Source organism: Nycticebus coucang, chromosome 19 (assembly GCF_027406575.1).
Source record: "Nycticebus coucang isolate mNycCou1 chromosome 19, mNycCou1.pri, whole genome shotgun sequence".
In the NCBI taxonomy this organism is placed as follows: Eukaryota; Metazoa; Chordata; class Mammalia; order Primates; family Lorisidae; genus Nycticebus; species Nycticebus coucang.
In genome coordinates this window covers 13,725,728-13,797,816 of record NC_069798.1, presented here as the reverse complement: position 1 = coordinate 13,797,816, position 72,089 = coordinate 13,725,728, and the positions used below count along the sequence as shown (strand labels likewise).

General features: G+C 44.2%; 1 non-coding gene and 2 pseudogenes across 1 annotated transcript; 1 reads left to right on the top strand and 2 right to left on the bottom strand.

Annotated features, from left to right (window-relative positions):
* Positions 1-13,142: 13,142 nt before the first annotated feature.
* Positions 13,143-13,244, bottom strand: LOC128572220 (small nucleolar RNA U13). Its single transcript, XR_008376124.1, has one exon. It is a non-coding gene; the product is annotated as a small nucleolar RNA U13 (small nucleolar RNA).
* An 11,116-nt stretch (positions 13,245-24,360) lies between these two features.
* On the top strand, positions 24,361-24,989 carry LOC128572031 (pre-rRNA-processing protein TSR1 homolog; annotated as a pseudogene).
* Positions 24,990-45,731: 20,742 nt separating this feature from the next.
* Positions 45,732-47,373, bottom strand: LOC128571674 (ATP synthase subunit g, mitochondrial-like; annotated as a pseudogene).
* Positions 47,374-72,089: the final 24,716 nt, after the last annotated feature.

Here is a 72,089-nt window from a genome sequence, read left to right as displayed (position 1 = left end):
GAAAACAGGCTAGTTTAAAAACAGATGCGTGAGTAACTTTTTAAAATCCAAGATGCCAATCAATAGAAAATCCAAATAATTAAAAATTTCTTTCTCCTATATGCTATGCTGGGGGGGGGTGAAGTGGGGGGGAAGAAGATGAATTACTGGAAAACAAGGTAACACAAGAGACGAATTTACAAAAATTCAGCTGAGGCCAAGGCTGGTAGATTGCTTGAGCTCAGGAGTTTGAGACCAGCCTGAGCAAGAGCAAGACCCCATTTCTACTAACAAAAAAATTTTAAAAACTAGCTGGACATTGTGGCAGATGCCAGGTATTCGGGAGGTTGAGGCAAGAGGATCACTTGAGCCCAGAAGTTTGAAGTTGCTGTGAGCTATGATGATGCCACGGCACTCTACCCAGGACAACAGGGTAAGACTCTGTCTCAAATAAATAAATAAACAAACAAACAATTCCGCTAATCTATCTCCTTTTAAAATGGCACTATGCAGGCCAGGCACGGTGGTTAACGCCTGTAATCCTACCACTCTCAGAGTCTGAGGTGTGTAGATTGCCTGAGCTCAGGAGTTCGAGACCAGCCTGAGCAAGACCAAGATCTCATCTCTAAAAATAGCCGGGCATTATGGCGGGTGCCTGTAGTCCCAGCTACTCCAGAGGCTGAGGTAAGAGAATCATTAGGTCCAAGAGTTTGAGGTTGCTGTGAGCTATGACACCACAGCACTCTACCAAGGGAACAAAGTGAGATTCTGTCTCAGAAATAAAGTGGTACTATGCAGTGAGAGTTACTGTTCATATTGATATAAAATTACAGTCCAATTTCAAAGAGGTAAATATTTCCCCTTCAGCTTTGTGTTGTGATTCATTGAAGAGTGATGATCCTACTATATGTACATGATAATGTCCAATTAACCAGAACCTCATCACCATTCTGGATAAATGGAAGATTCTGTACTTGTTTATTTATTTATTTTTACTTTTTCTTTTCTTTTTTTTTTTTTATAAAGCCCATCACTGCAAAATTGTATTTAGAATTATGGTTGTTGGGGAACACCAGTGGCTCAGTGAGTAGGGCGCCAGCCCCATATACAGAGGTGGCGGGTCAAACCCGGCCCTGGCCAAATTGCAACAAAGAATAGCCAAGCATTGTGACAGGTGTCTGTAGTCCCAGCTACTCGGGAGGCTGAGGCAAGAGAATCACCTAAGTCCAAGAGCTGGAGGTTGCTATGAGCTGTGACGCCACAGCACTCTACCGAGGGCAACAAAGTGAGACTGTCTCTTAAAAAAAAAATTAGAATTACTGTTGTCCTTAAGAATTCAGCCTGTGGGCTTGGCACCTGTGGCTCAAGCAGCTAAGGCGCCAGCCACATACACCTAAGCTGGCAAGTTCGAATCCAGCCCGGGCCCGCCAAACAACAATGACGGTTCCAACCAAAAAATAGCCGGGCATTGTGGCGGGCGCCTATAGTCCCAGCTACTTCAGAGGCAGAGGCAAGATAATCACTTAAGCCCAGGAGTTGGAGGTTGCTGTGAGCTGTGATGCTATGGCACTCTTCCCAGGGCAACAGCTTGAGGCTCTGTCTCAAAAGAAAAAAAAGAATTCAGCTTGTGGTAAAAATAATTTTTGTAATTTATATCTATAAGAAGATTCTGTTCATATAACTTTTATTATTGTTGTTTGCAAATAATTGGATTATAATGGATGAAAATCATTAGCCAAGGCTCGGTGCCTGTGGCTCAAGCGGCTAAGGCGCCAGCCACATACACCTAAGCTGGTGGGTTCAAATCCAGCCCAGGCCCGCCAAACAACAATGACGGCTGCAACCAAAAAATAGCCAGGCGTTGTGGTGGGTGCCTGTAGTGCCAGCTACTTGGGAGGCAGGAGAATCACTTGAGCCCAGGAGTTGGAAGTTGCTGTGAGTTGTGATGCCACAGCACTCTACCCAGGGCAACAGCTTGAGGTTCTGTTTCAAAAAAAAAAAAGAAAGGAAAATCATTAGCCAAAAGAATGGTGATGATAATGGTTTTGATAATGATTTTGTTGAAAAGAAAATGTCTTTTCTTGAAGATGTACTATGTTATCTATATACAGATGACCCTCAGGTTACAAACAAGATAGATTCTATAGGTTTGTTCATAAGTTGAATTTATATGTAAGTTGGAACAGATACATTTACCTATTACCTATAATAGCCTCTGTTCATAAGTGCAAATCATGCGTCAGCCAGATGTTTGTAACTTGGAGACTTACCATAATAGCTTCCATTTGTAAGTATGAGTTGAATGTAAGTCAGACATTAGTGACTCAGGGACTGCCTGTACAAAAAGAAGTAATACAATTTTTGGAGAAGTCACAGGTAGAAATTAAAAATCTTCAGGCACTGGGAACTAGTCCCAGCTGTGCCCTTATCTATTCTCAGGGTTTCTCATCTTTAGAATGAAAGTAGCAATTGCTCCCTCCTTATTCCTTTACAGTAATGGTTTAAGAATAGTAGTTGAGGCTCGGCACCTGTAGCACAGTGGTTACGGCATCAGCCACATACACTGAGGGTGGCAGGTTTGAACCCAGCCCAGACCAGCTAAGCAACAATGACAACTGTAACAGAAAAATAGCGTAGCCAGGCGTTCTGGCAGGCGCCTGTAGGCCCAGCTACTTGGGAGGCTGAGGCAAGAGAATCACTTAAGCCCAAGAGTTTGAGGCTGCTGTGAGCTGGCACTCTACCAAGGGTGACGTAGTGAGACTCTGTCTCAAAAAAAATAAGCTCAGTGCCTATAGCTCAGTGGCTAGGGCACCAGCCACATACACTGGAGCTGGTGGGTTTGAATTCAGCCCAGGGCCTGCCAAAGAACTATGACAACTACAACAACAAAATAGCCAGACATTGTGACAGGCACCTGTAATCCCAGTTACTTGGGAGACTGGGGCAAGAGAATGGCTTAAGCCCAAGAGTTTGAGGTTGCTGTGAGCTGTGAAGTCAAAGCGCTCTACTGAGGGTGACATAGTGAGACTCTGTCTTAAAAAAAAAAAAGGAATAGTAGTGTAAAAGTGCCTCTGACGGCGCCTATGGTTCAAAGGAGTAGGGTGCCAGCCCCATATGCCAGAGGTGGCAGGTTCAAACCCAGCCCCGGCTAAAAACTAAAAAGAAAAAAAGAAAGAGAGAGAGAGAATCATTTACTGGGCCGTGCCTGTGGCTCAAAGGAGTAGAGCGCCAGCCCCCATTTGCCGGAGATGGTAGGTTCAAGCCTAGCTCCAGCCAAAAACCGCAAAAAAAAAAAAAAAAGGCCTCTGATTCCTTGGCAGAATGATCTAGAATTAGCTGTGGAAGACTCCAGAAAATCAGATGTTAACACAGATTACATGAGGGTGCTCTTTTATCTTGAAGTATTTGCCTAGGCAGCTCACCTTTAGCAGTCCGTGTGTGTGTGTGTGTGTGTGTGTGTGTGTGTGTGTGTGTGTCTGTGTGTCTGTGTCTGTGTCTGTGTCTGTGTGTATTTGAAACACTCTCAGGTAGAGTGCCATTGCCCTGGCTAGAGTGGTATCATCATCACAGCTCACAGCAACCTCAAACTCTTGGACTCAAGTGATCCCCTTGCCTCAGCCTCCCAAGTAGCTGGGACTCTAGGGGCCTTCCACCTCTTATTTTTCTTGCTCAGGCTGGTCTTGAATTCCTGAGCTCAAACAATCCATCTACCTCAACCTCCCAAAGGGTTAAGATTAAGGGCGCGAGCTACTGCACCTTGCTAACCAATAGAAATAACAAAGAATGAACAGTAGACTAATATTCACTTCTTTTACTATCACTAAAGGAACATCTAGGGCTAGATAAGTTAAAAAACTCCAAAGGCTGTCAAGATAAATTACAACCAATAAACATAGAAAGACTAATGAAACTGGTCCTTTTCCTTTGTGGGGACAAAGGAGGTCTGTCCGTTGTCTACGGCGAACATATCTTGCTCTTGCTCCGTAAACCTTTCTCTTCCTCAATAAATTTTGTTTCACACTTGTCTTGCTTTGGCAGTTCCGTTTGTCCTTCGGCCGAGAGCAGACCAAGAAGTGAGAACACAGACACCTGCCTGAACCCCAAACACCCTCCTCCCCTGTTTATGGGCTCAGACCCAGGGAGCTGGAGCCCACCTGCCCTCATGTCCAGGGTCTTCCCACAGGTAGAGCTGAAGAATGAAGAGGCAAAAAGTCTGAAAGAGGGATCAGCATCTGAATTTCCTGCATTGGTATGTGACCGCAGCTGATGCCAGAGAAAGAGTTGTTGCACAGGGACCAGGCCACATAGTCACTGCAGCAAGAGGAAGGTCAGGGACAATGGTGGTGAGATGGCCTGCAGGGACACAGGAGAACCAGGAGTTCCTGGAAGCTGCCAGACAGCAGAACCAGCAGCTGCAGGCCCAGCCGAGCCCAACGGCTGACCCTAGGAAGGGAGACAGCTTGGGCAAAGATGAACAGGAGAGAAATGGGAGGGCGTGAAAGGGAGACAGGAGAGAAGGATGAGAGAGCAGAGAAGGAGGGGTGATATTTTGTATATTCCGGGGTAGGGCGCTCCCTGTGTCATGCCCAAGGTTGGAGCTGGCAAGGGGGAAGGAGGTCTGGAGCTACAGTAACCTTTAAAAACATGGCAAGGAGGTTCTTATAATTATTTGCATCTGGGAAACTTATTTATTGATATCATAGTAGAGAGGGGAGGTGGTTGTGATGCCCTGGTGATACACTCCTTTTTATTTTGCTTCTTCTTTTTTTTTTTTTTTTGCAGCTTTTTGGCCGGTGCTGGGTTTGAACCTGCCACCTCCGGTATATGGGGCCAGTGCCCTACTCCTTGAGCCACAGGTGTTGCCCTTGCTTCTTATTTTGGAATAAATGGATTTAGGTATACAAAAAAAAAGAAAGAGGGGTGTGGGAACTAGAAAACCACCATCTGGAAAGCAGCACAGTAATAATTCGTTCAGCAAAGAGTCATCAGTAACCTAGTTTTTTTTTTTTTTTTTTTTGTGGTTTTTGGACGGGGCTGGGTTTGAACCCGCCACCTCCGGCATATGGGACCGGCACCCTACTCACTGAGCCACAAGCGCCGCCCAAGAGTCATCAGTGAAAGCTAAAAGTAGCCATTACATTATAATGGGAAACTAGATTTTCACATAGTGACAAAGTAGTTTCTACAATACTTAAATAAGGAAAAAAGAGTAATTTTACAGTGGAGAAATCTGACAGATACCGCCTAAATCTGGTAAGGGGACAGATCAACATCATGTGTCTCTTAAACACACGCTCTGAGAAGGACCCAATGACACTATGGTTTTGTGGAAAATCCACAAGGAAATAGGAGACAATCTCAACCCAGGACCAGTCTATAAAATAACTGACTAGTTCCCTTCACAAGTGTCGGGATTGTGAAAGACAAGGAAAGATTGAGGGGCTGTTCTGGATCAAAGGAGACAGAGCAGCTAATGCACCCTGGGATCCTGCTCGATTCCAGTCCAGAAAAAAGACGCTGTAGGATGAACCATTGGTGACACATGAATCAGCTCTGTAGATATGGAAGGAGTATCATATCAAGCTGAATTTCCCAATTTTGATCATCATACAGCAGTAAGGCAAAATGTTAGCTTTGGGGGAATCTGAGTGACGGGTACATAGGAATTCTTTGTGCTCGCTTTGTATTTTTTCTGAACAGCAATGATATGGAAATTTCTTTTTTTTTACTTTTAGAGACAGAGTCTCAACTTTGTTGCCCTTGTCAGAGTGCTGTGGCATCACGCTCACAGCAACCTCCACCTCTTGGGCTCAAGCGATTCTCTTGCCTCAGTCTCCCGAGTAGCTGGGACCACAGGCGCCTGCCACAACACCCAGCTATTTTTTGTTGTTGTTGTTGCAGTTTGGCCGGGGCTGGGTCTGAACCCACCACCCTTGGTATATGGGGCCAGCAGCACCCTACTCACTGAGCCACAGGCACCGTCCAGTTATGGAAATTTCTTAAAATCATTTTTGTGAAAGTGAGATTCAGAGAAAATAAACAGAAATCTGACTAAATATAACACATGTCAAAACATCTCAAAAGGCCCCTCTTAAGGCCGGGCCTGGTGGCTCACGTCTGTAATCCTAACACTCTGGGAGACCAAGGCAGGTGGATTGCTTGAGCTCACGGGTTTGAGATGAGCTTGAGCAAAAATAGAGACCTCTGTCTTTACTAAAAGTAGAAAAACTGAGGCAAGAGGATTGCTTGAACCCAGAAGTTGGAGGTTTCTAGGAGCTATGATGCCATGGAACTCTACCCAGGGTGACAGCTTGAGACTCTGTCTCAAAAATAAATAAATAAATAAAAGGCCCCTCTTAAAAGGATCAAAAGATGGAGAAGCACACATAGAATCACAGCATCTCAGTACCGGAAGGAATGTCAAAGACGGTGTTGTTAAGGAGGAAATCGGCCACAAACACCTGAACACCCAACAGTGGGGTAATAACTCATTCCCGTTCACCACTCCATAGACGTCTACAATCATTAGCGGGTATACTTATGAAAAATCATGTGGCAAAACTGGGAAAATGTCTGCACTATCATTTTATTTATTTAACTATCAGGATGGAAAGGGTATGTACACTTGCTAAATCCAACGATCTAAAATATGCGTGCATGAAGAAAGACAAAGGAATTACTCGATGAATTTGGTTAAGATGGTAGGATTGTGGGGAGATTATTTTCCTTTTCCTGTTTCCCAGGTTTCCTGTGTTATTTTAAATTTCAAGTGGTTTTCTTTTTTTGGAGACAGAGTCTTACTTTGTCACCCTCGGTAGAGTGCCATGGCTTCACAGCTCACAGAAACATCAAACTTTTGGGCTTAAGCATTGTCTTGCTTCAGCCTCTCATGTAGCTGGGACTATTGGTGCCCAGAACACCCGGCTGTTTTTAAGGAAGAGGTCTCACTCTGGCTCAGGCTGGTCTCAAACCTGTGAGCTCAGGCAATCCACCTACCTTAGCCTTCTAGAGTGCTAGGATTACAGGCGTGAGCCACCCCACCTGGCTTAATTTCAAGTGTTTTTATAAAGAAAAATGCGAATTCTCTCAAGTTTGAGCCAGAATTCCACCTATTCTACATAACTTCCTTACCTACACCTGGACCACAGGTACTTGGGGACTTCCACACACGTGCCAGCCTAAACCCACCACCGTCCCCCACCCGCTGGAGGCAGCCAGCCTTCCTAGGCTCTTGCTGCCCTGCATTTGATGTAACATCTTTTATGCTTGGGAGTTAGCCCTGGGAAGCCCCTAAACCATGTAACTTTATTTATTTTTTTTTTAGAGACAGAGTCTCACTTTGTCACCCTTAGTAGCGTGCTGTGGCATCACAGCTCACAGCAACCTCCAGCTCTTGGGCTTAGGCGATTCCCTTGCCTCAGCCTCCCGAGTAGCTGGGACTATAGGCACCTGCCACAACACCGGGCTATTTTTTGTTGTTGTTGCAGTTTGGCCAGGGGCCGGGTTTGAACCTGCCACCCTCGGTATATGGGGGCTGGCGCCCTACTCACTGAGCTACAGGCACCACCCTGAACCATGTAACTTTAACCCAAAACTCACAAGGCGTTGTCTTGGTTCCCCTTTCTTCTTTTCATTCCTCCCCTGGGGCTGAAGTTTCGCTCCTTTGCTTGGGGTTACTCTAACATACTGCTCCACCTTTGCCAATACCACGCCTCTTCTCAGCAGCTGAATTCTATTCCCCTTGTAATTAGTTTCCCAGCATTTCTATAAGAAAGGATCGCAGACTGAGCGGCTTAAGTAACACCAATGTATCCTCTGCGCACTCGCAGGGCTGATTCTCCCTCTTTGGCTTGTAGAGAGCCGTCTTCTCTCTACATGTGCTGCTGTGTCCAGATCTCACTCATTCCTGGATTAGGTCCCACCCTGATGTAATATGCCCTCATCTTGCCTTGATTATATCTGCAAAGACCTTATCTCCAAATGAGTCTAAATTATTGGGAGTTAGGACTTCAAGATATGAATTTGAGGAGAGAAGGGACACAATTCAGTCAACAGCGCCCATATCCTCGGGTGCTGATGGAGTATTTCTCCAAAAGAGATAGTCCACCTGAGAGCAAAAAATGCCTCTGACCTGACACTTCTTAGAGACCCTGGCTGTTGAAATCCCCCCTCTTTTTTTTCACAGACTCTCACCTTGTCATCTCAGCTATAGTGCAGTGTAGAGTGCAGTCCCATCATCATTGCTCACTGCAACTTCAGACTCCCGAGCTCAAGTGATCCTCCTGCCTCAACCTCTCAAGTAGCTCAAGTAGCTGGGACTACAGGTGCACCTACCTCACCCAGTTAATTTTTCTTTCTTCCTTTTTTTTTTTTTTTTTTTTTTGTGAGAAAGAGTCTTATTCAGTTGCCCTGGGTTGAGTACTGTGGTGTCATAGCTCACAGCAACCTCAGGCTCTTGGTCTCAAACAATCCTCCTGCCTCAGGAGGATATTCAGGCACCCACCATATCACACAGCTAGTTTTTCTATTGTTAGTAGAGACAAAGTCTTGCTCTTGCTCAGGCTGGTCTCAAACTCCTGAGCTCAAGAGATCATCCTCCGTCATTGTCCAAGAGTGCTGGATTACACCCAGCCTAATTTTTCTATTTTTAGTAGAGACCAGGGTCTGGCTCTTGCTCAGACTGGTCTCAAATTCTTGACTTCAAGCAATCCTCCTGCTTCAGCCTCCGAGATGTTAGGATTACAGGAATGAGCCACCACACCTGGCCTCTTACGTTTCAATTGTTTTACATTTTCAGGAGTTATAGAAAATTTTTATTCTATTTTATTTTACTTATTTATTTTTAGAGACAGAGTCTCACTTTGTTGCCCTTCAGCAGAGTGCTGTGGCATCACAGCTCACAGCCACCTCCAGCTCTTTGGCTTAGGCGATTCTCTTGCCTCAACCTCCCAAGTAGCCAGGACTACAGGTGCCTGCCACAATGCCCACCTATTTTTTTTGCAATTTGGCCGGGGCCTGGTTTGAACCAGCCACCCTCAGTATATGGAACCAGCCACCCTACTCACTGAGCCACAAGCGCTGCCCAGAAAATTTTTATTTTTTATCACTCACTTATGTAAAGAATTTTTTTTAATTGATGTGACTATTGAGAATTTCAAGAAGTTAGGAATTACACTGAGCCATTTCAAGCATAAAAATGGCTACAAAAATGTTATATATGTTCATGAAATCAAACTCATAGTTTCCATAAAATATTTGAAAGAATTTTATTTGTATCTATTATAAAATTTTGATGTTTAATATTTTCTTCTTTTTTTTTTCCAGTTTTTTAGCCAGGGCTGGATTTGAACCCACCACCCTTGGCATATGGGGCCAGCACCCTACTCCTTGAGCCACAGGTGCTGCCCGATGTTTAATATTTTCTTTATCACTTCTCTGGCCTATGGTCTATGGCAAATTACTTCAATGTTCTGATGTTAAATCTCCTTCCAAACATTCATCTTTAGGCTCTTCAATGGACTTCTACTTATTCCTCTACAACACACACCCATCTCCTTCCCCACCTCTTAGGTAAACTTCTTTTAAGCAGGACAGAGATATTTGGTTTGCTAACGAAATATCAGCCTCAGGTCTTATCCCACAAGGATTCAAAGAGATCAATCATGTTTACTACCTGGTGTTATAATCCCACATTGACTTTGCTTGTTGCCTCTGCCTTCTGTGTTTGTATATAGACATCCAAGCATTATTTTTGGCCTCCTCCCCAACTGTTCTCTCATGTGAATCTCCAGGTACCTCTCAACCCCTTATTCTTTTTTTTTTGCAGTTTTTTTTTTTTTTTTTTTTTTTTTGGCCGGGGCTGGGTTTGAACCCACCTCCAGCATATGGGGCCAGCGCCTTACTCCTTTGAGCCACAGGCACCGCCCAACCCCCTTATTCTTCTTTATACATTATGCTTATTACTCTCCAGAGCAGCTGGGCTCACGGGTTTACCTGGCTGTTCTCTTCCCTTTATCTTATTCTCTTTTCAAGCTCCATGAATAAATTGTTATTTATCCAATAAACTCCTAGGTAAATTAATATTTCCCAGTTTTGTGACATGCCCTCTATCCCAGACCAAAAGTTTATCTCATCATTTTTTTTTTTTTGTAGAGACAGAGTCTCACTTTATGGCCCTCGGTAGAGTGCAGTGGCCTCACACAGCTCACAGCAACCTCCAACTCCTGGGCTCAAGCGATTCTCTTGCCTCAGCCTCCCGAGTAGCTGGGACTACAGGCGCTCGCCACAACGCCCGGCTACTTTTTGGTTGCAGTTTGGCTGGGGGCCGGGTTTGAACCCGCCACCCTCAGTATATGGGGCCGGCGCCCTACCGACTGAGCCACAGGTGCTGCCCTATCTCATCATTTTAATGACATAGCTACCCAGAGTCAAATCAGGATCCATAAATCCAACTTCAGTAGAACAAGACATCTCCATGGCTGCCGCTCACGTCTCAGAACTTCCCTCTTTCAAACTTAAAAAAGGTCGGTAGTGAGATGCAAGGAAAATGACCAAGTGGGCTCCCAAGTCTTAAAAATGATCTCTTTATTTCTCTGATGAAGCCACTCATCCCCACTGGAGCCAGGGTGGTCATTGTGCAAAGTCCTAGATATCATCTTCAAGCATCATATTCCTCCCACTCGTTCCAACCCATCCATCATCCCATCAGTTCTTCCTCCCTGACTGCTGCTTGGATCTGTCCGTTCCTGTCTACCGCATTGTCTCAGTTGAAGCCATTATTATGTCCTGCTGAAATGGTAGGATGGTCTCCTTTACAGGTTCATACGGCCACCAGAGTTTCTGCCCCAGGCTGCTCAGCTCTGTCAGTAGCTCTCAGTGCTGCACAGCAAAATGAAATACCTTTGATAATATGGTCCAAATCCTTTTTCTGGCCTCATGCTCCATGTTGTGCCAATAATCTTGGGCAAAGAGAATAACTGGCAATTCCCAAGGATCTCATGTGCTTCCGTGCCTTGGGGCCTTCCCATGCTCTCTCTGGGACCTTCTGTGATTTCCCCCTCCCCCACACCTTGCCTAAGTCAACTTCTCCTTCCTCTAGTTCCTCCTTAAGCTCCCCTACTATATTTCTTTTGCCAGGCAGGGAAGAACTGCCACATAGTCTTTTCTTCCCCAGAACTTGACTTGGAGCCTGGCATATAAGTGCTTAAATTGTTAAATTTCAAAGAAGTTTTAAGCTTCCACTTGACTTTACCAATGTCATGACCTTATCAATGGTTTCTTGAATTGCCACAGGGAAAGTAGTCACATGATGGAAACTGACAGACACTATAGTAGTGCGTTTTGGTGCCAGGGAGGGGAGAGCTCTTCTTTGACCCACTACTCACAGTAGGAGCAACACATGAACATGATCAAAGTCGACCCTCTTTCCACACCCCCTTCAGCCTTTCCCCCTCTCTTCCCCAGAACTGAATAGTTCCACGTGTATATTCCAGACCCCTTTTCACACACTTTATATGTTATGTGATTCTCATACTACTTGCTGATTGATTGTTGTTGTTTTTTTTTTATAGAGTTTCACTCTGTCACTTAGATTAAAGTGCAGTGGCATCATCAGAGCTGACTGCAATCTCAAACTCCTGAGTTCAAGAAATCCTTCTGCCTCAGCCTCCAGAGTAGCTGGGACTACAGGCACATACCATCACACCTGGCTAAGTCATCTGTATATTTGGTACAGAAGAGGTCCCAGGCTTGCCCAGGCTGGTCTCAGACTTCTGCCTCAAGTGATCCTCTTGCCTTGGACTCCCGGAGCGCTAGGGTACAGGTGTGAGCCACCTTGCCTGGCCTATTTGCTGAATTTAAGTCCTGCTAGTTCATTGCCTCTGATCCATGAAGCCATCTCAGACTACTCCTCCCACTAACTTTCATGTGCCTGTGTTTTAAGAGATTTTAAGTTGATTGGAGAAAGATATCATTCGTATTTAAATGCTTGTATTTGCCATAGAACAGGTCCTCAGAAATGTCTGTGGTTTGCCCTTTGATCCAAAGTCTTCTAGCAATCATTGAATGTCATCTGCATACACCATTAAACACAAAAGTATGCAAATAACAAAAACAATTTGTTTGTTTTTTCTTTATTTTTTACATAAAGGGTAACTCTAAGTTTCTCAAGGCACTACGGTGCCACAGTTAGGAACAAAAGATAAGGCAACTATTGGTGTTTTGCTCGTTACCAGTTACCATGTCTTTAGATGGTAAAACCTCCAACTCTTCCTATTTTCTGCTGCCGGGAGCCACACCAAGAAACTTCCGGCTCTCAGAAAGCATTCTGATGATAACGCTCTAATGCTTAGCAGCCCATCCCTGTGGAGTGGAGCTCACCGTCTGACCAGCAAGATGCTGGTGATACAGCTTGAGGCCCACCTTGAGACCTCCTTGGTTTGCAGGCTCACAGTTCAGATGTGGAGAAAGGATCCCCTCTACCAAGTCCAGGTGAATTTCTTTATGACCCCAGAAGCAGAGAGAGTGGGTCTTCGGCCAACAACCCCAACCCCTGTCTGCTACAGCCCTCCTAAAGTGAGACCACCACACCAGCTTATCTGAAGATCGCCAAGGAAGAGGCTAGAGTACATAAACACATTAAGCCAGACAAACAAGTCCTTTTCTAAAGGGCTCATGCCCTTGCCGACTCATCCATTCTGAGTAACCCAAGACGCTGTGTCACCTTAAGTAACTCAATGACCCTTGATTTCAAGCAAGATCCTTGACAGTCACCAGCCCTGACAAACAAACATTTTATTTTTCTTTCCCAAAGAAACATACACAACTCTCTCACTCGTTTTAGAAAAGATTCTTGGCTTACCACTTAGGGTGGTCAGCGTCAGGATCGCCTAGAATGGGCCATATATCATGTAGCTACTGCTCCCTACTCCGAGACATGATGGTCCTGCCATGATGGCCCCTGCAGCCCCCCAGGACCAGTGCTTGGACTTTCTGAATCACCTTATCATTGAGTTGCAACTCCCCAAATCCTGACATCTGAGTAGAGGTCACAGCTTTTAGCCTTTCTAAAGTTGAGTTGTTTTCTTTCTTTCTTTCTTTCTTTCTTTCTTTCTTTCTTTCTTTCTTTCTTTCTTTCTTTCTTTCTTTCTTTCTTTCTTTTTTCATGTCATATGTGTAATGTGCTGAAGTGGGGACAAGATTTGTGGGAGGCACATCTCACACATGCGCATGAAAACCCAATCATCACTTATGAACTACAAAACAATCGTGAGTTGTTTTCTTCAATGAAGAAGTTAAAGCAAATATGGTATGCATGGGAGAACTTACTGCACTTGACCACACTATAACAAAGGCAGGGAAGTCCTCCCCAGAGAGGAGAAGTTGCAGTCATGGCCACCCAGTACCATCAGGGTCTTTTGGAAAAACTAAGATGCCATTTTCCTTGGAAGGAAAATGGGTCTCATATCTTTTTAAAAGTCTTGCTTACATGTCAAATGTCTTCTTTGCTTCTTTTCAGATAAATAAAGAAGGTTCATTCCCTTTCATACAGAACTGAGTTATAATAATTCAGGGTAATTATATACAAGGCTCTTTTTTTTTTTTTTTTTGAGACAGAGCCTCAAGCTGTCACCCTGGGTAGAGTGCTGTGGCATCACAGCTCACAGCAACCTCCAACTCCTGGGCTCAAGTGAGTCGCTGCCTCAGCCTATCAAGTACCTGGGACTACAGGCACCCGCCACAGCACCTGGCTATTTTTTGGTTGCAGCTGTCATTGTTGTTTGCCGGGCCAGGCTGGATTCAAACCCGCCAGCTCAGGTGTTTGTGGCTGGCGCCTTAGCTGCTTGAGCCACAGGCTCCGAGCCCAAGGCTCACTTCTGATGGATTCCAGAAAGTGGGAAGCAAGTTATCACTAGGACAGAGGCCCCAAGAGCTCACTAAGGTGCATTTCAGGTGCCCTTGCTGACACATCTATTCTGAGTAACCCAAGATGCTGAGTCACCTTAAGTAACTCAACGACCCTTGATTTCAAGCAAGCCCTGAAATATTTTATATTATGTTTCTTTCCCAAAGGAGCACAGGCAACTCCCTCACTAATTTTGGAAAAGATTCCCAGCTTAACACTCTTAGGGTGGTCAGCTTCAGAATCTCCTAGAGTGGATGGTATGTCACAGGGTTAATGCTCCCTACTCCAAGTTGTGATGGTCCTGCCATGATGGCCCCTGCAGCCCCCCAGGACCAGTGCTGGGACTTTCCGAATCACTGCATCATTGAGTTGCAACTCCCCAAATCCTCACCCACACTGCTCAGGCACCCACAATCCATTTCCCTGGAATATCCCTGTCACCAGGGGCAACGTCCAATCATAAAGGGATTCCTCTCAGTGTGTTCCCACAGCACCTTGTGCCTGTCAGTAATAAAACATTATCGGACCATATTATATAATAGTTGTTTTGTTTTATGGTCTCTTTTTTCTGATAAGCTCCGAGCAGTTCTGGCTCAGGAACCAGAACTTACTTCTTTCTATGTACCAAAGTCTGTCACAGCACCTAGGGTGTGCGGGGTGCTCAATGAATGTCACTTGAAAGAACTGGTGAGTTTAGGGGAAGGAAATCATGGTGTCCAGTGTACTGGTCTTTCAACTTGTAGCTATGCTTGGAAATTTTTAAGAAAAAAGTTTGAAGAGTAAAGATGGAGGTCCCTAGATTTCAGGGTCACAGTACCTAGGATGTTGAGTCTAGTGAGTTTAGATCTTCCCGAAGGGCAGCAGTCCTACCAGGACCTAAGGGGCTTTGAAGTGTTCAGAGGGGTTCTCTCCACGCCTGAGTGTGTGCACAGGGGGTGTGGAGGGGCAGGATTACTGGAGCACAATATCCCAGTTTCTGTGCTGGGGATGGGATGGGGGAAGCGGTCCTTCCCAAAGCCTCAGGTCTGCACTTTCCACTTTGCCTGCTGGCCTATCTTCCCAAAGATGCCTCAAATGAGTACAATGGAAGGTGAAAACCTGACACCCAGAACTTTCCCCACTCCATAGAGTGTGCTCAAATCCCACGCCTGGGACCGGCAGCTGATGATACGGAAGCCTGGCACTTGGCTCCATAGGTGGGTCTCCATAGATCTCTATGGACAATTTTCTCAGACTTGGAGCCCTCTGCCACCAGGTTACACCTGCTAATCTGAGTGAGTCAAGACCTACCTCTGACCCCAACCGGAGGCCTTGATTGGGCCATCTCAGCAGCACCAATACCCATGAACCCCGCCGTGGAGGCTGGGAGAATTTGAATTGTTTGTCTTTTGAGGAATTAAGAATGCACAGTGCATCTTTGTTCACACCTTAGAAATCCTCAGCCCCAAGCCTCAACTTCCTCTTCTCTTTCACTTAATGTCAAAGGGTGACTTTGTCCCACTGACCTGGCCCTCACCACACCCCCAAGTGCATTCCTGCCTCCCTCTCTTTGGTCAAAGTCAACAGTCACAGAGGAATCCCTGAGGAATCAGAACACTTATCTAGAGAATTCTTACCTAATAAGAATTATAAATAGTGAGCGGCGCCTATGGCTCAAGGAGTAGGGTGCCGGTCCCATATGCCGGAGGTGGCGGGTTCAAACCCAGCCCCGGCCAAAACACACACACACACACACACACACACAAAAGAATTATAAATAGCTAATATTTATTAGCCATCATCTATATGCACCTAATAACCTGACATACTGCTAGGCATTAATAAAAATAATCATATTAGATATTTATTAAGTACCATATGTATTTAGTTATTCAGGACTCGATGGAAATGTAGGTGCTAAATTTCCTCATTGAATCCCATAATAATATAAAGCATTTCCAGTGGATGTTATCTCCATTCCACACATAAGAAATCTGAGAGGCAGAGATGCCAATAAATGGTAGAACCAGAATTTGAATCCAGGGCTCTATCTCCAAAAACTGCAGACTTTGTACATCATGCTAAAGTTCTTTTACCTAATTTAATTTGCAGTGGAATGAGAAATCTGAGCTCTAAAATGGTATTGAATGCCTATGTAAGAGAAAAACTCAATGCAATTCAAGTTGAGGGAGGGGAGGAAGGAGGGAGATTGGGGTGCTCCCACTTAATGGTCACCACGTAAGGGTACATGGCACACCTCCTGGGACAACAGGGACGCTGCCTAACAAATGCGAACATTGTAACCTAATTGTTTGTACCCTCATATTAATCTCAAAAAAAAGTAAAAATAAAATAGTCTTGAAGAGTCGACAAAATTTAGCCCCTTAAAAGGTGGCATTTCTATTCCTTCAAAAACTCCGCATTTTATTGCTTTTCTTGTAATGTTGATACTGCCCTGAAGGGGTTAGATCAGTAACGCTGCCCCCAAACCGACTATTAAAGGCTTCCAGCAGAAGTCAAGGTAATGGGGGTAATCCCAGCATTTTACCCTTAAGTCTCTGGGCATAAGAACCCCTGGGAGGACTAAATACTGGGTTTGAGAACAAGATAAGTCAAGTAAAAAAAAGCTGTCAAAAAATGTTAGGGTTCACCTCAAAAAGATGTAAGAGCCAATTTGAGGAAGTCCATTGCCAAATGCCAAAATGTGGCCAATCACTAAAAATATGATAAATTCCACATCAAAAAGAATAATAACTGCGGAGTCAGGTGGGGCCTGAGTTAGGTGGACTGCTTGGGCTCCAGTTCCAGAGCAGCCTGAGCAAGAACGAGATCCGCTCTAAAAATAGCCAGGCATTATGGCAGGCGCCTTTAGTCCCCAGCTACTTAGGAGACCCAGGTAAGAGGATCTCTCTTGAGCCCAAGAGTTTGAGGTTACTGTGAGCTATGATGCCACAGCACTCTACTACTCAGGGTAACAAAGTAAGACTCTGTCTCAAAAAAAAAAAGAAGAAGAAGAAGAAGAATTGCATTGGATTGAAACACAATAAATATGTGGTTGGACAATTAAATTTACAAACTTATTCTACAAAAAGTGCTTTGAAGGGTGAACTAGGCACCGGTGTTGGTGCATAGCTTTGCAAGGGAGCACTTCAAAGGTAACCACAGCAGCAAGGTATGTACCATATTTTCTAGGATGAATTCTCGAACTTAATCTCTGACCTCGTATGTTTGAATCTTTGAGATCATAACACATAATGATACTCAAGAACAAAATTCATTGTTCACTTGTGGAAATACAAGAGAACTAAGCTGGGCGCCGCCTGTGGCTCAGTGAGTAGGGCACCGGCCCCTTGTACCCAGGGTGGTGGGTTTCAACCCAGCCCCGGCCAAAATGCAACAAAAAATAGCCGGGCCTTGTGGCGGGCACCTGTAGTCCCAGCTGCTCGGGAGGCTGAGGCAAAAGAATCGCCTAAGTCCAAGAGCTGGAGGTTGCTGTGAGCTGTGAGTAAGATTCTGTCTCTAAAAACAAAAAGAGAGAGAGAACCAAGCTATTATTTTGAAAACTGGTAGAGATGGCATTTAATCCGTCTTTCCTATAGAAACACTACCTCAGGACAACAGGAGAACTGAGGGAGAAGAGTCTTTTTATCAGGGTATTCCAATTAAGAAAGGAAGAATCCATGGCAGCTGCATCACCTAATGGATTCATTATCTAGGCCGGGGGGTTCGATGTTTTGGCTTCTCTGGGCCACATTGGAAGAAGAAGAGTTGTCTTGGGCTACACATTACATACACAAACACTAGCAAATGTCGATGAGCAAAAAAGAAGGTCCGTGCATAATTTTCATGATATCTACCACCGCAGATAAGCAAAAGCATCCTAAAACAATATTCCTAATTATCCAGTGGCCCGTTCAGAGAGCCTTTTTTTTTTTTTTTTGAGACAGAGTCTCACTATGTTACCCTGGGTAGAGCACCGTGGTGTCACAGCTCACAGCAAGCTCAAACTCTTGGGCTTAAGTGATTCTCTTGCCTCAGCCTCCCAAGTAGCTGGGAACTTGAGAAACAAATGCACCGGTATCTGGTTCTACGAGAGTAGTCGCAATTCTTAGTGAGTTCTCAAGGTGCTCGTCAGATATTTTGGTTCTAATTTTACTCTTAACATGCTTCCTTCTTAAAAACAGTTGCTTACAAATGTAGGTGCTGCCAAAAAGCGATGATGTGAATAAGGCCTGATTGTGAAGTGAGGGATATTCGTCTCTGGGAAGAAAGGACCTTTGAAAGTCCTTTCTGTAAGTTGAATATCAGATTGCAGCTCTTTTTTTTTTTTTTTTTTTTGGTTTGGCTTAAACAACAGGAATTTATTTTTCCCAGTTCTACAAACTGGAAAGTCCAAGATCAAGATGCTGGCTGATTCAGTCCCCTGGACAAGGTTCTCGCCCTGGCTTACAGAAGGTCTCCTTCCCACTGTGTCCTTGTAACACACACACACACATATGAAGCAGGTTCTCTAAGGGCTGTACTCCTCTCACAACCCCTCTACCTTCATGACCTCATTTTTTTTTTTTTTTAATGAGACGTCTAACTTTGTAACCTTCCATAAACTACTGTGGCGTCATAGCTCATAGCAACCTCCAACTCTTAGACTCAAGCAATTCTCTTGCCTCAGCCTCCCAAGTAGCTAGGACTACAGACTCCGCCACAATGCCTGGCTTTTTTTTTTTTTTGAGCCAGACTCTTACTCTGTCACTCTGGGTAGAATGCCTGGGCATCATAGCTCACAGCAACCTCAATCTCTTCAGGTCAAGAGATCGTCTTGCCTCAGCCTCCCAAGTACCTGGGACTACAGGTGCCTGCCACAACACCTAGGTAGTTTTTCTATTTTTAGTAGAGATGGCGTCTCGCTCTTGCTCAGGCCAGTCTGGAACTCCTGAGCCCAGACAATCCACCTGCCTCAGCCTCCTAGTGTGTTAGGATTATAGGCATGAGCCACTATGCCCTTCCTAAAGTGCACTTTAAATACAATACTTTATTTTTTTATTTTTTTCATTTTTTAATTTAATTTAATTTTTTTTATAATTTTTTTTTTTTTTTTTTTTTTTGGCCAGGGCTGGGTTTGAACCCGCAACCTCCGGCATATGGGACTGGCGCCCTACCCTTTGAGCCACAGGCACTGCCCTTAATTTAATTTTTAATTAAAATTGTAACTGTATACATTTATGGGATACAATGTGATGACTTGATATACAATGTGGAATGCTTAAATCAGACTGATTAACATACCCATCAACTCACTTATTCTTTGTGGTAAGATTTTTTAAAATTACTCTTAGTTATTATTATTTTTTTTTAATAGAGACTGAGTCTCACTTTATCACCCTTGGTAGAGTACCGTGGCGTCACAGCTCACAGCAACCTCCAACTCCTGGGCTTAGGTGATTCTCTTGCCTCAGCCTCCCAAGTAGCTGGGACTACAGTCACCCGCCACAACGCCCGGCTACAGATTACAGGTCTTTGCATTCCATATGAAAATTGGCAGGTAATATATTTATGTCAACTGAAAATGCAAGGCTGCACTTTTTTCGCTGTTCATAGGACTGTGTTTTTTGGGGGGTTTTCTTTTTGAGACAGAGTCTCCAGTTGTGCCCTTGGTAGAGTGCCATGGCATCATAGCTCCCAGCAACCTCCAATTCAACCGATCTTCTTGCCTCAGTTTTTCTATTTTTAGTAAAGACGGGGTCTTGCTTTTGCTCAGGCTGGTCTCGAACTCATGACCTCAAGCAATCTCCCCCCACCCCTCCCACCTCGACCTCCCAGAGTGTTAGGATTACAAGCATGAGCCACTGTGCCTGGCCTATATGACTGTGTTTAGCTAACCTATCCAAATGCATAAAATCATTTGGGTCAATTTGAGCTTGACATAATTTCACTTTCATTTGAAACACTTTCATGGTTTGAAATATTGGATTGATAAGATAGCTGGTTTTCAGCTTGACGATGCATGTTTAACTCATTTATGTGAACAGGTAAAAACACTAAAAATGCTAAATCTGTAAACCAGTTTTCATCATCAGTTCTGGCATAAATTTGGTTTTTGATACCATAAACAATCTGATAACATGTCACAAATCATAAAATCTTTTCAACATTTGGCCTCAACTTAGCCATTTTACTCATGAAAACTAAATGATGTTCACATAGTCAGCATCAATACTTTTAAGGAATTCCTGGAATTGGTGAAAATTCAATTCATTGACCCTTACGAAATTCACAATCTTGACAAAGATTTGTACAATTTATGCTTTTGTGCATAAGTTTTCTTGAAGTACTATGCAATGTTACTTAATCAAACATGAGTTTAATGTTTTCTTGTCTTCTATTAATTTCATAAGTTCTTCTCTTTTACCTACCATCCCTGGGACACCAGAGGTAACTATACCAGATATGTTGACAATGGACAAAGCAAATCACTCTAACATATTTTTTAATGCTCTATATAAATCTCTTGATTTAGCTGTGTCTTTTGATGGCACTAAAGAAGCCAAATGGCTTCTTTATCAATACTTCATCATCAGTACTTCTAATAAAAATGGCAAGTTGAGCTGTACTTGCAGCATCAGGACAGTCATCCATCTCCGAAGCATAAAATTTAAAATTAGCAGCTTTACTCTCCAAACGTCTTTCAAGAGATTTTCCAATTTCTTCAATTCGTTTGGCTATAATCTGACTTTAGAAATATCCCCCTTTGTTCAGGACAAATTATGTCTGCCATGATTTTCATACAGTGTTTACTAAACTCACCATCAATAAATGGTTTTGATCCTTTTGCTATTAAATATGCCACCACATAACTAGCTTTTACAATGAAATACATCTGAGTTGTAACTTTCAGTTCCACTACTTTGTCCTTATGACACAATCTTTCCTACACATCAAGTTTGGCAGCGTGTTTTTGCACATAATGCCTTTTCGAATGATGGTCTTTGAGAACTTGCACAAATTCTCTACAAATTAAGCAGAGTGCCTTACTATTTGCCTTGACAAAAAAGTAGTTACCTGTCCACTTTTCTTTTTTTCTTTCTTTTCTTTTTCTTTTTCTTTTTTTTTTTTTTCTGAGACAAAGTCTCATTATGTGGCCCTGGGTAGAGTACCATGGTATCACAGCTCACAGCAACCTCTAACTCTTGGGCTTAAGAGATTTTCTTACCTCAGCCTCCCAAGTAGCTGGGACTACAGGCACCTGCCACAATGCCCAGCTATTTTTGTTGTTGTTGTTACTGTTGTCATTGTTGTTTAGCAGGCCCTGGCCAGGTTCAAACCCACCAGCCCCACTTGAAATAACTTTTTATTGTTTTCTTTGAAAAAAAAAAAAAAAAAACCACCAGCCGGCGCCCTAACCACTGACCTATGGATGCCAAGCCATCCCATCCACTTTTCACTGAAGAATATTCCTTCATCCATAATTGTTCTTTTGGCAGGCTCCGTTTTCTTTTGAGATATTTTGGAAGCCATGCTGGGATTAAAATAATAGATAAGGAATTATATTTACTATTATTATGAAAATTAATTGATGGGGAAATAGCCAAACTCCTTGGCTCAAAGGATCCTCCTGCCTCAGCCTCCCAAACTGAGACTACAGGGGACGACCATAACACTGGTCTAATTTTTCTATTTTTCATAGAGATGGGGGCCTCCTTCTTGCACAGGCTGTTCTCAAATTCCTGAGTTCAAATGATCCCCCTACATGGGCCTCCCAGAGTGCTAGGTTTATAGGTATGAGCCACCTCACCCAGTCTACAAATAATTTTTATTTCTAAAGTACAACTAGAAACAAAAAATCTTGAAATAACTTTTTAAATGTCTGCTGACCATGGGCATTTTTAAAGCTAGCAACATTATTTGAGTAAAAATTATTCTTTTTTATTATTGTTTCAGGTTAAAATTCTCCTTATATGGCTGACAAATCTATTCTGGCTGAGCCTGTGGTGGCTTGCCCCTATAATTCCAGCATTTACAGAGGCTGAGACAGAAGGGTCACTTAAAGCTAGGAGCTCAAGACCAGCCTGAAGCCACACAGTAAGACTCTGTCTCTAACACGAATAGAACCTTCTCCCAAGAAAAGAGATGAATGGCCAGCAAACACATGAAAACATGCTCACCGTCCCTAGTCATCAGAGAAATGCAAATCAAATCAACCTTGAGATATCATCTAAGCCCAGTGAGACTAGCACACATCACAAAGTCTCAAAGCTGCCGATGCTGGTGAGGGTGCAAAGAAGAAGGGACATGTATGCACCATGTGTATGTGGGTTTGCTAGCATAGCCTTTTCAGAAAGAAGTATGGAAATCCCCAAAGGCTGAGATTAGACTTTCCATTTGATCCCACAATCCCATTACTAGGTATCTACACAGAAGAAAAAAAATCATTTTGTCACAACCACATTTGCAGTAGAATGTTTATAGCAACTCAATTCATAATTGCAAAGATATGGAAACAGCCCAAGTGCCATCAACCCCTGGATGAATTAATAAACTATTATATATGTTCCCATAGGTCAGCAGGTAGGGTGCCGGCCACATACACCGAGGCTGGCAGGTTCGAACCCAGCCCGGGCCAGCTGAAATCAACAATGACAACTGCAACAAAAAAATAGCTGGGCGTTGTGGCAGGTGCCTGTAGTCCCAGCTACTTGGGAGGCTAAGGCAAGAGAATCACTTCAGCCCAAAAGTTTGAGGCTGCTGTGAACTGTGTGGCCATGGCACTCTACCGAGGGTAACATAGTAAGACTCTGCCTTCAAAAAAAAAAAAAAAAGAAAGAAACACACACACACATATATATATTTTATATGGAATACTAGTTAGCCATAAAAAGATGGAGACTTTACATCTTTTGTATTTCCTGGATGGAGTTAAAGAACATTCTCCTGAGTAAAGTAGCTCAATAATGGAAAAGTCAGCACCCCAGATACTCAATACTAATTTAGAACTAGTAGATGAACAACTATAAACCCATACAAGAGAGAAAAACAATCAAATTCAAGTAGAGGGGAGGGAGATCGTTAATTACTATTGTTATGAAAATTAATTGACGGGAAAATAGCAAGGTTTGGGCCCTTCCACTCTTTAGCTGCTAATGGGTACAATGTAGGGTAATATGACACACTCCTGGGGGAAGGACTCAGTTACAACTCAAATGCAAACAATATAGCTCAATCACATGTACCCTATGTCAATTCAGAATTTAAAAAGAAGACTTCAGGTATAGATATAATCACTTGGAAACCCAATCTCACTATTCTAGGTGGTCATCCCCCACTTCTAGTGCATTAAAATATTTTTAATAATTAATATTAATTAATTGATATAATAGTACGTGGAAAATATTTTAACTAGGAAAGTCCTTTCTTTCCCCCCCCCAGTGGTAAGGTAGGATTTTATTAGGCAGAAAGGTACACAGAAGAGTAACAAAGCACCAGAGCTCTGGCAGAGAGGAAGACCCAGGTCTGCCGTCTCCAACATGGGCCCTTTGTCTGCGGGAAAGTATTTATTTATTTATTTATTTATTTATTTATTTTTAGAGACAGGGTCTCACTTTGTCATCCTCAGCAGAGTGCTGTGGCATCATAGCTCACAGCAACCTGCAGCTCTTGCCTCAGCCTCCAGAGTAGCTGGGACTACAGGCTACGCCCAGCTATTTTTTTGTTGCAGTTTGGCAGGGGCAGGGTTGGAACCCATCACCCTCGGTATATGGGGCCAGTGCCCTACTCCCTGAGCCACAGGCGCCACCAAAAAACTTCTATACTTTTTAACCCAGTAATTCCACATCTGGAAATAATTTGAACTACAGAAAAAAATTATGCACCAAGATATTCACTGCAGCATTTTTAGTATCATTAAATTTTAATTTTTTTTTTGTAGAGTCTCACTTTATCACCCTTGGTAGTGCCGTGGCGTCACACTGCTCACAGCAACCTCCCAACTCCTGGGCTTAAACAATTCTCTTGTCTCAGCCTCCCAAGTAGCTGGGACCACAGATGCCCACCACAAAGCCCAGCTATTTTTTTTTTTTTCCTTTTTGGTTGCAGTTTGGCCAGGGCCGGATTTGAACCTGCCACCCTTGGTATATGGGGCTGGCACCCTACCCAGAGCCACAGGCACCGCCCATAATATCATTAAATTTTAAATTACTCAGTCTCACAGGAGGAGAAGGTTTTACAAATTTCGATTCTACATTAGCAGAAATTATGTGTATGATGAAGTTTTAGTAACATAAAATATGCATTTTGTGGCAAGTAAGATGAATGCAATATTTTTATAAGGTTTCCAACTGTATGTTTTTAGTTATAATATTTAATGTTAATTTGGTTCCATATCTAAAAGCAATATAAAAGAATATGGCTGAGACTTTTCTGAGATAAGTATATTTTTCAGATAAGATTTTAAACAAGGGTTGGCATCCCTAAAAATAGAAATCTATGCCAAGATGTCGGTTTTGAATATGGTAGTGAGAGGGGACACAGGTAACGCTGAACCTGTGAACGCCAAAGAGCAGCTGGTCTTCCACTGTGGATTCCGGCGCGTCCGAGCCTCACCTTTATTCTCTCGGCACACTGCAGCCGACGAACATAAATTTCATAGGCTCCTGACTGCTGATGCGGCCCTGGTGGTGACAGGATAGGCTCCAATCACTTTTCCTCCTGCATCTGTGCTGCTTTTCAAGCAGAAAAGCAATGGCGTGCACAGCCTCATGGCTACAGGCCATCTGTTGTCAGCGGATCCAGATAGAACAGTGATCAAGAGAGTTGTTTTGAGTGGGCATCCTTTCAAAATTTTTACTAAGATGGCAGCAGTACATTATATGTTCTTCAATAGAGAGGACGTGCTGTGGTTTAAACCAGAGGAATTGAGGACAAAGTGGGGCCGCAGAGGACACGTCAAGGAGCCTTTAGGTCCTCATGGTCACATGAGTGCAGCTTGGATGGGAAGCTAAAATCTCAGCACACAGTACTGATGAACCTCTATAAACGAGTTTTACCCCAGTGGACTTATGATCAGTATGTACCAGAACCACTACTGTGGGTGAACAGTGAGATTTCTCCAGCAGTGCCTAAAGTGGGCGTGGAGTAATGGATTTAAATAACTTCTGTTTTGCTGGTGCCAGTTAACATTCTAGGGATGACAGTGTACAGGCTATGATTGGGCAGTATTTTTTCTCTGCTAGCCTGGCAGTCTGCTGTCCCATTTGCAAAAGACTTTGCTTGGCCTCGACAATCTGTCTCAGCTAAGTATGAAAGTTTTTTTACTAGTACATAATCCAAAAAACTATTACATCTTTACTGAAATATCAAAAAAAAAAGAATATGGCAATTTAGAAATATTTCTTTTTCCCCACTCAAAGAAAATGGGGCGGCGCCTGTGGCTCAGTCGGTAAGGCGCCGGCCCCATATGCCGAGGGTGGCGGGTTCAAACCTGGCCCCGGCCAAACTGCAACCAAAAAATAGCCGGGCGTTGTGGCGGGCGCCTGTAGTCCCAGCTACTCCGGAGGCTGAGGCAATAGAATTGCTTAAGCCCAGGAGTTGGAGGTTGCTGTGAGCTGTGTGAGGCCACGGCACTCTACCGAGGGCCATAAAGTGAGACTCTGTCTCTACAAAAAAAAAAAAAAGAAAAGAAAAGAAAATGAATTAAACTCTTCACGAGCATTATGAAAATAGCATCTTCTCAGTTAAGTGACGGTTTTTAGACTGGACTTCTCCAGATATTATATTTATATGTACAGAACAGCGTAACATCAAGGTTTATTGCTCAATAAATATTCACTAAGTGGAATGATGCCCCATGATTATATCAATGTACACAGCTATGATTTAATAAAATAAATAAATAAATAAATATTCACTAAGTGAACGCAGCCATGTAGCCCATACTCAGAAAAGAAAATCAAACATTGCCACTACCCTAAAACCCTCCTCATGATCCCTAAAAGTCACCGCCCACAAAAGGTAATCATTCTTCTAACTTCCATCCTCGTAAATCAGTTTGTCTGTTTTGAAGTATATAAAAGGAACCACACGGTATGCACTTCCTTGCTTTAGTTTTTTGTTTAATGTCCAGTTTGTGAGATTGACACACATTGCGGCAGTAGCAGTTTTTTCTTATTGCTGTATACTACTCCATGTGTATAAGTAAGGCAGATTTATGTATTCTATTGGTCTTTTTTGTTGTTTGTTTTACTTTGTTTTGTTTTGTTTTAGTGAGCAGAGTCTCTCTCTACCACCCTGAGGTTGAGTGCTGTGCTGTCATAGCTAATAATAACCTTGAACTCTAGAGCTTGAGCAATCCTCTTGCCTCAGGCTCCCGAGTGGCTGGTTCTACAGATGCCTGCCACAAGTTTTAAAAAATTAAAGTCGTGGACGGCGCCTGTGGCTCAAGGAGTAGGGCACCGGTCCCATATGCCGGAGGTGGCAGGTTCAAACCTAGCCCTGGCCAAAAACCAAAAAAAAAAAAAAAAATTAAAGTCGCCTGTGCTCCCGTAGCACAGTGGTTATGGTGCCAGCCACATACACCAATGCTGGCAGGTTTGAATCCGGCCTGGACCAGCTAAACAACAATGACAACTGCAACAAAAAACAGCTGTAGTCCCAGCTACTTGGAAAGCTGAGGCAAGAGAATTGCTTGAGCTGAGGAGTTTGAAGTTGCTGTGAGCTGGGATGCCACAGCACTCTACCGAGGGTGACATAGTAAGACTCTGTCTCAGAAAAAAAAAAAAAAAAAGATTAAAGTAACATTCAACTTTATTCCCCAAGTGCATTCATGCATCTTTGAAAGCATTCATTTTTGTACTTGAAAAACATTTGAGAAAGATTCAAGTTACCTGGGCAGCTCCAAGGGGCCAAGGTTTCCCACAGCTCCTAGCAAACCTTCTGATCCCACCTGACAGAGTTGCAGGTGAACATGCTACCCGGGGGCACCCAGGTGTTTCAAGAATACAAACATTTGTCCCTGCTTCCCTGTGCCAGCCTAGATAGTGCTGACCGTGGTCCCTTCCCCCGTTCCCAGGACAAGGAGCAGGTCTCCTGACTGTTTCCTCTCTTCTCTCCTCCTCTTGACCAAACCCTTCCTTCCTGCCTAAATGTTCACAAAGCACGGACTTCAGAAGCTGGAAAGTCACCTGACCATAGTGACTCTCCAGTTGCCTCTGCAACCCTTCTATCTTCCTAACTAAAGTATATTTTGAGACTTGTTTTGTCTTTGTTTTAATTTTGTTTTGTTTTTCACAATATCTTTGTGAATGGATGGAGACCAGTCTGTGAATAACCTGGCTTAGCCAGCCCTAGAGGATACAGTACAAAGCATTACTCTTTTCAACTTAAACTAAGATTTTCCTTAAACGTCCTACATTCAAAGTGACATGAACACTCACCAGCAATCATACCAAACAATTTGTCTTCCAAGTTTTGCTTTACAGCATCACTACCAAAACACCTGTCAAAGTACAATTACTTCTAGGGATGACAACAGATATGTTTTAGAAGTGAGAAAAATACAGGACTCCCGAGTCCATCCAGAAGAGAGCTCCCGTAAGTATTCCCCCAGGCTCTGCCTTCCCAGACAGCTAAAGCTCCACTCACACTAGGCCATTCAGAAAACCAGAGGCAGAAGGATTTCCACTCCCCGTCTTCTTGTATGGATCAGTTGTAAAAGAATCAACCTATAGCATCAACAGCAAAAAAGTAATTCTTGAGACTTTAGGTTTCTCAAGACCTATTTGTCCCTCCTCTCCCCCCCCCCCGCCCCTCTTTTTTAGATATGGGGTTTTGCTCTCACTCAGGCTGATCTCAAACTCCTGAGCTCAAGGGATCCTCCAGTCTCGGCCTTCCAGAGTACTAAGATTATAAGTGTGAGCCCTTGTGCCTGCCTCGTCCTCCTCTTCTGTTTTCTTGTGTCTTATTCTACAGAAACACAAGCCGTCAAGAAGAACATTAACCATTAAAATCAACCAAAACAAACATTAAAAATTAGAACAAATCCATAGCTCTCCTTATTTCTAATTCTCCAGTCATCCTGAAGATTCCTTCTTAGCTAATATACCATAGTCCTTATCAAAGAGAAAACTGTGCCCCCTTTCTCTGGAACAATCAAGGGTTTTTGTTGTTGTTGCTGTTTTTTCTTTGTTGCTAAGTAATAAAGTGGCATGCTTCAGCCACTAAGATGCCTTGTGCAAAGGAAGGAGACTATTTCCCTGGTTTTTTTTTTCCTGAGACAGAGTCTCACTCTATTTATTGCCCAGGCTACAGTGCCATGGCATTAGCTTAGCTCACAGCAACCTCAACCTCCTAGGCTCAATTGATCCTCCTGCCTCAGCCTCCTGAGTAGCCGGGACTACAGTTAACCTGCCACCACACCCAGCTAATTTTTCTGTTTTCAATAGAGATGGGGGTATTGCTCTTGCTCAGGCTGGTCTCGAACTCCTGACCTCAAGAGATCCTCCCACTATGGCCCCCCAGAGTGCTGTGATTACTGTGAGCCACTGTGCCCGGCCTCCCTGCTCTTGACCTCTTCCCAATGAAGCGATTGCAAGTAAGCGTGCAGACTGGGAGGTGGTTGGGCTAGAAATGCTGGTGCGTGGATCTGCAGTGAGAATCCCCAGTGCTGAAGGAAGGGCTGCCCGTGGTTTGTCAGAGCCTCTCACATTGTTTTATGTGTCACCAGACATGCAGGATGCCCAGTTCTGCTTCCAAACACCTCCGCCTTCCTTCTTTGCTGGGTGGGGGGCAGATAAGTGAGGTGGATGAAATAAGATCCATTTTTTTATTTGGGTCAATTCCAGTAAAGTTAATGAAGGGCAAGCAAGGCAGTGGTTACTCTTTGGTTTCAGAAAGAAATATTCTGTTAGAATCACCTTCCTCTCTGTTTCTAATTCACCAAAGGAACTATAAAATCTCTGAGTTTTTGAGCTCTCCAGATGGTTCTAACAGGCACAGTAAAGAACCCTTGGTCCATGTCTATCAAATAGGAATAAATCTATTTATTAATATTGCTTTTATAGATACTTGATGAAAGAACACTAAGTAAGTCCAGATGCTTTTATTTATCTAAATAGCTACTCGCTGGAAACTCACTCCCAACCTTGGACCCAGAGTGTTGGGGCTGTCACTGGTCCAGTGCTGAGCACTCTCCTCCCCTTTCCTGAAAATGCTGAAAGTAAGCCCTGGCAAAGGGAGGAAAGATATCACAGAAAAACAAAGCCAAGGCAGGGAAATTTGAAAGAGGGAAGGGCATTTGTCCCCTGTCCCTGAGCCCCTGGAGCAAGAAAGGGGCTGATTGTTACTAGATGACTGTGTGGTGTGCAGTTCATGGTCTTTTATGGAGACCCTATTAGTTAGAGTCCCACAATGGGCTGCTTCCTGGATAGCAGATGCAGAAAGAGAAACCTCAGAATTCCCCTCCCGTTTTCTTTGGCGTATTTTTCCCCCTTGACCTTAACGACAAAAGTCCAGATAATCATGAGATCATCCTTAGATCCTAGGGAAGCTGGGCGTTACCAGTCTTTGCAGGGAGACTGAACTACCGCGTCACACAAAGCCACGAGCCCTCTCAGTGACTCTCTGCTGGAAGCAGCTTCCCTAACCTCAGGCTGCATGCCCAGAGCACTTTGGAAGGATGGCCCAGGGGTTACCAAGGTCATCTGGCACAGAGCCACCTCCAGGGTGTTCATGACAGGCAGGAAACTGCAGAAATCTGGTCTCCTCACCACTGGACTCAGCTATCTCACTCGCTATCTTTTTATTGTTTAGCTATATTAATGGTTTTCTTTCATTCACTCACATAAATCAAGGAGGCTCGAATGTTCCAGATAACTCTAGATAAAATACGGCAGCAGTTCATACAGAGTAAGCCATGGCATGGTGTAGGGAATGCTCCCAAGAGAGCACCCACGTATCTCAGAGATACGGGAATATATTTATAAACACAGGCGTCTACACATTTTAATGCTAAACAGCAGGTTAACACTAGCTGAGGGACCTTTTAATCCTCAGTGGAAATAGAAACTGCTGAAAACATACACCCAAGGAGAAATCAGTTTGATTTATAATGTCAACCCCAGACATGTATTTAAAAGTATAACAAAGGAGTCAGCCATATTTGTTTATAGAAAAATATATCAGGGCGGTGCCTGTGGCTCAGTGAGTAGGGCGCCGGCCCCATATACCGAGGGTGGTGGGTTCAAACCCAGCCCCGGCCAAACTGCAACCAAAAAATAGCCGGGTGTTGTGGCAGGTGCCTCTGGTCCCAGCTGCTCGGGAGGCTGAGGCAAGAGAATCACATAAGCCCAAGAGCTGGAGGTTGCTGTGAGCCGTGATGGCACTCTACCAAGGGCAGTAAAGTGAGACTCTGTCTCTAAAAAAAAAAAAAAAAGAAAGAAAGAAAAATACATCAAAGCTCTAATTTTCTAAAAATATGCCAAAACTCTAGTTTGTCAAAACTCTGCTTACTGTTTTTTAAAATTACCAAAGATATATTAAAATAGACAAATAATCTATGGCTAAGATACACATGGATAGATATTTTATTTTATTTTTATTTTATTTTTTTTTAATTTTAATTTTAATTTTATTTTGGGGGATTCATTGAGGGTACAATAAGCCAGGTTACAATGATTGCAATTGTTAGGCAAAGTCCCTCTTGCAATCATGAGGATAGATATTTTAAATGCAAGTTGATGTAGTTACATTATATTATAGTAGAACCTCTATAAGTTGACCACCCAAGGGCCTACAACAAGTTGGTCAGCATACAGAAGTGGTCAACATAAGAACTAGAACTGGTGTACTGACACGTGCATTGGTGCACGCCTGGTCTATGAAAATTAGGTCAACGGAAGTAGATGGTCAAGTAAGGAGGTGGTCAGTTACAAAGGTTGTAGTGTATTTCCTTCCTCTGCCTGGGCCGTGCCCATCTCAACAAATGTCAGTTGATAATTTTGGATATATACAAGGTGGTCTAGTCGGCATTTGTTGAGGATCTACACAGGCAATAGTTTTAAATCTTGACAATATTTTAGGTCAAGGGCGATGGCTTACACCTATAATTCTAGCAGTCTGGGAGGCTAAGGCAGGTGCATTGCCTGAGCTCAAGAGTCAGTAACTGTCCTGGAGAATGATCCAAGTAATCTTGTTGTTCCTCTGGTCTTGAATGTGTGGATGTTCTTGAGAGCAGCAGCTTTAAACTCAGAACAGAATTTCCCCTCTCCATGTGCTGAGAATGTCTTGACTAGGGAGAGAACTTTATAAATGCAGCTGGCAAGTGCTAGACATGCAGCCTGGGTGAGAGTGACTGTCCCCTACCCTGTGCTCATCACTGCTTCATGCCACCATCTGCAAATCCAAGGAAAGCTCTCCCTTCCCACCTCCCTTGATGAAGGCCCTACTTCATCACTGAAATGACTTTTTTTTTTTTTTTTTACACATGAATGGTTCCATTTATATGACATTTTGTTCAAAAGGCAAAAGTACTTGGAAAAGCAATGAATCAGTGGTTGCCAGGGAACTTGAGGCTGACTGCAAAGGGATATGAAGGAATCACACAGGACAAGGAGACTGTCGTATAGCTGATTACAGTGGTGGTCACATACGACTGTATGCATTTTTTAAAATGCATAGATCTTACACCAAAAAGGGTGAATTTTACTATATGTAAATCCTATCTCAGTTTATTTTAAAAGATAACTGAACTAGTAAAAAGTATTTGTACTACAGGTTGTACCTTTAGGCTCGGCGCCTGTGGTTCAAGCGACTAAAGCGCCAGCCACATACACCTGAGCTGGCGGGTTGGAATCCAGCCCGGGCCTGCCAAATAACAATGATGGCTGCAACCAAAAGATAGCTGGCGGTTGTGGCGGGCGCCTGTAGTCCCAGCTACTCAGGAGGCTGAGGCAAGAGAATCGCTTAAGCCCAGGAGTTGGAGGTTGCTGTGAGCTGTGTGAGGCCACAGCACTCTACCAAGGGCGATAAAGTGAGACTCTGTCTCTACAAAAAAAAAAAAAAAGAAAGAAATAGTAGGTCAGCTGGGTCATGCCTGTAATCCTTGCACCTCGGGAGGCCAAGGCATAGGAGGACTGCTTGAAGCTAGGAGTTCAAGGTCAGCCTGGGCAAGGGTGAGACTGTGTCTTTATAAAAAATGGAAAAGTTAGCCAGGCGTGGTGGTGCAACCTATAGTCCCTACACGGGAGGCAGAGGCATGCAGAGCCAGGAGGTGGAGGTTGGAGTGAACTGTGATCACAACGCTGCACTCGAGCCTGGATGACAGAGAGACTGTCTCACAGCACCCTCTGGGTGCTAGTGTTCAGCGTCTCCTTCACCACCAGTTCTGCCACCACCCTAATCCCGTCTTCCGGACAAAGTTCCTCAGTTCCCTGATATGATTTGATGGTTAATTTTATGTGTCAATTTAGCTGGACCATGATACCTAGATATTTGGTCACACATTCGACTTTTTTTTTTTTTTTAATAAATTTACCTGTGTCCTTTGAACTGTTAACTGAAATGACTTTTAATGTTGACATAACTTGATAGTTAACAAGCTCAGGGCATCTTCCCTGTCTCACCACTTCAAGGCTACCAAAGTGATTGTTCCAATACATCCAAGTAATTTCCTTGTGTAGAACTCTCAGTGGCTCCCCAATTGCCAAGAAAAAATACCAAGCTCTGGTACACAGTCCTGCCCTGGCATAAATGTTACCTCTCTCTCTACCACAGCTGGAACAGGCCCTGTTCTTTGCTCTGTAGTTTTGAACACACTCTTCCCTATTCCTAGAATTGACCTTTCTCCTTTGACCTGTTCTCTGATCCCTCATCCTTTAGGATTCTGTTCCTGATAATATTACTTCTGTTCCTGATAATAATTTCTCACTCTCAATAGTGTTAATTATTCTGCTGTGACCCCACTTTTTAACTTAATGTATGGGCCCCCTGATGCATTAAATAATTTGTTTGCCTGTTTCTGCCGCTGTGTTGTGATCTTAACAACCAGGAACTTTGTGTTTGCTGGTAGGTGCTCTTAGAACCTACACAGGATATTACAAATACTGTTTAAGCACCATTTTGCTATAAAATGGGGGAAAAAATACCTCCTCTTGTGATTTTTTTTGAGACAGAGTCTCACTCTGTTGCCCTGAATAGAGTGCCGTGGCTTCACAGCCCACAGCAACCTCAAACTCTTCCGCTCAAGAGATTCTCTTGCCTCTGCGTCCTGAGTACCTGAGACTACAGGTGCTCACTACAACACCCAGCTTGTTTTTCTATTTTTAGTAGAGACGGGGTCATAGAGATGGGGTCTTTCTCCTGCTCAGGCTGGTCTTGAACTCCTGATCTCAAGGGATCCTCCCATCTTGGCCTCCCAGAGTGCGAGGATTGCAGATGTGAGCCACCTCGCCCAGTCTTCTCTCAGCATTTTTATGAGATTATTATCATATGAGGAAGAGGCCTAGCACACTGCCTAGACCATAGATAGCACCTGTTCATCAATGGCATTAGTATTTCATGTTTGTTAATTAAATCCTTGAATCTCACTTTATCAAATTATACTCACATGATCATACAAAAGTTCACTAGAATAATTTGCGCAATGCCGACCAGGTAAGAGAAGATAGTTTGGAAGCAAAGCGACAGGATGAGTTCTGGAATGTTTGGGCCTTGTTGCTGACTCACTCAGCCAGTCTACAGCCCAGCTTCCAATGCTCTACAAATTAGTCAGTGAGTATTAATCACCAGCCCAGCCCACAAGGTAATCAGGTCCTACAAAGCCAACTGATAACATTCCTAAGGTCCTATCAAAAACACCCACACTGAGGACTTAACATGAGGCAAGGACAATGGTGGACCTGGAAATAAGTCAGGTGTTTCGTGGCTCCTACAGAGCTCACCATTTCAGGAGGGCAGCAGAGACATAAAAGAGATGCCACGAGCTAGAATTTGTGACTGTTATGATGGAGGTGCAAGCAAAGGACAGTCATAGCACGGGGAGAGAGAGATAAATTTTATTTGACTGAGTGGGAGGCAGGGGCTCAGGTATATCCTGTGCCCGTGCTGGCCCATGTATTTCACTAATATAGCTGGCTCATTTGGTCCTCATAATACAGGAAGGTGAAGAGTGTTAGCCCACCAGGTGCATTGGCTCATGCCTATAATGCTAGCATTTTGGGAGGCTGAGGCAGAAGGATCACTTGAGGACAGGAGTTCGAGATGAGCTTGAGCAAGAACAAGTTCGAGATGAGCTTGTTTCATCTTTACAAAACATCTTTAGAAAAATTAGCTGGTTATGGTGGCATCTTTCCCTTGATGGAGGAAACAGTTTAAATAGAGGGTGGTGTGTGTGTGTGTGTGTGTGTGTGTGTGTGTGTGTGTGTGTGTGTGTGTGTGTGTGTGATGAAGAGGGAGGAGGGAGTCATGCCTGGAAAAATAATAGACTAAGGCCAGATCACAGAGTTTTTTTTTTTTTGAGACAGAGTTTCACTCTGTTGCCCTGGCTGGTGTACAATGGCATCATTATAGCTTACTGCAACCTCATATCCCTAGGCTTAAGTAATTCCATGCCTCAGCCTCCCAAGGAGCTGGAACTATAGGTGCCCACTACAACGCCTGGCTATTTTTTTTTTTTTTTTTTGGTTGCAATTGTCATTGTTATTTAGCAGGCCTGGGCCAGGCTCGAACGCACCAGCCTCAGTGTATGTGGCTGGCACCCTACTCACTGAGCTACAGTCGCTGAGCCAACATGTTTTGCTAAGTGCATACATTATGAAATTGTCACCACAATCAAGCTAATTAACATACCCATCACCTCACATAATTCCTATTTTTGTTTTTTTTTGGGGGGGGGTTCTGTTTGTGTGTGGTGACAATGTTTAGGATCTACTGCCTTAGCAAATTTCAGGTATACAATACACTGTAATTAACAGTAGTCACCATGCTGTGCATTAGGGCCCCAGAACTTACTCATCTTACATAACAGAAACTTTATACCCTTTGATCAGCATCTCTCCACTCCCACAGCCCAGCAACCACCATTCTACTCTCTGCTTCTCGGAGCTCAAGGTTTTCAGATTCTGCATATAAATGGGACCATGCAGTGTCTGTCTGTGCCCCGCTTCTTTCACTTAGCATAATGTCCTCCAGCTTCACTGATGCTACAACATGGTGCCTTTCTTATGACCAGCTTAAAGGCATTTCATAGCTGCACTGTCAATTTCCTGCTGGCATTTACCCCATTTTATCGATCAGGACAATGAAACAAGCAGTCATTTCAGTAACTTGTGCAAAGTCATGACTGTTGAACACCTAGTCCCTTCTTTTTTAAATTTTATTTGAGACAGTCTCACTTTGTCACCCTTAGTAAAGTGCCACAGTTTCATAGCTCGCAGCAACCTCAGACTCAGGCTCAAGCACTCCTCTTGTCATGGCACCCGCCACAACGCCCAGCTATTTTTAGAGACAGGGTCTTGCTCTTGCTCAGGCTGGTTTTGAACTCCTGAACTCGAGTAATTCACTTGCTTCACCCCTCAGAGTGATAGGATTACAGGCACGAGCCACTGTGCTGGGTGAGCACCTAGTCCTTGACAATCCACTGCACTCTAGACAAAACAAAATATGAACCCTGAGCCTCAGTTTCCTCCTCTGAAAGATGGAGATAGTATCTACAGGGTCCTCTCAAAGTGCTTTTGCAAACTTTACAAGATAACATAAGGTAGGAGCTACTGATAGGTAGATAAGCATACATTTCCTGTGACCCTGGAAATGTCATTAAGGCCCTTAGAAGTAGAGTTCTAATGTTTGGAGAGATATCTGGAAGAGAGAAATCTACAAGTGAAAGAGGCTGTGCTGGTGGGCACTCAGAGAGGAAACTACCACCTTTGCACATCTGAATCACTAACAATGGTTTTTGTTGCTGAATGTGCTACTTTGCTCCTGCTAGTAAAGTCTTGTCAAACAGGAAACAGGTTTTTAAGGCAACAGGGTCCTTGTGAGTTCAAACTTCTGCTTTCAAATGTTCTTACAAGATGCACAATTGGCACCGACTTACAGGAAATATTTGATTGAAATCGGAAGGCACTGGCTCTGTGGGCCCTGCTGTATATTGTCTACAGGCTCCTGCTGACATGATTCTGGTCCCTAAGCACTATATCGCCAATGGGGAGGGAAACCAAAGTCCCAGAGTGCTTCTGGGGCATAAGCACAGCCTGCCCAGCAGTAGGAAAAGAAAAGGGAGAGGAAAAGCGCCTGGCAAGAATTCTTCTCAGAAAAGAGAAGGCCGAGACTGAACTCGGAGTGACATATTTATGAGCTCAGTATCAGTTGCTGGTGCTGATAAGCGTTGGTCATTAAAGGAAGGAAAAAGTCACCTTTGTGTATAAAATATACAAGATTCGTAGTCTGAAAAGACTGAACAGGAAAGCATTTGGTAAATAGAGGATATCCCTTAAAGTATAATGTGAAAATTCAATTGCTTCAAGAAGGAAGAACGTAGGTGTTTCTTTCTGAGTCAGATGTTGAGAAAATGAATGACTCCTTAATCTAAAATCAAGGTGAACTGGCTTTCAGCCTTCTGTGGTTCAATTCCGAGAAAGCAGAACACAGAAATCCCTTCCCCCCAGAAGCCCTTCACTTTCCCCTGTTGTGTCCCCTGCCTGGTGTCCACACTGGCTGGACGCCTGTGGAGTCAGCTGGACAGGAGTCTGCCTTTCACCGACACAAGGAGACCGAGCAAACTACCTGATTCTCCAAGTCTCTGTTTCTTTAATTACAAAATATGGATGATAATAATATTAGTAGTACTGGTCTCCTAAGATTGTGTGAGGATTAAATTAGACAATGCACTTTCATTACCTACCATGGAGCCTGGCCTGTGACAAGCGCTCTGTACAGGTGAGTTCTTGTTATCACTGCGCCATAGACCACTGGTCTTCCCAGAGTTTTGTAGTTATCCTGATGAAATGCCAAGAAATTCTTCCAGTAACCTCAAAGAAATTATCACACTCCAGAGCAGTGGTTCTCAACCTTCCTTTTTTTTTTTTTTTTTTTTTGTAGAGACAGAGTCTCACTGTACCGCCCTCAGGTAGAGTGCCGTGGCATCACACGGCTCACAGCAACCTCTAACTCTTGGGCTTACACGATTCTCTTGCCTCAGCCTCCCGAGCAGCTGGGACTACAGGCGCCCGCCACAACGCCCGGCTATTTTTTGTTGCAGTTTGGCCGGGGCTGGGTTTGAACCCGCCACCCTCGGCATATGGGGCCGGCGCCCTACTCACTGAGCCACAGGCGCCGCCTAATGCAGCGACCCTTTAGTACAGTTCCTCATGTTGTGGTGACCCCCCAACCACAAAATTATTTTCGTTGCTACTTCATAACTGTAATTTTGTTACTGTTATGACTCGTAATGTAAATATCTGATATGCAGGATGTGTTTTCATTGCTACAAAGGGTTCTCGACCCACAGGTTGAGAACTGCTGGCCTAGAGCACTTTGGTAGGAGAAGGTGTGGGTGGGAGTAGAAGAAGAGCATTTCCTGGAAATTCTACCACAATTGCGTTTCCTAATCCCCAGATGACCTTGGGCCGGGGATGCTGCCTCTCCCTCCCTCCCTCGCTCCAAGCCTCAGTTTTTAGAGTCTTCATCTGGTGTCATCAGGGGCCCCTGGATTAGGCCTCCCTTCAGCTATGCTAAATCTTTCCTTATCCTTATTCCTACTTCCTCTGGGAGATTCCGAGATTCCGGTCTGATAAGCATATCTCCCTTGGAAGTCAGACTTTGCATATTTCAGGACCCACCCGCACCCTCAGAATATTTGCCTCTACCATCCCCTAACTGGCCTGTCCTCATTCAGTCAGAATCGTAGGTTCCTGTGCAGTGATGGTTTGTGGAAAATATTCTTCCCTCAGGCTGGGTTAGAAAGGATTTTCTCCAGAAGAAAATAAACGGGCGAGGCAGCGCCTGTGGCTCAGTGAGTAGGGCGCCGGCCCCATATGCTCAGGGTGGCAGGTTCAAACCCAGCCCTGGCCAAACTGCAACCAAAAAATAGCCGGGCATTGTGGCGGGTGCCTGTAGTCCCAGCTACTCGGGAGGCTGAGGCAGGAGAATCGTCTAAGCCCAGGAGTTGGAGGTTGCTGTGAGCTGTGTGACGCCACGGCACTCTACTGAGGGCAATAAAGTGAAACTCTGTCTCTACAAAAAAAAAAAAAAAAAATAGCCGGGTGCTATGGCGGGCACCTGTAGTCCCAGCTACTCGGGAGGCTGAGGCAAGAGAATCGCTTAAGCCCAGGAGTTGGAGGTTGCTGTGAGCTGTGTGAGGCCACGGCACTCTACCGAGGGCCATAAAGTGAGACTCTGTCTCTACAAAAAAAAAAAAAAAAGGCAAAAAAAGAAAGAAAGAAAATAGACAGGCGAAAGGCCTTGTTTTTGCAGAATTTTCTATTAGGTAGGATAAATTTTTTGTCAATTTGCTTCCACCAAGTACATTGCAGGACATCCCCTGTAAGTGGCTCCTGTTTCTCAGGGAGCTGATTGCGTGGGATAAACATTGGCCACAGAAGCCTTGGTTTTCTTCCTGTTCTTTTTTTAAATTGATATGTAATAGTTGCACATATTTGGGGGATACATACAATATTTTGATATCTGCATGCAGTGTGTGATGATCAAATCAGGGGAATGGGGATATTCATCACCTCAAACATCTATCTTTCCTTTGTGTTGAAAATTGTTTAGAGAAAGGCCATTTTTCAGACCTATTAGCATTAGAATTGTGGGCCCTCTCTCTCACCTTGTCCCTTCTCAACCTTCCATGATCTCTCCCACAGTAAAATGATTTTAAGTCACTCCTCCTCCCTCCTCTCGTGGATTCTCAAACATGAAAACCCCAGAAGCCTCCTCTCCTCACATCTCACAATCCATCAGCAGATTCTAGTTTGCTTCCATTTGTTTTCAGAAGCCATCCTCATCCCTGGCCGGCTTCCCGCCTTTGTTCCAGCCACCGCCATCTCCTACTTGGTTTACTGCAGGACTCTCCTAACTGGGAGCCTGGCCTGTACTGTCAAGTCTGTCCCCACACAGCAGCTGGAGGGATCCATTTAGAACTTAAGTCAGAGCATGTCACTTCTCTGCCTACAACCCTCCAGTGGGCCCCCACCCTTTTGTGAGTAATGACGCCATCCCTGTGTGGCCTCCACGGTTCTACACCATCCACTTCTGAGAGCCCCTCTCAGCTTCACTGTCACTCTTGCACTTGCTTGACCCTGCTGCAGCCACATTGGTCTCAAACATCCCAAGCACAGCCCTACCCCAGGGCCTTTGCATGTTCCAGCTGCCTGGACGCTTCTTCCCCCACTGGGCACATGCTTCACTCCCTCGTCTCCTTCAGCTCTTCCTTGGAATCTTACCTTCTTTTATTTATTTTTATTTATTTATTTTTGAGACAATGTCAAGCTGTCGCCCTGGGTAGAGTGCCATGGCCTCACAGCTCACAGCAACCTCAAACTCCTGGGCTTAAGCGATTCTCTTGCCTCAGCCTCCCAAGTAGCTGGGACTACAGGTACCTGCCACAACACCTGACTATTTTTTGGTTGTAGTTGTCATTGTTGTTTGGCAGGCCCAGGCTGGATTCAAACCAGCCAGCTCCCGTGTATGCGGCTGGCACTCTAGCCGCTGAACTACAGGTGCCAAGCCTATTTTTTTTCTTTTTTTAAATTTTAGGTTAATATGAGGATACTCACAGTTAGGTTACATTGTTGGCATTTATAAGATACAGTCTGAGTTGTAGTCGTGTCCTTCACCCAGGACGTGGGCCATATACCTGTGCATTGCTCCCTGTGCATGGGAACTCGCAGAACCTTCTCCCCACCTCCTCACGTCTTGAATTTAATTGAGTTTTTCTCTCATGTGAGCATGTAGTTGTTAATCTACTAGTTTCAATTTAGTATTGAGCACATGTAATGCTTGCTTTTCCACTCCTGTGATACTTTACTTAGGAAAGCGTTCTCCAAATCCATCCAGGTTGTTACAAAAGATACAAAGCTCCATCTTTTTAATGGCTGAATAGTATTCCTTGTTATACATATACCACAGTATATTCATCCATTCATGTGTTGAAGGGCACTTGGGTTATTTTCACATCTTTGTGATTGTGAATAAAGCTGCTATAAACATTCGAGAGGAATGCCCTTATGATAAATTTTTTTTTTCTTTTGGGTAGATATCTAGTAATGGGATTGCAGGATCAAGTGAAAAGTCTACTTTTAGTTCTTGAGGACTCTCCATACTTCTTTCCATAAAACCTGTACTGATTTGCAGTCCCACCCACAGTGCACCAGTGTTCCCTTCTCTCCACACCCACACCAGGATCTGTTGCTTTGCGACCTTGTGATATGAGTCATTCTCACTGGGACGTAGATGATATCTCAAAGTGGAACCTCACTTTCTTTTTTTTCTTTTCTTTTTTTTTGGAACCTCACTTTCTTAATGAAGCCTTCCCTATCTTATTTAAAATTGTAACCACTGCTCTTAGATCCTCTGTATTCATTTCTTGGTTTATTTTTCTCCATATCATCTGTCACCATTCAACCAATAGTATATATTTGATCACTTCTTTTATTGGTTTTAGATCTTCTCTCGCTAGATCTCACTAGAATGTAAGCTCCACTAAGGCAGGAGTTTTTGATCAGTCCTTAGATCAATGCCAATGCTGTAATTATATTCAAGTTCAATAAATGAATGAATAAGATGGATGTCCTTCATTCAATGTCATGACTGATGCATGCATTCAAGTGAGACTGGGAGTCGGACAGAGCTGGTCTTAAATCCCTTCTTCCACCATTTATTAGCTGTATGGCATTGAACAAGACACTTGACCCCAGAATCTTGGGTTATCATCAATAAGTGGGAATGAAAATGTTTTTACTGCATAAGATTGCATGGCTAAATGATTTATAGAAAGTGCTTTGTTGAGTACTCAATAAGTGCTAGATATATTTGTATTATTATTATTACCATTGTGGTTATTTTCAGATGTCATAACATCCAAAGTAAAATTCTTCAGTCGCAGGATGGAAGAAAAAAAAGAAAAACGGAACCTTTTCTAACTAAATACCAAATAAGAGAGTGGCTGCAATTTGGGAATTTATTGGATTTCTCATTAGAAGTTGATGCATTCTTATTACTGTAGAGTACAACATCGATAACTTCCTTAGAGAAGCAAAAAAAAAGGCCTCGTAGGAAGTGGAAAAATATTTTCCAACCACTGCAGATTACAAAATAGACCCCCAATACTCTGGTTTCTCTTCAGATCACATAAATCTTTCGCCTTTTACAAAATAGACTCCCTGCATTAATCAAGTGTTTTCTTCTTCCAGGGGGGTAATCTTAAGTACATGACACAAGACAAACACAGAGCCATGCTCCATTAAATTTATGAAAGGATATTGTTTATTTTTATCACATTTATTAGACTTGAAAGATATCCTTTCGATCTCAAATCAACATCAGTGTCCATGTTTATTTCTGCGTTGCTGAGTGCTTTAACAAATAATAAAAGGCTGATCTTTCACCTCTTGAAATGCAGGCCAGTCACATGCCAGAGGGTGGAGGGTTTCAGAGAGTTAGGGTGTTAGCGCACTGCAGTGACGTCTTGGGGTTTTAAAGCGGCTTTTCCCAGCAGTTTAAAGCAATTGAAATTCAGTAAGATTCACAACGTGGGGAAAGCAATCAACTACCTGCCAGGAAAAGTGATCAACTCCAGGGAGGCTGTGTGGGGCCTTACTCAGCCCTCCGATGAATGGTAACAACACCATTCATAATTCAGAGCAGTTGGCTGTACTTGCCCCTGTCTATGCTAGGAGTGTTCAAGAAATAACCCTTAGAACTCTATCCCCAGATGCCCCACAACATCCCTGCCCCACCCAGTACTGCTGTCTTCATTCTGGAGTAGTCTAAGGAATGAAGAGGCCAAAGGTAGGACAGTGAACCAACAGGCACGCACCTGTTCCTTCCAACCCTGTGATTCCGTCTGGCAGCACCAGTGTGCACCATTCCTTGTCTCTGGTCCCTCTGCTCTATTTCTGAGATGAAGGGGGATTAGGGAATTGTTAGATAGTGAAGATTTCTCCATTTTTTAATTTTATTTTTTTGTAGATCTTACTACACTGCCCAAGTTGCTCATGAACTCCTGGACTCAAGTGATCCTCCCACCTCGGCCTTCCCAGAAGCTGGGATTACAGGTGTGAGCCACCATAACCAGTTTCACTGGTTTCTTACTATCAAAAATATCAAAATTGTTTTTAATTCTGGGTGGTGCCTATGGCTCAAGGAGTAGGGCGCTGGCCCCATAAACTGGGGGATGGTGAGTTCAAGCCCAGCCTCAGCCAAAACTGAAAAAATATATATATATATTTTTAATTCCAAATAAAAGTAGAGCTAGGATCTCAAATATTTGACCCTTGGGTTTTGTTTGTTTGTTTGTTTGGTTGGTTGGTTGGGGTTTTTTGTTGTTGTTGTTATTGTTGTTTTTTTTTGCAGTTTTTGGCCCGGGCTAGGTTGGAACGCATCACCTCCAGTATATGGCATTGGCACCCTACTCCTTTGAGCCACAGGCACCGCCTAACCATTCTCTGATCCCTTTTTTTTGAGACAGAGTCTCACTATGTCACCCTCCATAGAATGCTATGGCATCACAGTTCACAGCAACCTCAAACTCTTGGACTTAACTGATTCCTTGCCTCAGCCTCCCGAGTAGCTGGGATTACAGGCACCCACCACAGGGCCCGGGTATTTTTTGATTGTAGTTGTCATTGTTGTTTGGCAGGCCTGGGCTAGATTCAAACCCACCAGCTCCTGTGTATATGGCTGGCGCCCTAACCACTGAACTACAGGGGCCGAGCCTCTGATCCCCTTTCATCACAGAAACAGGGCGGAGGGATCCTGAGACAAGGAAATGCGCGAGTGTGTCCTGCCAGACAGAATTATAAATGCTCTAAGGGGTTCAAAATATTCTCAAACCCTACCTCGCAGGCATGCTAAAACCAAAGTACTAAGGGCTGAGCAGGGTGGCCCTGGAACTTGATTTCCGACTCTTCTTGGTTCAAAGAAATTCTACTGCTAGATCAGTAATTCCACAGCCACAACCATTTCTAATGTCCTCCCTGAAAGATTTAGTGTAGGAGCAGGGCAGTATCTCCCTTCCCGCTCCCCACTACACACACGCACACACACACTGCACCCTCACTAGTACTAATAAGCCCCCCACACACAATGTACTATATTTCCATCATCAGCCCCTGTGGACATTCACACCACAGTGTAGTCTGGCACCGATGCCTATGATTAGGTCCCCAGGAAAGCCACTGCTCCCCACAAAATATCAATTAGTGAGTATTCCCCACCAAAAGATACCCACTATATTCCCAGAAAGGGTCTTGTTCTGTAGTGGGACCAGGACCAACTTTCTCCTGAAGTACAGTGCTCACTCTTGAAGGCTGGGCAGGCTGGTCCTGGAGGTGACAGCAGACCATTATTTCTCCTGCCCATGTGTCTCCTTGTGTCACCTGCCCCCAGCAGCCAGACTTGATGGGAGGACAACCTGTGGCCAACAGAGAATCCTGAGACCCAATTGCCACCACCCCTTTGGAGGTGAGACGGTAACGAGGTGATGATCAAAGTCAGGGCAGATGGTCTAAGTCACTGAGCCATCTAAGAAAAGGTGAGGTCGTGGCATTTCACCTGAAAAAAGCAAAGGCCACCCCAGGGAAAGACCCTGAGAAACAGGCGCTCCTCACTAGCACACAGAAAGGCTCCCATCCCTCAGGGAGAGATGCTTCATGATTAAAACAGCACTGAAGACTGATAAAAGGAGAAACTTCCTTATGGTGCTAAGAACACAATGACTTGGGGACCTCTGTCAGGCAAGGCTTCTAATATTCTCTTTTGTTTTCTAACATTCTTGGGACTTGTAATGTTTGTGGGCTACACCATCCTGTGTTACACGTTGAACTTGATGAGCTTTAAGATCTTGGAAACTTCCAAATTTGGTGATTCTGTGAAAGCAACTGCTCCCTTGCAGTGAGTTCCCCAGAGTAAGTGCCAGTGGCCTCTAGAGTTGCCCCGTGGTCAGTTGGGCTGCCCTGCAAGTGAATCGGTGCTGACCAGCCCACCCAGGAAGCCCTTGAGGATGGAAGGGTCTCCCAGAGTGTCAGCACCCCAGCCTGGAAGGAGACTCTTATGAGAGCTCCATAGTCTCACCTCTGGTTCACTGATTACAGAATGCCTGAGATTGCTCCTTCCTTGTCTAATAGCTCAGTCATTTAATCACACACTTCTTTAAAAAAAAAAAAAACCTCCCAGTTCTTTCTCCTGATACTGAGTGTGAGGAGTAGCTGTGGTCAGAGGCAAAAGAACAAAGGATCCCCTCCACCAGAGAGGAAATACAGAAAGGATTATCCTTTCTCAAAAGTACAATAATGAAATACTTTCCTTCCCCTCCTGGACAGGCAATTTTATCAGTGCTCACTGTTAGGGGAACAAGATGCTATTGTCTTGGCTTAACTGGCATCGCCTCTCCCCTCCTCCAAATGATTGGTGGGATGTCTGCTAAATGCTTTCCTCTTGAAGGTACTTTTACACATTGCACCTTTCATCTGGCGAATGCCTGGGCCCTTCCAAGGTTCCGGTGGAAAAACAGTTCATCAGGAACTGCCTCCTTCCCTGAGCCTCCAGCTGCTGTTTCCCAAGGCTCTGGGGACCCTTCCTGGCCCTGTTTGTTATCTCTGCCCCTCATCTCCTCACAGCAAGGGCCCCAGAGTGGCCACTAAGGGAGGCAGCCTCCACAGTCCCTAGAAAGGCAGAGAATTTGCAAACTAGAGGGACTGTCTATACTCTCTGGGTCTTCACTGAAATGCCACAGCTGCAGAGGTTTAGGGGAGCCTAGGGACGGAACCCATATAGGAAGAGAATTTTGTAATGAAAAGCATTGACTTTCTGTCCCTTAGAGTGGAAGACAGGGCAGAGTCGAGCAGTCAGTAAAGAGTCGCTCAGGTCAGAGCTTGCATGACCTAATGGAGCTGCCTCTTCCTTATTGTTCTTGCCAGACACTGGCCAGCTGTCCCCTCAGCCAACAAAGTCTGGTCGGCTCCACAGAGCAGGGCTGGGTGGGTGGCCACCGCCCTTATCTCCACCACCTTCTGGCCGGGAGAACGTGGAGGCCTCCACCATAGCTGCCTGCCTGCCTGCCCCTCTGAGAATCTTATTTCCAGAGGAATTTGAGAACACAGACACTTAAAAAGTGACCAGAGTGAGAAGGTGTAATCTCCCAAGAACAATGGAAAGTCCCAGGATCAGGCAGCTAGATAGCGCAAGGCCCTTACATACAGAGCCCCATTTTGTTCCCTGCCCAACCTGAGCTTTTCTGATAACTGCATCTGATGACTAAGGTACCTCCCACCCCACCCAGCCCTAAATTATGCATATTAGTGAAAAAGACTCTGAGATCTCAGGTTAGAACTTCAACACAAGAACAAGTTAATAAATTCTAAGAGGTCAAATTAAACGTACACCTGAGATCACTGCTCATTCCCACCATTTTAGCTCTTCTCCTCCCTGCACCCACCCATGACAAAAAGAGGACAGAAATCTCTATGGAGTTTTATTGGGAGGGGGTTGTTTTTTCTTTTTTTAATCAGGACTTTCTGCTCTGGAGTTTCTTCAGCCTAACTTGACAATGATTTGTGCTCTAGCACGTGTGCTTTTCCTTTCTTTTCTACTCATTTTATTCAGATAACAGTCTGCTCACACATGATCCACTCAAATAAGTCAAATGTAATCAGATGTTAAAGCTTGGTCTTCAAACATTATAGCCAATGATGCCACGCTTGCGTGTGATCTCACTGACGTAGAATTATATCCACGCCGGGCGCGGTGGCTCACACCTGAAATCCCAGCACTTTGGGAGGTGGGCAGATCGCCTGAGCTCACAAGTTTGAGACCAGCCTGAGCTAGAGTGAGATCCCATCTCTAAAAAAATAGCTGGGCATTGTGGTGGGCACCTATAGTCCCGGCTACTCTGGAGGCTGAGGCAAGAGAATCGCTTGAGCCCAAGAATTAGAGGTTGCTGTGAGCTATGATGCCACGGGACTCTACCAAGGACATGAGACTTGTCTCAAAAAAAAAAAAACACATCCACACCTCAGTGGCCACCAAAGCGTTCAGCACAGCTTCCTTAACTAGGAGCTGTTTGAAGCTACCAGTTTGAGCACTATTGACTATTTTTTTTCAGGCTCTGAAAAGCTCTAGGGATCCCAGCAGGAGATAAAGGAAGGAACCAAAATGTGGTCAGTTGAGGCTTTGAATAAGTCACAGCAGCGGTCACCAGCGCCAGGGCTTTCTCTGCGAGGTTACGGACAAATTGAGCCACAGTGCTAGGATGGAAAGTCCATCACTCCAGACGGCCAACTGAATGTCAGCATGTGTGTTTCAACAGCCCTGTTCACGGTGTATAATGAGACCCAGAGGAAACCAGGGCTCTGAATCAGATTACACCCCACAGTAGTGAATGACCCCAATGAGCTGGCAGGCTTCCATGTCCAGAAGCAAGGGACTTGTAGATGTTTTCTCCTTGTGGCATTATTTGTTTTTTTTGAAGTCTGGATAGTCCAAAAAGACTTGGCCAAAAATAACTATGAAAAGAGAGGACCCCCAAGATTATCTTCTACTTTTTTTAACTGGATAGATTCTCTCATTAGAACTGAACTTCGTACCTTCAGTTGCAAAAAGAAAAAAAAAATTTTTTTTTGAGACAGAGTCTCATTATGTCACCCTAAGGAGAGTGCTGTGACATCACAGCTCACAGCAACCTCAAACTCTCAGACTCAAGCGATTCTCTTGCATCAGCTTCCTGAATTGCTGGGTCTATAGGCACCCGCCACAACACCCAGCTTTTTTTGTTTGTTTGTTTCGGTTGTAGTTGTCGTTGTTTGGCAGGCTTAGGTTGGGTTTGAACCCACCAGTTCCAGTGTATGTAGCTGGTGCCCTAGCTGCTGAGCTATAGGTACAGAGCCCAAAAAGAAAATTTTGCAAAAAGTCAAGAAAAGAAGGCAATTCCCCCCATTTGGTTGGAAGAACATGATGAACCTTCATTTTTCAGTTTTCATTCTGGTATGTAAGATTCCAGTATTAAGCTGCCCAGGATAAAATCCACGGCATCTACCCGTGCTACCATGTCTCAGATGGCTCTGTCCAAAGGGATGATTACAAAGCTTGTGTGAGTCAAAGAAAGATTGCACCAGGCAGTACCTGGCCAAGTTGTCAGACTCCGAATTGCAAAGGAAGCCTCATCCTTTGACGCCTCTCCAGCTTGTGTGAGAAACTCAGAAAGTAGAGTGGTGGTGACCTCATTGTATGAAGTCCCCTAAATCAAGAGTGACTCACCTTCCCCCACAGTGCCCAAACATGCAGAGACAGGTGGCAGACCCTCTGAGAAAGGACATGGCGTTAGAATGCAAATAGATCTTAGTTGTAAAATTCAGTTCATGAGGGGCGGCGCCTGTGGCTCGAAGGAGTAAGGCACCAGCCCCATATACCAAAGGTGGCAGGTTCAAACCTGGGCCCTGCCAAAAAAAGAAAGAAAGAAATTCAGTTCATGAGAACCATGTTGTTGGTGGAGGCTTTCCCCACTGGCAAATCTGGTGTGGAAAGGGGGGTTAGAAGGGGAAGAGGAGTAAATTTTTCCCTAACCCAACCACGCTGAGGAAAGTGTTCACGTCCACCCGAGCTGCAGCCCCAAGCTGAGAGGGTAGGAGGGAAGCATTGGGCCTCTTCTCCTTTGATAGCCACCGGTGACCCTCTTTGCAAACTGCTGTCTCTCTGCCTAGAGGGTTGGGCAGTGACCTGTCTGACTGAGGGGTTCAAATCTTCTCAGGCAGCAGAACTTCTGAGAGAAAAGAAAAAAAGCAAACTTAAGGGCAGAAGGGAAAGGGTTACCTTCAAAAACACACAGCAAAGTTCATTGGTCTGTTTGTATTTCAGTCCCTACATTGAAAGTTCATTTCATAGGCCGACTCATAAAAAGATGTTAAAAAATTTTATCCTAAAAGAGTTCAATTATTAGATCTGATGACCAAACCCAACTGTGAAATGGGGTCCATAATGTTACCTGATAATAAAAGGTAAACAGCGATGGTGTCCCCACGGCCACATGGCTGCTGGTTCCCCTCTGGAATCATTTCATCCACTTCCAGGATGGCACAGAATAGTCTGATATTGCTAGTGAACAAATGAACAATTCAGACATTCTAGGCAACTGGTTAACCGTTGTCTACCAGAGATGGCAATGCCCCTCTATTATTTCCAAAATTCTGAGTCATTCATATGTGTAGATCTTTCTACTGCTACTTACTTTTTCACCATAAAACAAAGAAAAAATTTAAGATATGTTAAACAATATTATTTTCAAATTTCATTTCAGAAAAAAAGAAATTCAAGCACCAGATTTCTGTCCTTTTCTCTTTTTCTCTCATTTCCCCTCTTCTCCATGATGACTGGTTGATTCGGCCCACTCTTCTTTTTTTATAAGCGGTGGCCTTTCTGCTGCCTTCTGTGAAACAGCCACAACTTGGTTCTGCTTTTGCTTTTCCTTCTTTTTTTTTTTGGCCGGGGCTGGGTTTGAACCCACCACCTCCGGCATATGGGACCGGCGCCCTACTCACTGAGCCACAGGCGCCGCCCATGCCTTTGCTTTTCCTTACAACAAGAAGGTATTAGTTCCCCTTCCGTGGAGACCCAACCTCTTTCATCCTGCAGTTATTAACACTTTTGTTTGCTCAGACTTAATCTTCCAGGGCTTTTTTTTTTTTTTTTCAATGCTTCTTAAATTATAGAAAGTTGCATTACTAGTCTTGAACATACTGTTCCTGGTATTTATGTGTTCCCCCACAAAAAAAGTGGAGAGGGGACCAGTATCGGAGAGCCTTTAGTACCTGAGCACGGATGAGGCGTCAACTGTCTTTTCTCTTCTCTAGCTCATTGAGGGTTTTAACATCTTGTTTCTAAAAATGAGTTCCCAAGAAAGGTTAACAGTAAATTGTCAAATACTTAGTTAGCAAGTTCCATAACTAACGGATTGTATCAGAAGAGTTTATAGCCAACATTTGTTACTTTGGTTATTTAACAAGAGACAGGGGTTCTGCACGGCAGGCGAGGAGACTGAGTCGGCAGCCTGGTTCAACTCATGGTGTCACTTTGGGTAATTCATTTAGCCTAGTAGGGTCTCCGTTTCTTTATGCAAAAGGAACTTTCCCTCTACTTACCGCAACTCACAGCCATTGCAAGATTAATATAAACAGTGTTTGCAAAAGCTGCTTGCAACAAAGAAATGGGAATCTTTTATTTATTTTTTTGAGACAGAGTCTCACTCCGTTGCCCAGGCTACAGTGTCGTGATGTCATTATAGCTCACAGCAACCTCGAACTCCCAGGTTCAAGCAATCCTCCTGCTTCAGCCCCCCAAGTAGATGGGACTACAAGTGTGTGACACTATACCCAGCTAGTTTTTCTAGTTTTTATAGAGATGAAGTCTCTCCCTTGCTCAGGCTGGTCTCAAACTCCTGAGCTCAAGGGATCCTCCCGCCTTGGCCTCCCAGAGTGCTTGGATTACAGATGTGAGCCACAATGCCTGGCCAGAAGTGGGAATCTTTAATGTAATCATCCAGTCAGTGTTTCACATCGACCTACCACGTACACGCCTAGCCTTGCACCAGGATGAGAAGATGGAATGGTCTTGGAGCCTTAGACAGCCTTGCTGTGTGATTGAATGGGCCTTGATCAGGTCAGGAAAATGTAGAGGGACAATTACAGGGCAGGACAGAAGTGACTATCTCAAAGGACCCCAGCTACTAAGGCAGAAGTTCTGTTTGTGAACAACAGTTCCAGTTTTAAACCCTCTGAATCATTGTTCTTAGGAATATGCTAAACATTGTCAAATGATTAGCAAATAAAAAATCGTCATTATCAATCTTAGACTGTGGAAAAATGGGTACTGCAGTCTGGCAGATGCTAATCCAATCTGCTAGGGATTCGGGCACCTTTTAAGCAGACTAAATTTGTAACAATTGTCACCTTTGTATGAAAACTGAACTTATAACAAGTAATGTGGAATCATCCACCAGCTCCCTTGTGTAACTCCAATCTATCACATGTTAGGAAATGTCAAGTTCTTTGCTTCAGAAAAGTATTTGATTTCTAGAAAACACTTTGAAAGATCATTTAAAATTGCAAAAGAGTCTCACATAAGATTATTTTTTTCCTGTTTTGATGGTACCTTTATGGCTATCTGAAAAAAGCAATAAAGAAAAAAAAAGAATCTCCTTTGAAAATAAATAAATAAATAATGATTAAAACAATAAACTAATCATCTCAATTGGTGAAATTAAAAATAAATCTAATCCATTAAAAAATCTGGCATTTGAGTTATTAGTCATATAGTATGTACCTAGATCCTTTAAAATGTCTTTAGGCAGAACTTAGAGAAAGCGTGCACACACGAGGGTTTTTCACGGGGCGACACTGCTGTGTGTCCCCTGATGGGAAGATTTCTTCCGCTGCTGTTTGGAATGCCCAGCACCTCTTACCTGCCACCTCCAGGATGGAACAAGGACATGTGGAGGTCCCGGGTCTGCAATACCAAGGAAGGATAAGCAAGGCTTTAAAAACACCTAACATGTTCATTCTGTTATTTATCTACATATTTATCTGTCCCACTAGACTATCTCCTTGAACAGTATTTCATTCATTCATCAATTCATTCATTTTTACCCCTGGCTTCTAGCTCTGTCCCAGATGTTAGGAAGCTGCTCAAAAACTGTTGCACTGAACTGAGGTCCATGTCCCAGGAGGCCCAGCATTAGCAAACACGTAGGGGATTCCTGGCCTCCACTTCTCTCTGGAGGAGCAGGAGGAGGTCTTGGTGTCCAGGCAAGATTCACCCTCCCCTCACTGGTGTTCTAAAGAAGTTGCTATCACCTGACCACAGGCTCAGATTTCAGACCATCCTGCACAACCTCTTCCTAAGGAGTCCCCAGACTCTCTGATCACAAGGACCAACTGAACTGCTGAACAAGGGCATCTGGTCCCCTGATCTCCAACTCCTGCTCACCTCTGCGAATGAACCAGGGACCATGAAGCCTAAAGTTCTCCCTCCCCTTCTCTTCTGGAGTTAGCGACGGGGCGCAGTGAAGTCTGTAACTTAAAGTCCCCTTCTGGGGCCCGTGACCTGTGCCAATCAGGTGCTTAGAAGGACCCCCCGCCTGGTTCAGTGCTGTCCTGTCACTCTCTTGAAACTCTTAATAGATTTTGAACAAGGGTCTGGCATTTTCAGTTTGCACTGGATTCTGCCGATCACATAGTGGGTCCTGTAACCTCAGGCTCAAGAAAATGGAAGGGGCAAAACCAAAGTGTGCTTACCAAACAATGTCTTCAAAAGAAATAAAAGCCCCAGGTTAACATCTATCAACAACTGACCTCTAAGCCAGAAATCCTTGTACTATACATTCATTTTCTCCTTTTGGAAGAATGGGGGTGTGTGGAGAGGCACATTCTAGGATGCCTGTGACATTTCAGATTCAATTTAGAGGTTCATTGGCAGAAATAAATTTAAAATTTTTGGTGCTAAGACTGAGATTAAGGGAATTTTTTTTTTTTTTTTGAGATAGTCACACTCAGGCTAGAGTGCCATGCCTCAGCCTAGCTATCAGCAACTTCAAACTCTGAGGTTCAAGCAATCCTCCCACCTCAGCCTCCCAAGTACCTGAGACTATAGGCACCTGCCATGATGCCTGGCTAATTTTTCAATTTTTACTTATCTTATTTTATTGTTTTATTTTATTTATTTATTTATTTATTTTGACACAGAGTCTCACCTTATCGCCTTCAGTAGAGTGTCGTGGTGTCATAACTCACAGCAACCTCAAATTCTTGGGCTCAAATGATTCTCTTGCCTCAGCCTCCCTAATAGCTGGGACTATAGGCACCCACCACAACGCCCAGCTATATTTTTAGAGACAGGGTCTCACTCTGGCTCAGCCTGGCCTTGAACACGTGAGCTCAGGCAGTCCACCCACATCAGCCTCCCAGAGTGCTAGGATTATAGGCCTGAGCCACCACACCTGGCCAATTTTTCTATTTTTAGTAGAGATGGGGTCTCAGTCTCACTCGGGTTGGTCTCAAATGCCTGAGCTCAAGGGATCCTTCGGCCTCGGCCTCCCAGCGTGCTAGGGTTACAGGCATAGGGGAAAAACTATTTTAACTTAAATTTTTTAAAAATTATCCTTAATTTAATGACAAATAGACATTTCAAGCTTCCAAGAAGAATATAAAAGGAGAATAACATAAAATGTTATTTAATTTAACTGTGGTGTTAATCTGAGCCTACAAATACTTTCTGTCATATTTTATTCCTATAGTTCCAAAAACAGAAAACATGATTGCAGAGATGAGGGTCCAATGACATTTAGCTAATTACAACTTTAATGATTATCAAAGAAGTCTTCAAGTGTTACAAGGAAAAATTAATGGAAATATCTGAAGGAATTTTGTAAGACATTGGGACTATTTACTGAGCCTGTGAGTTTCCAGGTTGAATTTCTAAACTAACAAGAAAACTCCAGCCTTTGATACAAATAAGGGAGATGAATGTCAATTGATACGTGGCACAGTGTAAATTTTATCCAGACAGCTCACTGCTTACACCTGTCCCCATCGAGTGCCTTTCATCAAAGTCACCATCGAATTTGTCATCACCTTCTAGAGGGAATTTTGTAGCATTCCTTATCTTTAAAGAAATTTTTTTCCCAGATAGAATCTATTCAAATAGTACTCTTGGTACTATAATTTAATTAGTTTGCAAAAGAGATTTACAAAAAAAAATTTATTTTTTAATTGTTGGGGATTCATTGAGGGTACAATAAGCCAGGTTACACTGATTGCAATTGTTAGGTAAAGTCCCTCTTGCAATCATGTCTTGCCCCCATAAAGTGTGACACACACCAAGGCCCCACCCCCCTCCCTCCATCCCTCTTTCTGCTTCCCCCCCCCATAACCTTAATTGTCATTACTTGTCCTCATATCAAAATTGAGTACATAGGATTCATGCTTCTCCATTCTTGTGATGCTTTACTAAGAATAATGTCTTCCACTTCCATCCAGGTTAATACGAAGGAACACACCACTGTGAAATAAAAATAAATCATTATTCTGATTTCTTTTTTTTCCCCCCCTTAATATCCTGTTTCTGATCCAGGATCCCACCAAGGATATCACATTGCATTTGGACTATTTGTGATAGTCTACCAGACTGGTCTTATTTGTCAAGGACCTTGATAATTTTGAGGAGTACTGATTAGGTCTTTTGTGGAATGTACCTCCATTTGAGTCTAGCTGCTATTTTTCTTATGGCCATATTGCAGTTATGGGTAAGAACACTGCAGAGATGAACTGCCCTCCTCATCACAGCACAGCACACCAAAGCCACTATCAACACATCAAGGGTTGACCAACAGGACTTACTGTTGAGGATGTTGGGATTGCTCACCAGCCTGAGGGAGTATCTGCCAAGTTTCTCCACTATAAAGTCAGTCCCGTTCCCCACCTTTGCATACTCATGTTTTGGAAGCAAGTCAGTAACCACAGCCCACACTAGGGAGTGAGGTGGGGGCAGGCGGGGCTGTCCTGGAGCATGGATCCACCTCCTGGCAGGGAGAGAATCCATGTACATTACGTGGAATTCTAAAAGAAAGATTTGCCTGCTCTCACCTCATTTATTGATATCAGTGTCGATTTACAGACATTTATCTTATACTTTGGGTTATAATCTGGTGCCACTTCATTTATTTTGTTGCCCAAATCCTTCTAGCTTTGGCCACAGGGCTCTTGTGTGCCCCTTTGACACACCCTATCCTATGGTTTTTGTTTTGGATTTCCCAACTTTCAGGCCCTACTATGTGCCTCTGGCCTGCTATGCATTTCCCTGCCCCGGTGCATCATCCGTTCCTCCCAGGAGCTTGTGTTCCTTTCACCAGAGAATGATACAAGTTGAGCGTCACAAGTCTGATAATCCAAAATCCAAAACTTTACAAGCTCTGACATGAGGCTCAATAGAAATGCCCATTGGAGACTTTCAGATTTTAGATTTTTTTGGTTTAGCTATTCAAAAGCAATAAGCATATAGTGCAAAAAAATTAAATTAAAAAAAAGTGAAATCCAGAACAATTATGGTCCCAAGCATTTCAGAGAGAGGATACTCAACCTGTACTAGAAACCAAGATCTGGGTACCGGGTTCACCTATCATTTTGTTCCTCCTTTAGACATCAACCTTAACTTCCAGGAACTTCTCCGCTTAAAAATATCTGAGGCAAGAGAATCGCTTAAGCCCAGGAGTTGGAGGTTGCTGTGAGCTGTGTGAGGCCACGGCACTCTACCGAGGGCTGTAAAGTGAGACTCTGTCTCTACAAAAAAAAAAAAAAAAATATCTGTAGCTCTGATTGCCCACAGGATAAAGTCCAGGTCATTTGGCCTTACATCATGGGTCTCTTATAATTTGTTCACAATCTACCTTTCCCAGGGTTTCCCCTCAATCCCCTCAATCCCCCATAACAATCCCTGTTATGTCCCCAAGTACCTTATACTTACAGGGTCCTAAACTCCCCTTACCCTCTCCTGTTTCTAATTCCTGCTACCTGGACAGCTATCTTTTCTCTACTGTCCTTTCTCTGCAATCTCATACTATTAAAGCTTTAGATAATTCCTCCTTCTCCACGAGGCTTCTGAGTCTCCTGAAAGGAAGTGATGATTTTCTTCCTTTACAATCATCAAGACACTACTTGAAGTGTGAAAAGCACAAGCAATTTACAAAATATTTTTAAATCTGTGGTCTCATTTAATCATCCCATTTTCAGGTGCAGAAATTAAAGTTCAAGATTAGAAAGTGACTTTTCCAAAGTTGCACTGCTAGTACGAGACCAAAGTCAAGATTAGAATCCAAGTCTTCCTAATCCAAACCCAGTGTTTCTACTATAAATCCACTTTCTCTTGCATTATCTTTATTTGGATAACTATGATCTTTCTTACCTCATCATAACTTCCATATGAATGAGAGCTATATCCTATATATATTTAGATTATTCTTATCGCCTAAAAACATCTTTGAATACCGTAGGGACTCAATAATTATGAACTAAATAAATGAGTAAATAAAATATCTCTGAAAACAAGAAGGATCTATCAATTTTCCTTTGCACTAGTAATAATATGAACATAATATCTGTCTCTCCTGAATGATCACTACTGCCAGCATAACATTTTCTGGTTTTGTTTTGTTTTGATCTGTGCTAATTTTAGAAACAAATATAAGGAAGGTCATATTGTTGTCTTAATTTGTGTTTCTTGACTACCACTGACTCTGAATGTTAATGGTACTGGATAGTTCTCCTATTTCCCAGTCCATTTTTCCATTAGGGGAATAGTAATTTTCATATACATATATATATATATATATTTTTTTTTTTTTTTTTTGTAGAGACAGAGTCTCACTTTATGGCCCTCGGTAGAGTGCCTTGGCCTCACACAGCTCACAGCAACCTCCAACTCCTGGGCTTAAGCGATTCTCTTGCCTCAGCCTCCCGAGTAGCTGGGACTACAGGCGCCCGCCACAACACCCAGCTATTTTTTGGTTGCAGTTCAGCCAGGGCTGGGCTTGAACCTGCCACCCTCGGCATATGGGGCCGGCGCCTTACCAACTGAGCCACAGGCGCCACCCAATAATTTTCATATTGATTTAACGAATTGTGGTATATGTATACCATGGAATACTATTCAGCCATAAAAAGATGGAGACTTTACATCTTTTATGTTTGCCTGGATAGAGTAGGAACACATTCTCAGTAAAGTATCTCAAGAATGAGGGGGAAAGTATCCAATGTACTCAATATTATTATGAAACCAAAATATAAACACACACTCCTGCGAATGATAAAACACAAATATAGTCCAGCAAGGGTGAGGGGTGAATAAGGGGAGGGGAACGGAAGAGGTCGGGGAGGGGGAGGGGATTTGGTGGGATCTCACCTAACGTACACAATGGGAGGGTATTTAGCATGCCCTCCCAGGGTGAGGGGCTCTCCTGCAACGTGAACTTTACTTTGGAAGTAAGAACAATGTAACCTAAAAATTTGTTCCCTCATGTTAATTTGAAATTAAAAAAAATTTTTTTAATGACTTATTAACATCTGCAAAAGATATACAATTTCATTCTCTTTTTCCTTTTTTTTATTTTTTTGGAGACAGAACCTCAAGCTGTCACCCCGGGTAGAGTGCTATGACATCACAGCTCACAGCTTAAGCTCCAACTCCTGGGCTTAAGCTACTCTCTTGCCTCAGCCTCCCAGGTAGCTGGGACTACAGGTGCCCACCACAACGCTCAGCTGTTTTTTGGTTATAGTTGTTATTTTTTGTTTGGCAGGCCCCGGGCTGGATTCAAACCCGCCAGCTCTGGTGTATGTGACTGGCTCCTTAACCGCTTGAGCTACAGGCGCCAAGCCCAATTTCACTCTTATTTAAAGAAATGTGATGCCATGGCACTCTACCAAGGGCGACAAAGTGAGACTCTGTTTCAAAAAAAAAAAAAGAAGAAGAAATATAAAAATCTCTTCACATATTAAAAACATTGTTCCTCTGTCATTTTTTTTTTTTGCAAATATTTTTTGCAAGCACTTCTTAATTATATTTATCTTTTTAGATGTACTAAATCCTAAATTTATGGGAAAGAATGTTTCAAGGAAAAATATGGAAACAATATAAACATCCTATAATAAGGAGTAGCTAAACAAAATGCTGTGCAGCCATCTGGCTAAGATGTTACTTAGTGATGAAAAAGCATGTCTTTAAATAAAAGTAAAATGCCCATATAACTTTCCACCTAATATTAGAAGAAAAGCATATAATTTGACTTATACATATAAAGCCCCAATTTAAAATATATGGTTTGGCAGGGAACAGTGGCTCACACCTGTAATCCTAGCACTCTGGGAGGCCGAGGTGGGTGGATTGCCTGAATTCATGAGTTCAAGACCAGCCTGAGCAAAAGCAAGACCCCTGTCTCTACTAAAAATAGAAAAAACTGAGGCAAAAGCATCATTTGAGCCCAAGAGTTGAAGGTTGTTCTGAGCTATGACACCATGGCACTCTACCCAGGGTAATAGCTTGAGACCCTGTCTCAAAAAAATAAATAAATATATAAAATAAAATAGTTGGCTGCGGCCAGGTGTGGTGGCTCACGTGTGCAATCCTAGCACTCCAGGAGGCTGAGGCAGGAGGACCACTTGAGGGCAAGAGTTCGAGACCAGACTGAGCAAGAGCAAGACCCCGTCTCTATTAAAAATAGAAAAACTTAGGGCGGTGCCTGTGGCTCAAGGAGTAGGGCGCCCGTCCCATATGCCAGAGGTGGTGGGTTCAAACCCAGCCCCGGCCAAAAAAAATAGAAAAACTTAGCCAGATGTGGCGATGTCTACCTATAGTCCCAGATGCTACTCAGGAGGCTGAGGCAGGAGGACGGCTTGAGCCCAGGGGTTCAAGGTGATGCCACCGCACTCTAGGCCAGGCCACAGAGTGAGAGCCTGTCTCTAAGTAAATAAGTAAATAAAATATATGCTCAATTTTTTTTTTTTTTTTTTTTTTTAGCAGTTTCTGGCCAGGGCTGGGTTTGAACCCACCACCTCCGGCATATGGTTCTGGCGCCCTACTCCTTGACCCACAGGCCCCGCCCTATGCTCAATTTTTAAAAGCTAAAGACTGAAGGTACATTTTCAAAATTATTGAGAATCCTTATCTGGGGCTCAGCACCTACAGCTCAAGCGGCTAAGGTGCCAGCCACATACACCTGAGCTGCCGAGTTCAAATCCAGCCTGGGCCTGCCAAACAACAATGACAACTACAACCAAAAAATAGCTGGACATTGTGTCAGGCTCCTGTAGTCCCAGCTACTTGGGAGGCTGAGGCAAGAGAATCGCTTAAGCCCAGGAGTTGAAGGTTGCTCTGAGCTGTGACTCCCCGACACTCTACCCAGAGCAACAGCTTGAGGCTGTCTCAAAAAAATAAAAAAAATAAAAAAAAATCCTTATTTGGGGATTATGAAGTCATAGGCAATTTTTATTTTCTTCTTTAAATATTTGTGTGTTTTCCAAATCCTTCACAACAAACATATTTGCAAATAAGAAAAAATTTATTATTGTTAAACACCATCTGAAAATGGTGTTTGGGGAACAGGTTACTTCTGAAGCTTCTATAACTCCCATTTGTCAGAAGGACCCACGGCCCAGGCAGCAGCTCGCCTTTCCCAAGGTGACCAGTGCTGAAAAGTCTGCAGCCCTGCATTTCCAGAGAGTTGCTCAGCAACCCCCAACTCTCAAAAAATACATTCTCACACATCACACACGGAGGCATGGAGATAAGAAGGCAGAGTCTGTAAAGCTGTATGAGAGTAATTAAGAGACGTGACCGAGGCTGCAGATTCCCAGAGTCAGCCGTATCACATACCTAGAACATCACCACATTGCAGCATTTAGCAAAGGGAGCCAACAGCGGTGCCCCTGAGTTATCAAGGCATGTAAGAGTCACAGTTATCATTGACCTCAGGGGGAATTCATAACCCATTAAGCCAAGCACAGAGCATTCTTGGAAATGCCACCTGCTTAAGCCAGCAGTTCTGAGTTCTAAGCCAGCAGTGAGTCACAGTCATTGGCGAGAGAGGCCCAAAAGTTATTTAGAGATGAGTGTGGCTGTGGGAGTGGTGGGCCTGTGGAGCGTCCCCACCTGGAAGGTGGCCCTGTCTGCACTGAGTGCAGGTTTGGTGGCATTCATAACATTTGCCTTCCAGGATCCTGGCTGTCTCCCCTCCTTCTCCTGCTTTCTGGTTTTCAGTAGCCCCACAGCAGCCTTCTGAACACCTAGAGCCAGAGAACCCTCTCACTGTTCCCTGCTCTGCTCCCTAACTCAAGAGCAGGGAACAAGTGGCTAAACCTGTAGCCCTGATTGGGGCTTACAGACCCCAGGATCGGTGACAGTGGCTTCTATCTGGGTTTAGCAATGGCCAATGAGAGGCTCCAGTGGGACATGAGGAGGAGGACAAGGAGGGGCATTTCTCCCCCTCCTCTCTGCAAGTGGAGAATACACCTTGTCCAGGGCTCCAGCTCCTGCGAGGTGAGCCCACTGTGGCCCCAGCCTCTGCAAGGTGACCCCAGCCCCCATTCTCAAGTTGTACCACCTCCTCCTCCTGTCCTTCCAGCCTGGGGTAGCAGTAGCTTCCTGTTTGCTTGTCTCACTGTCCCTGTTTGGCTCCTCAGGGGTTCCTTCACCTACATGACACTCCTGCACTGAAGTCCCTGTGTTGGAAATGCTCAGAGTGGATCCTGTTTTCCCTGGTTAGACAATGACCCTGACAGGAATAGTGCATACCATCCGAGTGACCTTCGGTCCTGTTTTCATCTCAGAGGTCCAAAAGTGGAAGAAATTGGTCCAGACTGAATGGAATCACTTTGTGAACAAGGAGGCCTTCCATTGAAAATCAGCTGCTGCTTACTCATGACTGAAACATTAAAAACGTCACAAGGCTGGGCATGGTGGCTTACACCTGTAGTCCAAGCACTCTGGGAGGCCAAGGCAGGTGAATTGCTAGAGGTCAGGAGCTCAAGACCAGCCTGAGCAAGAGCCAGACCCCGGCTCTACTAAAAATAAAAAAAACTGAGGCAAGAGAATCTCTTGAGCCCAAGAGTTTGAGGTTGCTATGACCTATGATGCCATGGCACTCTACCCAGGACATCAGAGTGAGACTCTATCTCAAAAATAAATAAATAACAGCAGAACACCTTTGTCATGCTGAGTCACTGCACACACACGGGACCCTTTATAACTACCTGCCAGGATGGTGCAAGACGTGGCTGACCATGTTTCTTTTAAGCCTGTCAAAATTTTTTTTCCAAGAAGTCTAAGAACTGTGCAAAATCCATTCTGTGGCTGACCATATGGAGACATTCATCAGAGTTCAATGCCACGCAACCACCCCTGAAGACATTCCCCTGGGGGGAAATCACCTTTGGCCCCTTCCCAAGTAGCTGGGTCAGAGGTTGCTCAGAAAAAGCTCCACGTGAGCTCATGAGGAAGGAAGGAAGGTGGAGGGTGTCAGGGAAGCGTTCATGATAGCCAAGCATGAGCCAGGGAAGGCCTCCATCTGCCCGTGGCACCTGTGGTCCTAAGAGCCAGACTTCAGAGATCCCGGCCACATGGGCTCTGGGCGGTACACAGGGATATAAGGGGAGGCCTACCTGTGACTTCGAATCTCTGGGATCCGGAGTAACAGCGAGGGCATGATCAAATGAGTTTCACATCAAGTAGAGTACTCTGCTGACTGAAGAGGTTTGCAGCCAAGGCCCAGAGGGCACATTTGTCAAGCTCTCAAAAAATAGAAACCAGGATCAAAGCAGAAACACTTTCCAAATATAAACATTTGTCACCTACATTTACTTTTGATGTGCCCCATTTTGAATACGTCTCTCCTTTATAAAACGGACAGCTTAATCTTTCCGTACACATACTTGGGTCCTTCAAACAGAGCCCAGGGACAATTTGGGGGTGGGGGGAGAAGTGAGAAAGGAAGTTCCAGCAGGCCAAATTAAATTTTAGAGAGGAGAAAAAAGTCCCTGCAGAAGAGTGAAACAGGAAGAAAAAAGGAAACGAGTGTTTATGACATCCCTGGCATTTAATTATTATTACCTCATATTTTTGTGCAGATTAACCCTGGCAAGAGGGCATCATCATTCCCATTTTGCAAAGCATTTCAGTTAGTCACGTACCTAGAATAGCGCAAGCTTGTAAGAATAAAGCCAGAATTTCCTCCTGGCTGTGACTCCAAAATCCTTGCTGCCCCCTGCAACAAGCAGCCTCATCATCTAAGCAAGGCGAGTGACCTCAGGTCAGCAGAACAACCATCAAAAACTGGGTGTTTCTTCACATGTATGTGCCTTCGAGGAACCGTGTGCTCCAGAGCTGAAAAGCACCTATGTTCCTCCAATCCAGCTCCTCCCTGAGACCCCCTGCCCAATTCCAGAGGCACAGGCCTTTGGTTCTACTTTTGAAACCACCCAGCTTTGCTACAAAAGGGCGCAGAGGATGGCCAAGGGCAGTGCCTCACACCTATGATCCCAGCATTTCAGGAGGCCAAGGCAGGAGGATTGCTTGAGGCTGGGAATTCAAGACTAGCCTAGGCAACATAGAAAGACCCCACCTCTACAATAAATTTTTAAATTAGTCAGGTGTGGCATGATAGTGCATACCTATAGTCCCAGCTACTCAGGACGCTGAAACAGAAGGATCCCTTGAACCTAGAATTTCACGACTGCAGTGAGCCATGATTGGGCTACACTCCAGCTTGAAGGAGCACGTACCAGCCATCTACTTATGGCATGACTATCCTTCATTTAAAACGCTCTTTCCTTGCCTGCTCAAACCCTATTCACTCTTGGGGGCTCAAGGATTCCCCCCCACACACAAGGTCTTTCAAAAGTCAGCACCCATGGGGCCACTTGCTCTCCTTTGAAATTCTGCTGTCTTATATTTGTGCCTGAATGGTTTTCAAGGATTAGCCCCTATCCTTTAACTGGACTTTAAGTGCCCTGAAGCAATTAGAGCAAAGGGAAAAAATTTCAGCAAAGGATGTGGGCCATTCCCCTCTGCGTGGTTGGAAGCCAGCAGGGAGTTGTTGCTAAAAAGCAGAACAAATGACAGCCAGGAAGCCCGGGCCAGGCTCTGGCCAGTCAGTCACTGCTCACAGCAACTGGCCTAGCAAAGGAGAAAGATAAACTGACTTTCTCTATCACAGATCATAAACCCTGGGAGCCTCAGTTCTCCAAAGAGGTAAAGAGTGAGGACCTAGAATGGGGAAGATTGGGGCAAAGTTAGGGAAGGAGCTCCTCCCAACCTATCTCTCCTACAGGAACTGGTTCTTTGTTCCCCACATGAGAAACTATCGCTGATTCCCCTGAACTGGGAATCAGCCTTCAGATTTATTTAAAGGGCAACCTAGGGAAATGTACCCTTCCCTAGCTGATATATTCCACTCGATGAGATTGTGATATATATAATTATAACAAGAGATCAGGTTTAATTTAGGAAATTTGGTCCTTGTTGAGCGTGGTAAATCATCTTTAAAGCAAACACACTTACAGTCCTCAAGATAAAGTTCATTCCCCTGTAATGAGGTTGTTTCACAGAATGCTGCGAGGTCCCAGGCAGGGTTTCAAAGCCGCTAAGTTGCACTAGGTGAGATAGAGCTGCTTGCAGCTGCTGGGATTTATGGGAATGTTGGCACCCAGGTGACACGTTGGATAATCTTTAACAGAGGAAGTCTGGCTGGTGCCTGCTCTTTGTTCCAACTGCACTTTCATATTTGAGAACCCTTGTGATACACTTGCTTTCACAGTTGTGTTTCAGGCTGTCATAAGCACGCCCTGGCGTGAGACGCTGAGCAAACAAAGTGTCCCCCCCCCACCCTTCCACCCTGGCCTGGGTCTCCCTCCCTGAAAACCTGCAGGGCACAAGCAGAATTTGCTCTCCACTCAGTAATATTTTGCAGAGGCCATGGGGTGCATTTTTCCAAAACAAATTTCGTATGATTATTTTCTTAGGTAAAACATGATACATTTAGGTCTCAGAACACATTTTACAAGTTCAGCAGCTGCCGCCACACAACATATCTCTTGTCTGTTTGGGAGGACATAAATTCACCCCCCAAAGTGCCAGGTGACTCATTCAGACAATTTCTTGAAGAGTGTTTATAGAAAAGGACTCTGAAGACAGGAAGTTGTCTTCCTAACCATGACTTTGAAAAAGTGCCTAGATGCCAAGCTATTTGATTTGAGAGCCTTGTTTCTTTCGCGGTGGAAATGCTTTGAGATACATGGACAATGTACATATGATGGGGCGGCAAATGCCTGGACCAACCATTACCTTTCTCCGACACTTGACCTAATGCCAACCCTGCTTTATGGTCATAGCAACATCCCAAATTACTCTGATGCCGTTGGCTTTCTTCCAAAGCCCCTCTGATGAACATGAGGGTCTATTCCCCGGCATGGAGCCACCGGTGAACACATTTGGATTGAGTTATTAAATTCCTTTTGTCCTATTAGTTACCTGGAAGTCCTTTGAAAGCAGGGACTATTTATCTAGTACTGTTCTGGCCCCAACCCATAGGATGGGCTCAGTGACTGCTTCCTTAATAAATAATTGAAATAAAAGGCATGAGTTCTGTTTTGTTTCTTCACACCTGAATTGCTCTTTAACTTCACTTCATGCAACAAACATCTGTGAAACACTCACCCTGGGGGTTAAAGACAGATGCAGATATAAATGAGACATGATCACTGCCCTCAAGAACTCTGTGTGGGGAGACAGACTGGTAAATTTCTATGAAAGAATTGCTACATTAAGTCCAGGCAAGAGTAGAGAGAATGGCTGGGCCACCCCTCTCTGGAAGATACCACTGGGTGTTGAGGGATTGCAGAGGCTCACCCTTCTCCTAGAGGACACCCTTGACAGCATTAACAATGCTAAGGCCCAGAGCTGGTGCCAGTGGACAGAGATAGCACCTGTGGGCTATGCAGAGGCAAGTGGAGCAGGGAGCAGAAATCAGACTTGAGCACCTGAAAACCTGTAAAACCAACCCTGCCTTCAGGCCCAACTGCTGCAGCATCAATCCCATAACACTCACCAAATGCTTTCCCATTGGGTGAGATTTTGGGGCAATGCAATGGATTAAAAGGTAGCAGTCTTCCTAATTCATATGTTGAAATCCTAATCCCCAGTGTGATGGTATTAGGAGGTAGGGCCTTTGGGAGGTAAGTAGGTCCATGAGAGCGGAGCCCCCATGAATGAAATTAGAGACCTTATAAGAGAGGCCCGGAAAGTATTTTCTTTTTCTTTTTTTTTTTGTGGTTTTTGGCCCGGGCTGGGTTTGAACCCGCCACCTCCAGCATATGGGACCAGCGCCCTACTCCTTGAGCCACAGGCACCACCCATGGAAAGTATTTTCTTAATGAGAAGATGGCTAGGTATGAATCAGAAACTGATCTTCTGGCACCTTGATCTCAGACTTCCCAGCTTCCAGAACTGTGAGAAATACACTCCTGCTGTGTATAAGCCACCCAGTTTGTGGTATGACTTTGGCATAGCAGCCCATACCAACTAAGACAGACAGCTAAGGGGTAGGGAGCAAAACCTGTAGATGCAGAAAATTCTCAAGGGTCAACAATAGACTGAGAACCAGGAGAGCTGAAATCCTCCAAACACTAAACTAGAAGACCAGGCTATTAATGACTTTCCCTGAATGACAATTTTTTGTTGGCGAGTGACTTTGCTATTAAAGAGAATAGAGGTCCTTTGTTTTTTTTTGTTGTTGTTTTTTGTTTTTTGAGAATAGAGGTCCTTAATTGAAATAGATACCTTAACCATTTCTTCCCTAGGAATATTTTTCAGGAAACCACCAGTTTGATAAAAAAAAAATAGTATTCCCTATGTATCTTATAAGACACAGGTGAGGCCTGGAATGTCCTAAGGTATACATAACATTTCAAATCATATACCTGCCCGGCTCGGTATCCTTATGTGTAAAATGAAAGATTGAACCGGGTGATTGCTGAGGTTTCACATTTAATCTGTCAGCTTCTCTGCCCTGACAAATCATTTCCCCTAAGCCCCTATCAGCAAAGCCCAACTTTGGCTTCTCACTCAACCACTATTTATCTTCATCACCAAAGGCCTTTTTCAAAGAAAGAAAACTTACTAGGAAAGAAAAAGTAAGGAAAAAGGAAAAAAGACCCAATAATCTCCTCACCCAGATATTTATTCATCATGGTGCTTTATGTATAGAGTGATTTTCTTGTTATATTTAGATTATAATCAAACTGTAAAAGGACTGTTATCTCTCTGTTCCTGCATTTTTACTTTAAGCTCTGAGACCTTTGTCCTCCTCTATTAGAGAAGCCGTAAATACTATGAGAGAATGTTTACATTTAAAAAATCCATTTTCCTTGATCATTTGTAGAAGGGGAAAAAAAAATCTCTGTACCAACACACCAATTTATCTTGACTTTGTTAAGAATTGCTTCCCGCAGAAATTACATTTTGCACAAAGCCGCCTTCCATTCAGCAACATTTCCTTTCTCCCAGCTTTTGTTATAATTTGTGCTGTGTCTCCTTTTCCTTCTCTTTACCTTGACAGGACCTTGATAGAGCTGAAAGTGCTCTCTGAGTTCGGAAGGACGAAGACAGAACCCGTCCCTATGAACTTGAGACAGACCTTGTAAAAGATGTGCAGTGTGGGAGTTTGCTGTGTTCTGAATTTGCAGTCAGTGTTAGCATGGCCTTGAGTTTTAGCTTTTCTGGAAAATGGGCTTGGTAGTCCTTTCTAAATATTACAAAAAATTCTAATGTAGCTCTCAGAAAACCAGATAGCAGCTCTCACTTGGTCACTGGGAAAGCAAACACCTTGCTGGAGAAGTCTTTGATGACCACAAAAGGCCCAGTTTGAAGGACAAGCAGAGGAAACCCAAGGGACATGCTTGGCAAGAGGGCTTAGTAGAATGTCAGCTGTTCCAGGGACAGATGTGAGGAGTTCTGAACCCGTGCTCCACATGTACTCACAAGAGCTGAACAGGGGGCCCTCCAGTGACTTGGATCGGAATGCCAGCAGAAACGTGTCACCAGCCCTCACAGGCAGGACCACTGGCCAATTACATGACAGGAGTGGAGACAGCATAGGCAGGATGATGGCAAAGTCACCGTAACTCAGTTGCCAACACATCTTTGCATCTAAGGAAGCCGCTCATCCATTACAAGGGCAGCTGGGAGAATTTGGAGGGTGGCCCTATATGACATGTCCTTATTGGAGGCTTCCTTTCATTTTGAAGTCACTTCCCAAACTTCTAGATGGCATGCTTTATGGAACCTTGATAGGTCAAAATAAATACTTCTAGCCACATACAGAAAAAATTCATGTGCAGTTCACACCTCCAGACCACGTTCAAAGTGACTCTGCTCAGTGAGCCATGGTGTTGCATGGGACTATATGTGAAGCCTGGATCTTAGAAAGGGGTAAATAGAGAAAGGAACAGCTGTCAGCATGGCCTTTATAACATTGTGTAGATTGAGACAATGGATAAATGAATCTGGCACGTATTTGGTGCTCAATAAGTACTTACTGAATGAAGACTAATTCAATGGTAAGAAAATATAGGCAGTTCCCAAGTTACAAGCATACAACTTACAAACAAACTGCACTTAGGGGGCGGTGCCTGTGGCTCAAGGAGTAGGGCGCTGGCCCCATATACCAGGGGTGGCGGGTTCAAGCCCGGCCCCGGCCAAAACTGCAATAAAATAAAATGCACTTAGGAATAGAGGTTAACAATAAGTCACTGAGTTACAAACATCCAACTGACATACAATTCACAGTTACAAACAGGCTATTACATGTACAAGTAATAATTAAATGTACCTGTTCCAACTTAAATACAAATTCAACTTAAGAACAAACCTGCAAAACCTATTTTGTTCATAGCTGGGGACTGCCTGTATGTATCTGAGAAGCACTGATGAGAAGGAGATTATTTCTGGCTGGGGACACAGAGAAGTTCACATTTGATTTTGAGCTCATATAGCAGGTGTGATTTTTTTCAATAATAACAAGAAACTCATTCTAGGTTGAGCATAAGGAAAGAATAGGGACTTAAAATGTGCAAGTTTGTAGCAGAATTGCTGGGCATCTACTGGGGCAGAAAATTTAAAGAGGGATAGCAGGAACTGTCAGGGTTATGACAAGCAGCTTTGGGTTTGAAAAAGGAAGTTCCAGATGCTAAAGCAATTGGCACTTGGGAAGACTTTTTTATTTTTTAGGATAAAGTCAAATGAGACCCAACCTATTTGCAAAGCAGCATTCTGTTTGCGACTGTGGTATCCTCAACCATGTTGGCCTAAACCATCCCAAGTGATCCCAGAGCCCTCAAAGCAACCTCAGAATTAATGTTTGCATCAAACTGGACTTACTGCCATCAATATGGCCCACCTCATGAAGGGTAAATTATCAGGGCAAAAGAGAATAGGGTGAAGCCTCTTGGCCCAGCATATAGGAACATAGGGAAGATTCAACTCTCTGACAACCAACCCATGGGAATCCAAAAGCCCAAGACTTCCACTAAGTTTAATCTAACTAACAGTTACTATTAGTTAAGATCTACAATGCTGGGCCTAGAACTTTAAGAGGCTGAGGTGGGAGGATCCCTTTAGCTCAGGAGTCTGAGACCAGCCTGAGCAACAGCAAGACCCTGTCTCTAGGAAAAATAGAAAAATTAGCTGGGCACGTATAGTCCCAGCTACATGGGAGACCAAGGCAGGAGGATCACTTGAGCCCAGGAGTTTGAGGTTGCTGTGAGTTAGTCTAAGACTGCTACACTCTAGCCCTGTAATAGAGCAAGACTCTATTACAAACACACACAAAAGAAGAATTTTAAAAATGAAAAATATATTATTAATAGAAAAAATCTTAAAAATTTAAAAAATGAACCCACATCACTCTGGGTATTTTGGTCTCCTGAGGTGGACAGCACCAATACCATGAAGAGCTATAATGAGAGGAAGCCAAAGCATGGCCCTCAGGGTCACACAAGAGGTCACGTGGCGTGTGGGTGTCTTGGGAGAGAAGTTATGAAGACACCTGGGACAGGCAGAGATGGATCCTGCGGCAGAAGACTGACGAATACCTGAGGTGGTGGATGTCCATGCTGGCCAGCCTGTTGGAAACACCTGGGGAGGTTTTCAAAACTACTCACACGAAAGCCCAATTAATATGTTCTTATTCACATGATTTAGGGAAGGCCCTGAGCCTCTGTATTTCTCAAAATCTCCCCTGTAATTCTGATATGCAGCCTGGGTTGGGAACTACTTCCATAGAGCAGGAGCAGGCTGGGGACTTTTGGGGAGGAGTGGGCCATGCTGTTTGGAAATTTGGGACAGAAGGTAAGGAGGGTGGGGCAGAACCTGCAGAGTTGGAGGCATGGTGGGGTTAGCAGGCCTTGGTGCCTGTGATTTAATGCCCAAGTATTGAAGGCATTCTTCCCCTTAGAGTTCCACTGTCTAGGACAAAACAAAAAGAGAAGCTGTTTTAACACATCTCAATCCTAGAGAGAGACCGAGGTGTGCTGGAATCGCACGGCTCATTTCACCACTTTCTCTAGTAAGTCCTTCCAGCCAACACTCATGGCTAAAAAGAAGAGTAGAGAGAATACAGAAAGAGGTTTCGTTTTATCTTAGCAAAAGAAGAAATCGCATGAATTAGAGGACAGCTGGAGAGATGGGTATCTTAAAAAGCACTCTTTCCTCTCTTACCCAACCTCCCCCTCACCACCAAATAAGGCCTAACAGCACATGTGCTCCTTGGGAGCAGCTAGCCCTCAATATCTGACCTAGAGAAAGAATGCATTTCTCTGATATTAAAGACTAACCATTCATTCAAATTCTATCAGGCTTGCCTTGCAAGCCACAGACTGTCCAGGACAGGTAAGTCTCCAGTTAGCAAAATTTATTGCATATCTATTCTGTGTGCCCAGGCACTATTTTAGGGGCTTGAGAACACAGGGCTAAGTGTCTTTGCCTTGCTCTCAGGTATATCCAGCAGAGGACACAGACACTTAGCTTCTCATGGTGTAAGGACAAAGGAGAGACACCCCTGCCACAGCAGGGTGGCCAAGTAGCTAGACAAGTGCTGGGGAGCAGGGCGGGGGTGGTGCTCATTCCAGGTAGAGGGGCCCACAAGAGCTAAGGCGTAGGAAACTGGGCAGAGGACAGAGGTATAACCTATTCCAGGAAGAAGAAGCAGTTCAGTCACATGTGACAGAACTTAGAAAGCCAAGGATGAGCTTCTTTTAACAATGAGACTGGATGGCTCACACCTGTAATCCTAGCACTTTGGGAGGTTGAGACAGGTGGATCGCCTGAGTCCAGGAGTTCAAGATCAGCCTAAGCAAGAGAGAGACCCCATCTCTAAAAAAAAAAATAGCCACCAATTGTGGCAGGCACCCATAGTCCCACTTACTTGGGAGGCTGAGGCCAGAGAATCACTTGAGCCTGAGACTTTGAGTTGCTGTGAGCTGTGATGCCACTGCATTCTACCCAGGGCAACAGACTGAGACTTTGTCAAAAAAAAAAAAAGTAAAAATGAGATAGAAAAAGAAGTAAATAAATGAATAAATAGACAAACAAGTAAATAATGAATAAATAAAAATGAGACTGGTGGCTGGGTGTGGTGACTCATGCCTTTAATCCTAGCACTCTGGGAGGTGGAGGCAGGTGGATCCCTTGAGCTCAGGAGTTCAAGACCAGCCTGAGCAAGAATGAGACCCTGTCTTAAAAGATAATAATAACATGGTGTGTAACACACCTTTTGGGCGCAAGACACAATTATAAGAGGGACTTTACCCAACAATGCAATCAGTGTAACATGGTTTCTTGTACCCTCAATGATCCCCAACAATAAAAAAGTTAAAAAAATAAAAAAATGATAATAATAACAATATTAATTAAAAATGAGACGGGAGAGGGTGGCGCCTGTGGCTCAGTCGGTAAGGCACCTGCCCCATATACCGAGGGTGGCAGGTTCAAACCCGGCCCCGGCCGAACTGCAACCAAAAAAATAGCCGGGCGTTGTGGCGGGCGCCTGTAGTCCCAGCTACTCGGGAGGCTGAGGCAAGAGAATAGCTTAAGCCCAGGAGTTGGAGATTGCTGTGAGCTGGGTGAGGCCACGGCACTCTACCGAGGGCCATAAGGTGAGACTCTGTCTCTACAAAAAAAAAAAAAAAAAAAAAGAGATGGGAGAGAGAAGCAGAGAAAAGTGTCAACTTCATCTTAGGTAGTGGGGAGCCATCAAAGGTGGAGGGTTGTGGTATTACAAGGTAAGTCTCAGTGCCTGTGGCTCAAGCGGCTAAGGCGCCAGCCACATACACCTGAGCTGGTGGGTTCAAATCCAGCTTGGGCCCACCAAACAACAATGACAGCGGCAGCAACCAAAAAAAAAGGTAAGTCTGGAGTTTGGGGGACAGATGGCTAAGGATTCTGACCGGCAGCAGGAGAGCAGCAGCTGGTCAGGGAGGAGAAAGTGAGAAGATCTGGGCAGATCCCTTCCGTGGACCAACAAGAATTGGTTATTGAGCCTTTCCAAGGTCTGGGTTTATCAGGGATTAAAGAGTGAATAAGACCGGCAGGGACAGGGAACCTATGTTTGGGGAGAAATGATTCAAAAATATTAAACAAATGATTATACAAATAATTACCTAGAGCCATGATTAATGCTAGGAAGAAGAGATACAGTGTGCAGGAAAAACACAGAGTGACCTAGCCTGGTGAGCTTTCTCAGAGAAAGCTATATGCAGACCAAGACCAGAAGTTGGTCTGCCAAAGGGTGGCATCCCCATGGCAGCTGAAGGTCATGGGGGTGGGCGGCAGGAGGGCTGTTGCTGCAAAAGAAAACACAAGTACGAAAGGACAAGGGGGAGGGGGCTTGACGTCAGATGCCAGCCCGGCAGTGGATCCGGGAGGAAAGGGGCAAGTGGGCAAGAGTGGGTGTGAAAAGGAGGCAGAGCTAGACCGTCTTTACGCTAAGACCAAAGGCAGGTTCCCCGCAGCAGGGACCGAATCTGAAGATGTCTCCAGCTGCTGGAAGAGAGCTCAGTGGGTTTCAGAAATACAGTAGAACCTCTGTAAGTTGACCACCCAAAGGACCACCAAACAGGTCAACATACAGAGGTGTCCACATGAGAATCTAGGCCTACTGTACTGATAATGCGTACACGTGGTGTGCGCCCGGTGTATGAAAATGAGGTCAACTTCAGGAGGTGACCAGTGTAGGGAGGTGGCCGATTATGGAGGTTCTACTGTATTAGGGAATTAAAAGTCATCAGACTTGGGTCTAGAATGGACGTTAAGAGCAATAAGGAAGGCTCCATAAAGGATGAGGCAGGGAGAGACGGGCAGAGTAAGCCCTGAGCTAAGCGCAGAAGGCACAAAGTGAAATGCAGTAAGATGGGACTGTCCGGCTCCTGGACTTGTTTTTGCCTGGAGTAAATGACCTTGGCCAGACCTTGGCCCACTGAATGGTGGGTTCAAGCCAGATTCCAGTGGTTTGAGGTGTAAATGGAAGCAAGGAAGCAGAGTTGAAGGTAAACAACTGTTGCCCCAAGCGAAGCAATTAAAGGGATTGGAGAGATAGCTTGATGGTTTGCTGTGAGGGTCAGAGGAGATAACGCATGCCAAGGAAGGGCCAGGTAACTGTCTGCATCCCTACCTGAGCTTGGTGCCATATTCCAAATCCACACCACCCACGGCTGGGCTCCCAGGTGCCACGCAGGGCTTTGCGCCTGACACACACCGGCTCCTTTATTCCCCATGGCAGCTCTATGAGATGGGGTTATTATTCCACCTGATAAAACAGAAGCTCACAGAAGCAACTTGCCCTGGGTTGTTACAGAGTCACAGAGCTGGGCATAAGCCAGGTCGGCCGGGTCTGCCTTCCTTCCCGGGTTCCACACTGCCCACTTGCACGACGGAGGCATCTGCAAACATTTGTCTCCATGTCATTGTGGCTGCAGTAACTAGACTCTGTTTACACACTCTCTATACCTGGGGTTAGTGGAGAAGGGACTGTATCATGGTAACACCCGTGAATTTAGGTTCAATCAGATGTGGGTTCAAATTCTGCCCTTATCTCTTATTACCTTAATTTTCATTTTATCGGGGGGAGGGGTAATGGAACAAATAAAAGAAATCTGCAGATTACACAGAGATAATTTAATCATGGGTCACATGGGAGAATGTTTATAAAGCATTCTGCTCAATGCTGACAAACAGTAAATGGAGGTTATTAGCATTTACATTGTCCTCTAGCTCCACCCCATCACATACCTGCTCATGAACCTGAACCCAGGGTTGCCCTCTAACAGCATAACTGGCAGGAACACAGACAGTGCAGCCGCAGGGTCCACCACACCTGAGCCTGAAGTTGTTTAACCTCAGGCCCAAGCCGGCCCCCTCCATAGGGGATTTTAGGGGCACCCCCTGACCAGGA